At 38.1% G+C, this 72,089-nt stretch overlaps 1 long non-coding RNA gene across 7 annotated transcripts; it reads left to right on the plus strand.

The window, feature by feature from the left end:
* Positions 1–38,560: 38,560 nt before the first annotated feature.
* Positions 38,561–41,925, plus strand: LOC149264625 (uncharacterized). 7 transcript variants are annotated; one of them, XR_016250116.1, is made up of 7 exons: positions 38,561–39,021; positions 39,246–39,277; positions 40,425–40,742; positions 40,832–40,897; positions 40,996–41,021; positions 41,161–41,336; positions 41,465–41,925. It is a non-coding gene; the product is annotated as an uncharacterized LOC149264625 (long non-coding RNA). The 7 variants fall into 7 exon arrangements; XR_016250121.1 differs by having other exon boundaries at positions 38,565–39,021; positions 41,156–41,336; XR_016250122.1 differs by lacking the exon at positions 40,996–41,021 and having other exon boundaries at positions 38,565–39,021; positions 41,156–41,336.
* The last annotated feature ends 30,164 nt before the right edge of the window (positions 41,926–72,089 follow it).

The raw sequence follows: 72,089 nt of genomic DNA on the forward strand, positions 1-72,089 counted from the left end.
TCTCTTTTTTTAAATTGGGAACATTTCTTCTAAAGTTTTCGTTTCCAGTTTGAGGGACATTTTGGTTTTCTCTTGCTTAATTTTGGTCATTGATGCTCACTCTTTGCATCATTTGATTCACTACTCTAACTAAGTTATCAATCTTATGGTCAATAACAGAAGTAGAAGGCTCTTCTTTTATGGTTACTCTGCATTCAAACTTCAATTTGGCTTTTTGGCTAGGATGTTTGCTTCAACTTCAATTTCATTTGCTTGCATTTCTTCCAAGGTTGGCAGGTCTCTTTCCCTAAGTTAATATTCCATATCTACATCAAAACCATCTTGAAAATCTATCAGAGGTCAGCACATCATTCTGTCATTGTTGATCCTAGAGGACCTCTATAGTGAAACCTACATGATTTCCCTTCATGAAGACACCCACATTGTGTCCCTCTTCATGAGCAGATCAATTCTCTTTTGCACCATTTTCCCTGAAACTTTTGTTTTGCCCAGTTTACAAGACCGATGCTAATGGTCGTTGTCTTCCTAACGTTGATGTGAAGAGATTAGCACTATCCCTAGCGCCGATCGGAGCGACTAAGCTCTGTTCCAGTCGTGTTGGTCCTATTATGGAAAGTTTTTTAAATTAAGAGCCGAAGCTTCCAGCTCTAGAAGCTTCGTAACGAAAGTCTGGTAAATGGTTTGGCCGGCTGGGGTCAAGGATGTTAGTTTGGGCTATTTTCCACTATAATTATATAACTACCTCAAGGGATAAGACCTTCTCCTATGAGAAGAGGATCCATCTCCCATCCATTCATCCTATATAAACCTCCTTTTTCCCAAGCACAAGCTAGAATTATTGTTGAAGTGTTATTGTTGGATGTCAGTTTCGGCTCCTTTCCACTATAATGATAGAACTACCTCAAGGGATAAGACCTTCTCCCATGAGAAGAGGATCCATCTCCCTTCCATTCATCCTATATAAACCTCCCTTTTTCCCAAGCACAAGCTAGAATTATTGTTGAAGTGTTATTGTTGGTGTGCTAGTGCTATTTTGGTTTGAAGTAAAACAACAAGCTATTCATAGTTGTAGCTATCTAGTTGTGTGAGGGAGAAGTGTGATTTGGTTTGGAGTGAAGCCTAAAGGGAAAATCCTTAAAACTATTGTTGATTGAGGCCATCACGGAATGCTAGCAGAAGTATGTGGGAACTTGGTCTTGTCAAAAGAGAACGGAAACATCAAGACAATGGTTGTAATCTCTCTTTGATTCAATATATATGCAACTATCGATTGATTTCCTACATGATTTGTCATCTTACATATTCATGGCTTAATGTTTCTTGACTTGTTAAGTAGGTTGAATTACAATTTTTCTATTGTCACGGTTGTTTTTTTCTATTGTTTACTTGTTTTAGGTGCTTGGAGAAGGAAGCGAAAGATAGTTGGAGCAAGAAAGCAAGGACATCATCAAATGGGATAGGCATACTAGGAGGTAAGCCCTCTTAATTAGTTCTAACCTAAGGAAATCTTCCATAGAATGTATCTGTTGTGGCTAGACCCATCATTGGGCTAGAGGAATCTGTTTGTGTCTGCACTTATAATTTTACTTCACCACAAATTGGTTTCCATACTAGGGAGACCAATCCTTTTGTTTGTTTTGGATTTCATGATTTCATGTGAACTTTCCTAGTTCCACTTTTTCCCTTTCGTTCTGTGTCTTTTCTCCTACTTACTGGCTTGAGTCTGCAATTCATAGTAGTAGATCTGGTCCCTAATTCATTTTTTTTCTTGGCTCCCTTGATCAGCGCGCTTAATCTGTTGACAGTCGCGTCGATCAGCACGAGTTGCTGAGAAACAGTCACGCTGACCAGCCTCTAGCGCTTGTTATCAGTTAGGCAGTCGTGTCGATGCCTGTAAGATTAGGGTCTGTCCCCAATCTTGGCCAGTGTGTTTTGCTCTTATGATTTTGATCCTGTAAGCCTTTTAAACCATTTTCTCCCTGACTAGAAAGATGCTTTTCATTTGGTTTTGTTTACTTGTTGGCTTATCATCTTTCTTCTTGATTTCTTGAGTCATTAAGTGGTCAGTGACATTAGGGCATCTAGATTGTCATCCATTCAACTATTTGTGAACTCAGTAAGTCGAGTTGTAGGTGTTTTTACTGCTTGCACTTCGTTTGCGGCCCTTTTATGACTTTGACCTCTATTACACAAGTTTGAAAAGTTTTTTGTTTGCTTGCTAAACGTTGCTTTTCTAGCATGGATTACGTTGCTTGTCATGTTTTTGGTAAAGTCGGTACTCCATTAGTCTAAAGGATCGTCTCTTTTTCATGTTTTCATTTGTTAGGAAATTAGGAATTGGAATGCATTTTTCATTAGTTCATTTTTCGAAAAAGTAAGGTAGTGAAAGATGATTTCACTTTCAGTTGCTTGGTTGTTTGCATTTGATTATGTAGTTTCTACCCTCTCTAGTGTAGCCATTTCATTGAATTGAAAGGGTATTGTCTCTTTTAGTTTCATTTGAGGTTTTCGAGTCGCATTGCTAAGACCTGACAATTGAAACATAACTCAAGATCAACTTTAAAATGAGTTCAATTAGCCTAAGGTGCATTTGACACTTAATGATCATATCTAGAAGGTCTATGCTAGAGACGTGTTTCAGTGTCTTCAAACCTAGTAGCCGTCATTAGCTTTGACATTAGACAACGCCAGTACGAATTTGTGCTCCCCGTACCATTGAGTATATAATGGGAGACCCCTCTAGGTTGCAATCCTTTATCCTTAGGAAGCCGAGTCGGCTGCCTTGCAAATGTGATACACCAAATACAACATTCGAGGAGATTTCCTGCTCGTACTTCTTAGTTTGTCGGGAGGTATTCTAAAGTTCATGGTTGCCTGGTAATCTTGTTTACCTATATCATCCAAAACAAACATTTGATCTTTTTTACTCATTAAACTTAAAATATCATTTGAGCTCTTGTCCTTTCGAGCTCCTTTCCAATCGAAAGTGATAGATTCATCTTTGATTCTTTCTCAACTCTTAAAAAAGGAAAGAGCACTAGTATTTTATGCATCTTAATAATTGATTTCCCATGATCTGATAACACCCTATTAGTATTTTCTAAGACCAAATTGTGAGTTTCTCTTAAAGAACATTTTAAATCCTTGAAGTTAATTTTTTTTTCGACTAAGACAAGGTCACTGTGGTTGAACCATCTAGTTCACCCAATTCCTCCTCCTCTCCTCCATCTTAAAGATTGTCTGAGGAGCCTTTTCCTAAGTTACCAGAGTCACTTGAGGACCAAGGTGTTGAATTCAAATTTGTTCTGAGCATTCAACCTTTGTCATCTTGTCCTTTGCCTACTTTCAATACTGGTTCATCTACTGATCTTCGCTCAGAACCTCCAAACAACCCCGTTCAAACTCTTGAGAACTCGCCGACCACTGACGGTCAGCTTGGACTAGTTATCTAACCTCTAAATCCTCTATTTGAACCTATTGTGATATCACCGCAACCTCCTTATAGTCCGTACGACCAACCGAGTGTTCCTTTGGAACTATCCCCTCATACTTCTTTGGCCATTCATCGTCGTTTGTTTCTAGATATGGAACTCGAAGGAAATGCTCCAGTCACTTCTCCAGATGAGTTCGAAGTTTTCACTCCACACACTGTTAAGGAAGAAGAGAATGCTTCTCCTCCTGAGGGTTTCCCTTATACTAGTGGTATTCCTGTCATTTTGCCACTTAACTATGTGTCTTTGGCATAGTTGGTTTCAGGTGCACCTAGTGCCTCATCACTTTACCATAACCCTGTTTGGGTGTCAGGCGCCATGTCTACTTCATTCCGTTCATTGCGAACACAACTTCCCAACAGGTTGTTACCTCAGTCCTGGTGCAACCCACAATTCTGAATACCCTTGTATCATCAACCTAGTTACACATCAGGCACAATCGACAATTTCAAAGAATGTCTTTGTCAATTCCTCCATCCATCTAGTCAGTGGCTAGGTTGTACCACCACCTGGGGGGGGAACCTGAATGTTTCTATGGTGTAAAGTGCCATCAATGTGAGTATCTCACAAGCTCACATGGTTGTTATGAACCAACCTTCTTCCGATGTCATTCATAACCCCGTTGATCCTACTGGATTGAGCAATGTCCAGTACCAATAGGTTCAGAATCCCGTTGGTCCATCTGGGTCGAGAAATGTTCACTATCAGCAGCCCTATGAGGCTCAAGTTCAATACCAAACTCCTTACATTCCATATGGTTGTCAAGGAATGGTTAATCAACCTTACAACCTTCAGGTTGGGCAGTACATTCAACCTAGCTCATCCACCTTCCAGTGTGGCTATGGCCAGATTCAGCTTGGTAATTTCCCAGGCACTATTCAAGCACCCTTGCAATAGCAAGGGCAACCTCTAAAACAACAAGGGCAACCTTTGGTACCACAAGGGTAACCTTTGTTGCAGCAAGGGCTATCTTCGCAACTGCAAGGGCAACCTTTGTTGCAGCAAGGGCTATCTTCGCAACTGCAAGGGCAAATGATCTTGAAGCAAGGTCAACTGCAACAAACGATCCTGAAGCAAGGTCAACTGCAACAAACGCAAGGCCAAACCTTGCAACGTTTGCAAAAAACCGTCCAGTGGAAAATGTAATATGATCCCCACACCTCCCAACCCATGTCCTCACAGGGCCAACCTCTACAGACTCAGGGACAAATTTTGCAACCACAAGGTCAGCCCTTGCAACAACAAAACTAGCCAGGGCAGAAACAACCCTTGTATACATATCAGTAGGGGAAACCCTTTCAAGGGAAGGGTCAAGGTCAAGTCCTACAGTAGCAGGCCCAAAACCCTAATGTCCAAGGTCAATAGGTCCTGAGTCCTTCCGACCAAGGGCATCAAGTGCAAAACCCTAATGCCCTAGGTCAACAGGTTCAAAATCTTTTTGGTCAAGGGCAACAGGTACAAAATCCCTATGTCCAAGGGAAACAAGTGTATCAACCTTATGCCGAAGGACATCAAGTCCAAAATCCTCTTGTTCAGGGACAATAGGTTCATCACCTGTATGTTCAAGGAACACAGGTCCAATATCCATATGTCTAAGGTCAACAAGCTCAATAACCTTTTAACCCATATGTTGCTTATCAACAACCTATGACTAGACAATTCCAATGTATTCAAGGTCAAAATCCCCCCTATGGTCAAGGTAATCTACAATGGGGGCAACATCAGATGCCATATGGCCAAAATCCTTACCAGCAAGGATGGGCTCCTCCATTCGGACCCACTTACCGACCTCCTATGCCTTTTAACACCTAATTGCTATTCTTGGCCACACTCGAGTTGCCAGATGTATCTCACCTTACAATGATCCAATCCTTCATTCGCCCAACTGGCCTCTAGTGCTATCCAAGATACCAAGTGACTGTCCAAAGTTCGATGGTAAAGCTAAGGAAGATCCTTAGGCCCATGTGATGACATATCACCTCTGGTGCTCGTCGAACTCATATGTTGATGATTCTATTCATCTCCATCTTTTCCAATGAATCCTCATGGGCGCTACAGCCAAGTGGTACATCAAGCTGCCTCGAAGTACTTACCATGACTTTAACTCTTTAGCCATGGCTTTCCTCATGCTTTTTCATTTGTTGGTTCGCTATGAAACTGGCACCTATTTTCTCACATCGCTTAAGCAAGATACTGTGACACAAATCTCCGATCACATCCATGAATGGAGACATAGACGTCGCCTGATCAAATTTGAGATTGCAAATCAGTTGCTCACTAAATGTTTCACCAAATCGTTTGTGGCCCAAGTGCTCGTGATATAGCTATGGGTTGATGTATCATTGAAGAGAAATCCATCGCTTGTGCCCAGTACTTGGATCTAGTTTACTCTCAGTATGGCACTATGTATGAGTTATCACTGATGCACCGCGACCATCATCTGATCCCGCAGCATCGAAGTCACAAATTGTAGCTCCCATTGATGGAGTTATTGGTTCAATATCCCAGACCCCTGCTAAATCTTCTTCCAAAAAGAAGTCGGTCTCAAATGTTGTTCCTAATAGTTCATCCCAGAATCCATCTGGCCTTGGTAAAACCTCAGAAGTCCACGCTGTCCAGTCTACCACAATGGAAAAATCCTCAAAGGATAAGAAGAAAGGAAAAGGCAAGGGTAAAGTCGATGCCCCAAAATAGGGTCCTCCCAAACCATCTGTTGGCGCATCTTCGCAACATAAACCCAAGTATCCTTGCCTCATTTGTGAGGAAGATCACTACACTAAGGATTTTCCTCAATGATTCGAAGTTAGTCACTTGCTCAAAGGGACCCCCAATGTCTTCAAAGAGATTTTCGTCTCAACAGACCCAAATGGTAGACTAACCCTAATCATCTACTTCCTCAGGATCTCAAGTGTTCATGATGAGTACACCTATTAATGTGGCTACTAGATCGAAAGATTATCAAACTCCTGCTTCGGTAGCTGGGAAAGAGAAAGAAGTCGCACCTTCTTCTTCTACCCCAAGTTTTGGCCCTCTTCATATTGAGCGCCCTAACCCTGATTCTGCTCTATGACCACCCTCTCGAGGTGTGCTGTGGAAATCCTCGTACAATCCTAACACCTGATCCACTCAACACTATAATATTGTTGAGGATTTGGCTCAGGCGCCGTTAGCTATGTCAGCTCTTGAGGTGATCCAAAGTTTCCCATCACAATGGAAATTGTTGTTGTCAGCTATCAGGGGTATCGATCCCACCGATTCCAATTTGATATGTTTTCATCTAGAGAACCATGTTCCGCACCTCCCTCATCAAATTGCCTTTCTCATTCAGGTAATCATCAATGAGGAGACCATCCATTGGACTGTCATCGATGAAGGTGCTTCCACCTGCATCATGTCAACCACATGCTGGAAGGCTATTGGTTCTCCTACTTTGAACCAATCTCTGAACACTTTGGAAGCTTTCGATGGGCGCGATTTGTGACCCTTCAGTGTCTTATATAACCTTTCCATCACTCCAGAAGGCAATATAATGAAATTTGAAGTAGAGATTGTTGATGCCAATCTCAATTATAATCTTATACTCGGTTGGAGCTCGACCCATGCTATGCATGCCGTAGCCTCCTCTCTATTTCGCGTGATTCATTTCCCCCATCAAGGGAATATTTTCACTGTCGACCAGCTGTCTTTCTTTGCCTCTTCCTCATCGGATGGCAGTGTTCCATATGTCAAGCACACTGGTGCTCCCTATGAGAGTGTGGGGGCAGGTCTTTTTAAAGATTTTGCCTTAATGGGAATTTTTCTGCTCCCACCTCCTCATGTTTCCTCTATCAACATGGTCTCAGTTAAATTTGATCCTTGGGTCATACCTTCACCAAATCTTGTTGATACCTGGGGCGAGGTTATGCCGCTTAGTCCCTCCAAAGTTAATTAAGTGGGAATTGTTTCAGCTTCAAGTTCCGCATCCTCTGATTCTTTTATGTCGAAGACCTCTCTCGATACGTACTCTCAATCCCTGTGGCTTGGCACTTTGGAATAACCTGATCCCTTAGCCGAGACCTTCCTTGCTGATGAAGGTATCATGGAAGTCATGTCTCTCAAGGAACCACCTTGGATCGATACTCCCCATCGTTCCTCATTCTTGCCTCACCCGGCGGTCACATCTACCAATTTCGAAGATTCCTCTTCTCTGTTGTCTATTGATGTGTCAGTTTATCCTGACATGATCAAGATATTTCAACTGAGGGCACCTTTATCCCTTCATGGATTCATGATTTTTCTCCCTACCTGAGTTTTTATCGATTTCCCATTATTACATTGGGGTTGTTATCGACCTCGTAACCCTCCCTTGCCCAGGGGGCATCGGGGCAAAGCCTTATATGAGTTCTGCTCTATTATTTGGCCAAGTCGATGCTTACTTGTCATGGCAACGGTAAAAATCCGGTGTCCTCCCATGTTGATTGACTACCCGATTCCCAACATGGACTCCCTCAGGAAGTATTATGCTTAGGTCATCTTGCATGGTTACTTGTGTACATTAGTGTGTCATTCATTTTTGTGCAGTGTGGTTTTGTGTGTTAGTTTTCAAACAACTTTCCTCTTTACTATGATTTTCTTTCTTTGTAGATGTCTGTGACTCCCCACATCAGTTTCACTGATGGTGCTTGCCATAGTACCCAGAACATATCATCCGTGGCATGGGCTATTTATGACCCTAACGGTGAGTTGATTGATCTTTAAGGTATCTGTCTAGGTCGCACAACTAACAACATTGGTGAATATAGTGCAGTCATCGAACTGTTGTTAGAAGCCATTGCTCTCGACATTACAGAGTTGGTTGTCAACCTAGATTCGCAGCTTGTTGTCCTTCATCCCAACGGGCAATATTCCATTAGAAACCCTCAAATATTGAGAATTTATCTCTGTATTCGTATACTGGAAAGACATTTTGATTACATTACATATCATCATATTCCTAGACGCATGAATACATTGATAGATGCATTAACTAACTATATGTTGGATAAACATTTATGAAACATGTGGAAAGATAAAACAAACCATTTGTACCATAGTAGACAAGAAAATACAACATATATATATATATATATATATATATATATATATATATATATATATATATATGATATATATGGTGATAATTTTTATACATCAGAACCCCAAAAAATAATATGTGTGTCCAAAATAACATCAGCAGCTCGCAGACCTCATATATTCATGGCACACAGGCCTCAAAAAATGTAAGTGCTAGACCTAGGAGCTAATTATCATGGTGATCATGGTAGCATGATACGACTTGTGCAACACGAGTCAGCAATTGGCAGATCTGATTCGAGACTCCCACCGTGTGTCTCTAGTACTGACGAGGAATGTCTCCTACCTGAGCATACTCCGGGATACCACAAGTCAACCCCTCAAGGTTCCTCTCAATCTCCTCCTCATTGTCACTCCCTTCCTAATAAGGAGCGACAACATCAACTGGGTGGGGAACTCGCCTGGCTATTGGGGACATCCCAATAGGCCACTCTGGTCCAACATCTGCATTAACGAGAGAAATGTTATAAGCACATATATACCAAAAACAATTAAAAAAAATCTCAAAATTAAAAGGTTGATTTTTTACCTTCATCATCGAAGTCTTCTCCATTTTGTAAGGGCATATTTGGATCTCCACAGAAGTCGGTGCCACTGTATGGCCAATCCTCCATGATGATCTTCTGTCGTCTTAGCCATGAATAGAATCTAGGTCGATATGACATGTGCTGACCCCCAGTGATCTTGGGCATCAAACGACTCCAGCAAGCCATTTGTGGATCGCGTGGCATAGGAGGATACACCTTAGTCAGCTGATACTGGAACAGTGGAACCCATTCCAAGAAAAGGGTCACGAGCACAGATCTGAAGAAAAATTGCTTCAAATTCCCCGCCTTAGCTTTGGATAGCTGGCGCTTTATGTCGGTCTTCATGGCCTTGGCTTAGTTGAAGATCGTAGGAGTTGTACAGTCGATAGCATAAAGGAACTTTGACTTGTTGGTCTCATGTTCCGCCTGGGACCCCGCCACTCTGTTGATAGTCAACAGAAGCACTCTAAGTGTCAAATACCACACACTAGAAATATCTATCTTCCCACTTTTAGATTTCAGGGCCTCAGGCAGTGTTCGGTAAGCAATGAAGATATACTTGCCCCAATTGGTCATGAACCATACAAGTTCACTGGTTCCCTCCTTCAGGAGAGTCCAGTAATGAAGTATATATCTGAAGTTTCCAACTCCAGCTCCTGGTCAACAATGACAAATATCTCCCAATTAATGTCCCAAAGACTAATTAGTTACTGAAGAAACTCGAGCTGGGCCCGCATCACTGGCGTGAGAAATAATTTGAGGAGCCTGCAAGCCCTCAAAGCTTCCAGGAAATTTGGATCATTCATTGCTTGGGTGTCAACATCCTCATGTTCCTATTCTTTCTAGTCCACCATTTTCGGCGATTCTTTCCTAAAAAAGCCATTAATTTGAGTCAAAAATCATGCATGGCCCTTAAATTTTGAGTTTAAATGGTGATTTTTTGGAGAAATAGGGGTTTCCCCATTCACGGCATCGATGCGCCTATTTTAAAAACAGTTGCACCAACAACACAACTAGCTTTGTTAATCATCCTCGGCCAGCGCGATTCCATGCCCATAAGTCACGCTGACTGAGGGAGAAAAGGTTCTTTCAAAACCCCCTCAAAAAACCAAAAAAATGGTTAAAAATAGGAAAAAAGGACATGAAAATGGAGCTCAAGGCTTTGGCTCTCACCTATAACTAACGGCTCGATGAGTGACCTCCCAGATCTCCCGCACTCTGCTCCGGAACAATTAGGGAAAAAGTGAGTAAAATTTTTTCACAACAAGGTAAAATGGTAAATGGTAAAAATATATTTACTTTTCTCTTTTTTATTCATTTTTTTCATGAAAATAACAGATTTTTGTAAACATTTTAACCTATTTTGCCTCAAGAACTGGATAATACACTTTACCTTTTTGGAAATGACAGGTGTTGGATGTTCAACGATGATGATGAGTCATGTTTTACCTCTTTTCTCGACTCATTAAGCTCATATGAAAATATTTCCAAGTATTTTCCCTTTCGACTCGCAAAAGAGAATAAAATGTGGGGTCCGCTTTCATGCTCTTCTCTGACCCTTTAAAAGTGAAAAGATGGTCGAGCCCTTGTCATTTCAAACTCGTTAGTGGATGTGAAACATCGTGCGCCCAGTATAAGTTTACCCTTTTTTCGGGCTAGGAGGCACTATTTACGAAAAAGGTACTCCTTGACTAAAATGGTCAAGCGGTTCTCTCAAGTATTGTTTTCTACCTTTCCAGGCTCGAGAGACACAAATGTAGGAAAAGGGACCACATGGAGTTTTATTTTATGTGTCTTTTTCAAACTCTCCAAACATGTAAAAAGATACCGAGTTACACCTTTGTCAGACTCGTTAAACTATTAAACGAAATTGGATTCGTCACCTTGACAAACATGAGCTTCTTATTCCTAGGGCTCATTAAACTTACTAGGTCAGATTCGTCTTAAGGATGAACTTACAGTGTAAGCATATGCTATCCCCTTCAAGCTTGCAATTAAAAAATAATTGGGGTACCTTCCAGAAATGATGGGGGCAAATTTGGAAATCTATCAGTTGTGTCGGAAACCCACTCTTGGACATGACATTTTCTGCTTCATGTCGGGTTGGGATATCCTTCTTTGTATCGTTGACCTTCCTGGGTTGGGTCATTCATTTTTTTCCTTCCATCTATTCTTTGCCACGTCATCATGACCACTGATCCTATGGATCTTGTTGTGGAGGTAAATCCCCTCTACGGACAGAGGCGATCCCTACTAGCCCAAATGGGGTCTAGCAACAATCAAACAACGCTAACACGCAGGTTCCTAATTGCAAATTAAAGACCGATTATGAAGGCCTGCCTGGATTCCAACGCTAGTACTTGTAGAAGAGTCGTTGCTCCCGTTCCTTTGCTCCGGATGGTCACAATCCCCACAATCCTCGTGAACGGACACCTGCACATGCAAAGAACGACACAAACACAAGCATAAAATCCAAGAGATGCAACTATATATCAGTCAGAAAGGATATAACTCAATCATCATTACAAAGACAATAAGAGTGGAACCATAATGATAGTCGTCTATTATTGATAAACAACAAAGAAGAATACAACCATAGTTCTGACGTCAAATCCTCCTTTGGCTGGGTGATTAGCAGCACATGCCTTGCAAAGCTTGTTGGGAATGGGGAACAAGCCTCTCTCTCCTTGGTTACTTGGACAAGAATCTCCTCACTTAAGACTTAGCCTCATGGGAATGAATAAGGCTCCTTGTAGCATGAACTCGGCAATTCTCAGACTTTGAGACTTAGAATTTGGAACTTGGAGACTCTAACTTGTCAAAGGTAAAAGGACAAGCTTTTATAGATAGAGGAGAAGGAGTTAGGGTCATCTACAAGATTCATGGGATTGGCTTTATCACTAAGAAGCTTCCATGAGAGGTGGAGAACTACTTCCCTTCTATGGAGATTCGAAGCCAAACTGACCCAACTCAATATAGATTCAGTTCATGAGTGGGTTAGGAAGAACCTTCGTAAGTTGGTTTGTTAAAAACTTTACCCAATTGGGTTGGTGCGAGTGCGACTTTGAGACAGAGCGCCAGCTGGCGCGCCCTCTTTGGAGGATTTCCCCCATTGGTGCGAGTGATACACAGTGGAACCACGCCAATGGAAAAAGGGCTATTTTTATGGGTATTTTGCAGAAGGTGTCTTCAGGGCATATGAAGTACATACTCAAGGGGATACAATGCAAGTGTTTTCAGGTTATGTCACTTCTCATAGGTCCCGGAATAAGTCCTCCAATGTGCGGGAGAAGGGGTAACAGGGACGGTGACAAATTACTGTGTAACAGATGCCCCCTAAAGCATGAAGCCCGAGAGAGAGAGGGGTGAAATGCTTTACAAGAACATGGCCAACTGAAAACATTGCCGCTGGAGAACCTGCATGAAGAAGTACAACTGATATCTCAAGTACATGATATATGTGGTATGGGCGCAGCCATCCATAGCAGAGTACATAAAAATCCAGATCCAAGGTATGGGCGCAGCCATCCAGTGAGGATCGATAAACAGACTCAGGCATGGTCGTAGCCATCCAGTGAATGAGTCATGTAATGATCATAATAGTCCACAAAATCGCAACCTGGATCTCAACAGACAAAATCCAGGGTCTTGTGCTCCATCTCGACCCGAACAAAGTACAAGTTCAAGCATGTGAATATGGGAGTCAAAGTCGAACATGCAAGAACATCATCTGATTACCAGTCAATGATGAAAACTGTTAACAGACGCGAGAGGTACCACCAATAATGACAATGGTCCTCAAAGAACTATAGGTACAATCTACGGTGTGCGAATCAGTGAGCCGGCGTCGAACACCCGTAGAATCATTTGATCGGAGGCCAATGATGAAAACCTCGCGTCGAACACGAAGAACCTGCCATTGAGGCATGTAGGCTCTAAGGCACCTGAAGGGAGTCTCTAGGTCAACTTCCTGGATAATGAGCTGAAGTCGACAGGAAGTGACCTTGATCGAAGGTGGGCCATAATGTTTCCCACATCATCGACATGAAACAGAGAAGGATAAGATGTTTTTTGTGAGGTATCAGAGGGAGGTTGAGTATTCTGCAGAGGTCAACTTCTCTTGAACATACTGGCAGCACGACAGTGGACTTGGCAGTATTTGACATCAAATGATCAAGGGTCATGGTGACGAGGCAATGAGCAGATGAGAGGTTCAAACAGGATAACCCAAACCCACGGAGGCAAGTGTAAAAAAAAGATGAGATGTCCCCACCCAGACACGAATGCAGACAAGTGCCATGTTGAAGAGCGACATACTGCCGACACGACAACAATTGTGGTTCCATTTTCCCCACCATTTCTGGCGAGTACCCCGGTTATTTTTTGATGACAAGCTTGACGGGGATAGAATATGCTTGAAAGGCGTCATTTCGATGGAATCCGATGTCATTAAGTTTTAACGAGTCTGACAGAGGAAAAACTCGGCGCCTTTTCATGTTTAGAGAGTTTGAAAAGACAGCAGAAAAGGGAACTCTAGGGGGGTCCTTTTTCATAAAGTTGTGTCTCTCGAGCCCGAAAAAGTATAAAACAATGCTCGAAAGAACCGCCTGACCATTATGATCAAAGAGTACTTTTCATAAGTAGTGATTTCGACCTGAAAAAGTAAAAAAGCGATCGAAACCACGTCGCTTCGTAACCGTCAACGAACCTGAAAGGACAAGGGTCCGACAATATTTTCGTCTTTACACGGTCAGAAAAGAGTTTAAAGACGATCACCTCTCATTTATGTTTAACAAGTCGAGATGGATAAATCGGCATTCGTTTCACGTTTAGAGAGTCAGAAACGAGCAGAAAGATGACTCCAGGGTGACTTTTTCGTGTATTTACCGAGTCCAAAAAAGTATAAAATACAACTCGTTTCGTCGCCTAAGCCGCACAAACACCTGTCGCTGCACAAAAGCCTAGTGTAAAATCCATTTTCCACACAAATATATATTAGAATATTCGTAAAATGACTTTTACAACCTATTTGAGGGTCAAAAGGTTATAAAATGGGTGGAAATGGTAAAACAAAAATTACTTTTCACTTTTACCTTTGGAGAGTGACATTAGGGCTTTTAGTGTGCGATCTTCAAGCATTGATTGCGATAGATCCAGTTGACCATTCGAAGCACCACTAGTGACAGGTAAGAGGCCTCTCCTTTTGCTCCATATTTGCCCGTTTCAAATTTGTTTTAAACTGCTTTTTCATCCTTTACGGGAGGACTTTAAGAAATGAGGGTTGCGCCCATTGGCGCAGGTTCCGGGCACGGACCCGTGCCAATGGGGTAACTTTCCCAAAGGGCACACGCCCATTGGCACGACTGTTTTAGAAACAGTCGTGCCAACAGCCGCGAGGGATTTTTGCTCAAATTTTAATGGTTTAAAGCAATTTCCACTGCATTTTTAATTTTTCCAAGGATCTAATTGAATATTTTAACCTTGTGAACACAGAGAAACAATCAAAATGGTAATCCAGTGGAAGGAAAGGGAGCATGACCAGGTAGACGAATTGGCTTTAGCAGATGAGGACTGCATGGAAGCTCTCAGAGCTTGTGGGCTCAAGAAATTTTTCCTGTTGTCCTATTTACGAGTTCAGCCAGAGCTCTTGCAATATTTGATTAACTTATGGGACGAACAGGAACAGGTGTTCCGAATACGGGACCAAACATTGGAATTAGATGTATCTGATGTCTACTTCCTTACTGGATTGTCGCGACAAGGGTCGGTGCCCCGATTGACCGGTAGTAGGCCATCTGGAGAAAATATGGAAGAGGTAAAGGCCCGAGTTTGCCCAACTGCACAATATGGGTCGGGCAGCGCGAAAGTGGATATCCCCACTGTTGAGGACCTGACACTCAGAGCTGTGCTATTCACCATTACACGAGCTGTGGGGGCACAGGTGCCCCACGAAGCTACGAAGAACCACTTGATCTTGGCGACAGAGTGCCTTAGTCCGACGATCTTCAATTGGGCGTCAGCTGTGACGACCAAATATGAAGAGGCAGCTAACGAAAGCCAAGTGCGGCAAGCTGCAGCAGTTCAGATATGGCTCCATCTTGGTGGCATTCTTCTTGGAACATGTGCCACTCTGCTAGGGCCAAGGGGACCTTGTTCCTGACCTGGCACCTCGAGAGTCGAGGCTGGCTCGTTGGGCAGCACTGATGCCAAGAGTGGGGCGGTCATCGGTGACCCTCTTGGTGACCCTGACCTCCCACTGCCAGAGGGGGAGGACTGGGACGAGGAGATAGGTATGACCTCTTTTTGATTTTGTGTTTTATGGTTTTTTTGTTAATACATGTTCATTCTAACAACAGTTATTTGTGTATGCAGATGTTGGCCCAGCACGCCCAGTTGGCATGTCTCCTATTGCATGGAGAAACCAGCCTGCAAACTAGCCTGCAGCTGAGCTTCAGCTAGAGGGTGTCGAGGGAGGGGATTTGATCCAAAACCTTGAGGGGCTAGCCCGGGGGATTCCAGACTACACCTGGCTGGCAGATGTCCCACCGGTGTACCAGAGATATACAGTGGAAGTGCCCACTCGCATCCACTGTCTCTTGAAGTGCCTAGTGCGTGCGGTGACATGTTATCATGAGCACCATAGGGATTAGACATCTAGGATTTATTTTCATGCATATTTTTTGAGAGACATGTCGTCTCCGGATGTATTAAGATGAATATGTATATTTTTTGAGCTATGTGATGCACGCTGTGCAAAACATTTCGACACACACACGCACACACACACACATATATATATATATATGCCTATTTTGGATGGATCTTTTACATGTGATGATGTTTTTATATGATATGCAGATGTCTAACACAAATGTAATCTAATGTATCAGTTGCATAACAAACGACCCAACGCGAAATGTTTTTAATCACATATTTTATTTTTACGCAAGCTTAAAAGCACACATGACAACACATATGCAAACTATGCTTGGAAATGGATTTTATTTTTATGCAAGCTTAAAATCACACACGTGAAAACTATGCTTGGAAATGGATTTTATTTTTATGCAAGCTTAAAATCACATACATGCAAACTATGTTTGGAAACAAGGGAAACGGGCATGCCCCCCAGCATGATGTCTCAATTCAAGGTACATGCCCCCCAAGCTTTAGTCCATTGAAAATGGAGTGAAGGTTGAAAATATTGTGATCGCACTCGAATTGCATGAGCGCATGTTTCATTATTTTAATGAGGTTGACACACTTAAGAGAACTGTCCTTGTGACATCTAGTTTCATTTGTTAAGGAGCTTGACACAGGATAAGAACTATGCTCCTTCAGACCCAGTTTTATTTTTTAAGGAGCTTGACACAGGAAGGTGGACTATGCTCCGAATGAACTTCATCATAATGAATAGGAAGTCGTCACTTCCAAGAATGGCACTCCCGGTGGAAGGAAAACATCTTGGAAGTCAGGACCCAATGCCCCCAGGACATTATGCACGACGGCATCATCATGGGATACAGGCACGGGGTAGGTAGTCATGTAGTTGACTTGCGGTGGGGCAGACACAACCGGTGGATAAAAACCAGGAGGGGGTGGCAGCTGCGCAGGAGGCACCGGGGGACTAAAGAACAATAATTGATCTATAGTCACGATTCTTCTGTTGTGTGGAAAGTAAACCACACGGAAAAGCAAAGAGAAAAGGGCCCCCATGGCATAAACATAGTCACAACCAAGGAGAAGACTGAAATCTAAAGCACCTTGGACAACCAGCACGTCCATATAGACGGTTTTGCCTCCCAAAGTAATAGGAAATTTTGGGAGGACCCCTAGAGGTTGACTGGTTCCCCCGTCAAATGCTAACAGATTCTGTGTGACCGGCCCAAGCTGCAGGGAACCTAAAGCTTGCCAAGTAGTGGACGGCGTGAGACTGACAGACGCACCTTCATCCAAAACAGTGCCAGGTACTGCCTTATCATAAGCAAGTACTGTAATCTGGAAAGGCACATGGGATGGAAGGCGGAAAGCAGTCAGGTGACTCCAGTCGAAGGAGATGGCCAAACTACTTGGTGGGGGAATCGTATGATTGCCCCCATGCTTTATAGGAACTGAAGAAGGACTTTCGGGAGCAGCTGGGATAGGAGAGTCATTTCTGGACTCAGGGGAATCTGAGGAGACGAGAAGAACATGGGCATGATGCTCTTCTGAAACAGGGTGATTGACGGGTGGTGAGCTCGAGTCGACACTCTTTTCGACCAATGGTTGGTCTGGAATAGGATTGGCACAGCCTGGTTTGGGAAGAGGAGCCTGGACAAGAGAAGAATCTATGTCAATCTCTTTGTCAATAGGGAGAGGGTCTGAAGAGAGCCTCTAATAACCAATAGGAAGTTGGGGTGGAGAAGTTGTAAGACTTTCCAAAACAGCGGAAGCTTTATCCATGAGCGGACAAAGGTGAAGGGGATGATTGCCCTCACATAGTCTACAAGGGATTTGAATCATCCCTTTCTTCTGAATGTTGTCAGTTGATAGGGTGGTATCGTCATGAGCTTCAGAGGACGATTAGGGATGAGCCGGATTGCGAGACCATACTTCAAGGATCCTGGGAATGCCAGGACAATCACGAAGAAGGTGGTCATCGTTGCACAATCTACAAGGAAATTTGACCTTCTGCGGAGGAGCAGAAGGTGGCTCGACTTGAGTTGTACTTTTAACCTCTTACTTAGGAGACTTCTTCTTCTTCGTCTTCTTCTTCTTCTTCTTAGCCACCTGGTTACTTGAATCCATACTTTCACCAGGCGAAGTAAAAGATGAGGACGCAGAAACAGGCGAAGAAGGGGAGAGGTCCACCTTAGAATCAACATGATGTTGTTCGGGTGGAGGAACTGATTGACCAACAGTTGAGATGGTAGGGACCAAAGAGGTTGAGAACAACCAAACAGGCAACCCAACAGTTAACCCAGGAAGGGACAACGTTTCCATGTAAGGAGCACCAACATTTCCGAAAGGAGGGAAATGACCAGGATTCCCATCAGAGGGGATGCCTGGGTTGGTAAACTCCGGAAAGGTTGCCATCACAAACGAGAAAGAACCCTACTCAAACTAACGCAAACAAGATCTAACCGGGTAGGTGTGAACGTAGTCGAATAAATTTTAGGACGCAAGGACATAACTTGACCTTTTCATCTTTAAAGAGTCGAGAAAAGGACAAAAAGATGACTCTAGTCGCCTTCGAATGTTTAGTGAGCCTGAAGTGACAAGTGCTCAGATGAGCCTTTTCTTTTAAGGAGTCCGAAAAGGATCAAAAGTGACTACTCTGGAGAACTAGGCAAAGGGTTTACTAGACAATCCGTAAAACTGCATATACACCTTGGCAATCATATGAAAACCAAGGACTTTCCGTACGACAGTCAATCTTCCCGAATGCTGTGTTCGGTGGTTTACGGCTTGTGAGATGGCAGACACGACTTCCTATGGATAAAGGATGATAACCTAGTGGGGTCTCCCCATATACTCGACGGTACGTGGGAGCTCAAATCCATGCTAGACCACTATTGAGTCATAGAAGGAGGAATCACCTAACCTTGAGTGAAACAAAAGTGACTAGGTTTAACGATGTCGCGCACGTCTCTAGCCTAGACCTCTAAACAGTGTGCGTTATGTTCCAATGCGTTTTTAGGTTCATTCAGTTCATTTTAAAGTTGATCTTGCATTAGGTTTCGGTTTTCAGGCCTTACCGTATGTAATCTCTCAAAATTCCCTAAATGCAAACTATATGCCAAAATATGTCATTTCATTCAATGAATGCTAGTTACGAGAGGGTTTGAGGGCTTTCACACAAAAGAAATGATCGCAAAACAACAAATAACTTCCCTAATGCAGCTAATGGAAATTAACAAACTTTTCTTTGAGATCACTAATCACTAATCAAAATGAAAAGCTTCTAATTCTCATTAACTAATACAAAGAAAAGAGACTTTTTATTTTGCTGATGGCAGAGTGCATTAAAGAAACTTTGAGAAACGATGACAAGAAAATTCTATTCAATACAAGCACATTCAGTTCCCTAAATCACAAATCAAAACTGTAAAGAACAAGAAAGATCCCAAAGACACCAATGAGCAGTGTAATCTAGGCTCAAAGTGAGACGAAGCGGAATTCAAGTGAAGAAAAAGAAAGTCACCCAAATAACGCAACAAAATGATTTACAACCACCAAAAAAGTGCAAGGGAGCAATCAAAGAATTGACTGGACCACTAGAAGATTAAAACACCTGAGGAAGGCTCGACACACAAAGCCACTAGATGCCCTAGGGCTAGAAACGTGAAATCGATGGAAAAAAGCAAACACCTAAAGGGTAATGATCAAATCCAGTCAAATCACACTCCAACACACTCAAGTAGTCTAAAAAAGGTACCTAGAACAAAAACCAAGCTCAGAGGGCTCACAGCCAAGCAAACTTCAAAAGTTCCTAGGCCTGGTGCGACTGTCAGGTCGAAAAAGGCGCCTTTCTGGTATTGGCGCGGGTTGTCAATGTGCAACATGTGCCAACTGGCGCGACTGTAACGCTATAAAACAGTGCCAGCCGAGTTTGCTATGGAAAAATAAAAACAAACGAGCCAAAGCTAAGTCAACAGTACCCAGGTACACCAAGGGGCAAGAAACAATACAGGGATTCAACCCAGAAAGCTAATCAAGTAGGAGAACCCAAGAAACAGCCAAGAAACAAGGCAAGTTCCAAGCCGTTCAGCTCGTAAACCAAACCAGAGATGGAATGAAGTGGCGTTGATCTACTTTGCTAATGCGGAGAAATAGCGTTTAGAAGGCTATCTGGCCGTACTTCAGACTCCGTCCAAAGTTTACAAATCAAACAACAAGACAAAACAAACAACAAGGCAAAAAGCCAACTCCCCAGCGGAGTCGCCAAATTGTTGTGGAGGTAAATCCCCTCTGTGGACAGAGGTGATCCCTACTAGCCCAAATGGGGTCTAGAAACAATCAAACAATGCTAACACGCAGGTTCCTAATTGCAAATTAAAGACCGATTATGAAGGCCTACCTGGATTCCAACGCTAGTACTTGTAGAAGAGTCATCGCTCCCGTTCCTTTGCTCCGGCTGGTCATAATCCCCACGATCCTCGTGAACGGACACCTGCACATGCAAAGAACGACACAAACACAAGCATAAAATCCAAGAGATGCAACTATATATCAGTCAGAAAGGATATAACTCAATCATCATTACAAAGACAATAAGAGTGGAACCATAATGATAGTCGTCTATTATTGATAAACAACAAAGAAGAATACAACCATAGTTCTGACGTCAAATCCTCCTTTGGCTGGGTGATCAGCAGCACATGCCTTGCAAAGCTTGTTGGGAATGGGGAACAAGCCTCTCTCTCCTTGGTTACTTGGACAAGAATCTCCTCACTTAAGATTTAGCCTCATGGGAATGAATAAGGCTCCTTGTAGCATGAACTCGGCAATTCTCAGACTTTGAGACTTAGAATTTGGAACTTGGAGACTCTAACTTGTCAAAGGTAAAAGGACAAGCTTTTATAGATAGAGGAGAAGGAGTTAGGGTCATCCACAAGATTCATGGGATTGGCTTTATCACTAAGAAGCTTCCATGAGAGGTGGAGAACTACTTCCCTTCTATGGAGATTTGAAGCCAAACTGACCCAACTCAATATAGATTCAGTTCATGAGTGGGTTAGGAAGAACCTTCGTAAGTTGGTTTGTTAAAAACTTTACCCAACTGGGTTGGCGCGAGTGTGACTCTGAGACAGAGCGCCAGCTGGCGCACCCTCTTTGGAGGATTTCCCCCATTGGCACGAGTGATACACAGTGGAACCGCGCCAATGGAAAAAGGGCTATTTTTATGGGTATTTTGTAGAAGGTGTCTTCAGGGCATATGAAGTACATACTCAAGGGGATACAATGCAAGTGTTTTCAGGTTATTTCACTTCTCACAGGTCCCGGAATAAGTCCTCCAATATGTGAGAGAAGGGGTAACAAGGACAGTGACAAATTACTGTGTAACAGATCCAAAAGCTGCCAAACTTCCAATCATGTCGCCGATATGTTCAAGAGTTGTCCTTCTACAGTTACACTTACCTTTGATTCTTTGTATCATCCAAAATAATTTTACATCCTTTTGTCTCGTGTCGATGGTGTGGGAAACATTATGGCCCTTCTTCGACATGGTCTCTTTCCATCGACTTCAATTCATTATCCGGGAAGTTGACCGAGAGACTCCCTTCTGATACCTTAGAGCTTGCATGCCCTAATGGAAAGTTCTTCACACTCGACGACAATTTCATATCATTGGCTTTCGATCGAGTGATTTCATGGGTGTTCGACTTCATTTCCTCTATTCACATTCCATGGATTGTGCAGATAGTACCTTGAGGACCATTGTCATTATTGGTAGTTTCTCTCGTACTTGTTAACAGTTTACATCATTGACTGGTAATCAAGTGACTTTCCAGCATGTTCGACGTCAACACATCCATTCACATGTTAGAATTTGTACTTTTATCGGGTCGTGTTGGAGCACAAGACCCTAGACTCAAATCACAAAATTTTAGGTTGCAAAGTGATGTGACATTGTTATTATGATATGCATGTCTCTTTCAGATGGATGGTTGCGACCAAACCATGAGTTATCATATGTGATCCTTCTCATTATTGGATGGCTGCGACCATACCTTGGTTTCATTATAATCCTCTTTGACGGATGGTTGTGTCCATGCCATGATTCATGTATCATTTGACAGAATTCTCAGTTATGTATATGTATATGTACTTGCTTACAGGTTTTCCGACAACAGACAATGGTTCCCTGCACTGATTCATAAAGCATTCCATCCCTCACTCTAGCTTGGCCTTCACGCTTTAGGGGGCATCTATTACACAACATTTTTTCATTGTCCCTGTAATCCCTATTCCTTGATCCAGGAGGACCTCTACAATGAACCCTACATGTTTTCCCTTCATGAAGACACCCCCATTGTGTCCCTCTTCATGAGCAAATCAATTCCCTTTTGCACCATTTTCCCTGAAACGTCTGTTTTGCCCAGTTTACAAGACCGGTGCTAATGGCCCTTGTATTCATCACGCCGATGTGTAGAGATTAGCACTATCCCTAGCACCGATCGAAGAGACTGAGATTTGTTCCAGTCGCGTCGGTCCTGTTATGGATGTTTTTTAAATTAAGAGCCGAAGCTTCCAGCTCTAGAAGCTTCGTAATGAAAGTATGGTAAATGGTTTGGCCGGATGGGGTCGAGGATGTCAGTTTGGGCTCCTTTCCCCTATAATGATGGAACTACCTCAAGGGATAAGACCTTCTCCCATGAGAAGAGGATCCATCTCCCATCCATTCATCCTATATAAACCTCCCTTTTTCCCAAGCACAAGCTAGTGTTAGTGTTGAAGTGTTAACATTGGTGTGCTAGTGTTATTTTGGTTTGAAGTAAAACAACAAGTTATTCATAGTTGTAGCTATCTAGTTGTGTGAGGGAGAAGTGTGATTTGGTTTGGAGTGAAGCCTAAAGGGAAGAGCCTTAAAACTATTGTTGATTGAGGCCATCATGGAATGCTAGTAGAAGTGTGTGGGAACCTGGTCTTGTCAAAGGAGAACGGCAACGTCAAGACAATGGTTGTAATCTCTCTTTGATTCAATATATATGAAATTATCTATTGGTTTCCTACATGATTTGTCATCTTACATATTCATGGCTTAATGTTTCTTGACTTGTTAAGAAGGTTGAATTACTATTTGTCTATTATCACGGTTGTTGTTTGTTGTTGTTTACTTGTTTCAGGTGCTTGGAAAAGAAAGTGAGAGATAGCTAGAGCAAGAAAGCAAGGACATCATCAAACGGGATAAGCGTACTAGGAGGTAGGCCCTATTAATTGGTTCTAACCTAAGGAAGTCTTCCATATAATGCATCTACTATGGCTAGACCCATCATCGGGCTAGAGGAATTTGTTTGTGTCCGCACTTATAATTTTACTTCACCACAGAGGGCTTGATGCCTTGTGGGATAGCATTATAAACAATATTGAATCTTTCACAATACTCTTCCATGGTTTCATTGGGTTTCTTTTTAACCTTTTATATTCATTTAGGAGCTAAAGTGGATTCTTCTTGATCTCCCATCTAGCTAAAAAAGCCTGATGAAAAGCATCAAGGTTGGCTATACTTCCTGAAGGTAAGCCCCTAAACCATTTCTTGGCCCATCTTAACATCAACCTCATCCACTTCTTGGAGGTCAAACACATAATTCATCCTATCCACATGTTGTTGGGCGGTATAAGCACCAACATTATTAAAGGTCATAATTTTGGAAGGATAATCTGCATGAATAGCATTTAGCTGGCCTGGTAACACCAAGGGTACATACCTTCCTGCCATGACTGTCCTGGTAGATTGACTAGAGGATGGACCTAATGGAGGTGTAGTTTTGATAACTACAGGGACAGTAGGGATAGTAGTTCAAGAAACCATGGGTAGGGAAGTTGAAACTATGGAATGAGTAGGACTGGGAGGCTATAAATGTACAGACTGAAAAGACAAAGAGGCTATTGCAATAGTTAAAGCAAAGAATTCAACAGACTGCTGAATAAAAGCTTCTTCTATAGCTTGGTCCAAGACTGAAACCAGACCTTGTAATTTGTCAAATTGTTGTAAAGAATCAAGATTAGGATTTGTCTCAAGGAATTGGGTTTGGGAAATATACGGTTGTAGTATGGATTTCTCTATGATAATTTGATCTACAAAATCCTCAGAATTTGATTTAAAAAAACTTTGCTGGAAATGTTAATCAAATTCTATATCCTATATAGTTTCAAATTTCTCTCGGAGAGAATTAGACCTTGACCAAAGAAAATTCTCAGGGAGAGAATTGAATCTAGACAGGGGACTATTACTACCTTCACTCTTGGTAAAGCTTCTTTTTCTCACCAGTTTCTCTGGGTCATCTACAATTTTAGCAAGGTTGGGATCATGGTGAGATCTAGTATAAATCCTTTTGGGAGCCAACATTATGAAAAATTATCACACAAAAATCAAAATCCAAATCAATGATAGAGCAGATATATACAAAATATCAACCTTAGATCAGGTATTTCATAATTATACAACAATTTGTTATTGAAATACTGATTTTGAGCTAGGGAATACTAATGTTTTGGATTAAAATGTGTTCTTCCCCAATATGGTCGCCACTATGTTATCGTTCTATATTTTTGAGGTTGAGGGAGTAAATATATTGGACAACATCAAACCACTTTTGAAGCTAGGATCTAGCCTTGCCAACTTCAGAGAGGGATCTCTCTTTATGATTTAGCTTGGTTTTTAAGTTGATTTTAGGCTAGTTATGATTATGCTTGGTTGTTTGTTTGAATTTGTTTGATTGGTTTGGTTGGTTGATCTGATCAAATTACTTTCTTTATATTGGGCTATGGAGTCAAATGAAGTCGGATGTTGCATCAAAAGTTCAAAAGAGTAATCACAGGGAAAGCTAGTGACACTTACTGGGTCTTTAAATTGAATTATGGAATGGAGAAAAGGTGTGATTCAATAGTGATTGAAAATCATTTAAGAATTTCTCAATCATACTTCAGAAGAAAACATACATATTGTAAACATAGTCCAAATAAGGTGCTCAATAACATATCTTATTTTTCACATCTTTTGTTTTACAATTAGATTTCAGATTATAAACACACAAAGAAAAACAATGGGAACACAATTACACTAAGAAAAACATCACCAGTATATCACAACACAAGTATCCTGTGAAGAGTCTTTTTTATTAATGATGCTCCAACAGTGTGGAAAAAGTACAGTTCTTGATAAAAGGAGTTACAATCATCAGGAACCGACGCTCAATACTTCGAATGAATGAAGTATTTAAACATAATTTACAAAAAATATTACAATTAATGCCTTATCGACATGACATTATATCATTAACTTCAAACTAATAGGATGAAATAATGCGACCAAAAGAGGTGAAATTGATGAAGTGATCTGGACCTCTGGCACTGCTTTGGTGGAGAACAGTTGCTGAGTGGCCACTATTTGGGTGTTGCTCTGGTGAAGCAGACCTGTTCTTTAATCCTAGAATTCACACAACTTATCCCACCGCTCCTCATTTAGAATGGTAATTTTGTTTACCTTGCGGTATATCTCATCTACCTCGGTATACTGAGCGAATGTGGGTTTTACTACAAAACTGTGTTTTATCTCATGTTAGACAAAACTCATGTTGCTGATAGCTTCATAGAAATCTCTCCCTGTCATAGCACCTATAATGTGGGAATACTTGGCACTACCCTTTGTAATGTCTTTCAACTTCTTCATATAGTCTTCCCTGGTCATCAGCTTATCCATGATTACAAATAAAGAAGGCAGACCCTTCTTATTTAATACTTCTATTATGGTGGAAAACCTGCTAACTGCTACCTTCAAAGTGTGACATTTCTCTGTCAGCTGCATAATCAAATTCTTCTTTGTCATAACCTTCTTTACTTATAATATTTTTTATGTTCTGTCATCTACTCCCAAATCATCCGCTTCATATCTATTTTTGTAATTGAGAAACTTTATGATGTTGTTGGTTGTGGCAGTCATTTCTCCCAACTCAACATTGATAGTGGAGATGGTTTTCTTAGCTTTCTCCATCAATTCTTTCTATTCAAATATAATATGGATACATGGCCAGATTTCATCCATTGCCTCAATAATATTGTTCCAGATGATTTCCTTAACTTGGGCCAGTGTGTGGCCAATAGAGGACTCATTTGTTGACTTCATCCATACTTCAATCTAGTTTTGAGCTCTTTGTAGCTCTGCTGCATGGAAAGTTTCAGTATTTGTCTTCTGGTCTTGTAGAAGATTGACTTGAGCTTGCAATCTATTGATTTATTCAGTTTGGAGAGACATGTTCTCCACTAAAGTTGCCAACTGATCTGCAGCAACCCCTATGTTTGTTGTAGAAGATGTAGTTGTAGGAATGGTTGTGATAGGTAGTGCTTCCAAAAGGGACAATATCCATTTTGGGAGCTTGCTCCTTTTCTTTGATTATCTTCTCCATCTATGTCTGCATTTGCTTCAACTATGCACTCTACTCCATGATGAGCCTCATCATGTCTGCCTTTTGTGACTTTGTTTTTTAAATGTACTTGGCTAGAGGATCTTTTGTGGTTCGTAATTTTAACTCCTTCCTTAATGTTTCTATGTCTTTATTCCTTTTCCTTACAAGTTCTTCTGAAACTTTGATATTTGTAGGATCATAACCTACTTTGATCACCAAGACCTCCAAATATTTGATCCTTTTGTCTTTGACAAGTGCAGAGACCTTCTCCATCTTCAATTGTGATTGAAAATTGGCCAATGTAACCTGCAATTTAGATAATCTCATAGCAGTGTTAGTGAGAGTGGATGAAATCATTTTCCCAGTCTGCTTGTGCATCTCCATTTGGTCAATGAGATGTATGTCTTTCACATCAAATTCAAATGATGTCTTCTTATAGTGTGATGTTGCCTTGGGCTGGGGGATCTGTGCTTGGAGGAATGTCATTTGCATTTTACCTTTCTTTGAATCAAATGTTGACAGTAGTCTTCTTTCAGAACTAATTATATGTGTTGATCTTCAAGGCCTCATTTCTCACTTTAATTTCCTTGAAAATGTCAAATATACTCTTTTATGCCTCCCCTATGGTAGATGTGCTGGTCTGCATAACCTATTGCTGATACTATGAAGCTATGGAGGTAGTGGGAGAAAGCGTAGTGTGATCACCAACCAATGAGGAAAGAAGTGTCTCTTTGGTGGTGATAATGTTCTCTTGCTCTGAATCCTTGCTTAGGTTTAGTTTGGAATGTAGCTTGGCCTTCTTCCTGTACATAATTTTGAAGCCTTCACTGGAAATCTCCGTCACTGAAGGTGACTCTTCTTCTCTGCTTCTCTTTGTTGTTTTCTCCTATGCGATAGGAGTCTATACTGTGTATGATGACACCAATTGCTCCTTAGCCTCCTATAGGGTGTTCTTAGTCCATTCTAGCCGGTTTTTATACTTTTCTATCTCGGGTCTAGCTATGTGAAAATAAGAAGTAGATTTGTTTTCTACTCTTAACTTAGAGATGACTCCTAATGGATCATATGACCAGGTAAAACTAATGATGAATTGCATCTCTTTCAGTAGCTTATATGCTTCTTCCCTTGATTCCCTACTGTTGCAAATTAAAGGCCCTATTTGAGTTTTAATTTTGAATTGGGATTTCTTCTTGGCAGCTACAAAGTGAATCTCATCCATAGTGAGCATTTGCCTGATGTATTCTAGAGAAAAAATCCTCATTGGGAGGAATTTGGGTAGCTTGTAAGGTGCAAGCTCACACCCAAATATCCTCATCTTTGTGTAATTCTGATAAAGGTCCTAATCTCCTGTCTGGACTTGGTCTGATAGTTGTAAAACTTTCCTAATTTCTTCACTGATTCTTGGCTCTGTCCTGTTGCTTAGGAGACTAAATACTAGATGTAAAAACGTCTCTATGAATTGTTTGTATGAAAAATCCTTTTGTTCCTTCATCACTAGTGCAGTCCTTATGAACATGATTGACTGTTGATTTCCTTCTTCATCCAACTTTTGGAAGGCAAGCTTGAGGTTGTCTCCCTAAAATTATAAAAACATATAAACTAACACAAAAGCATATTTGAATACTTCCTCAGTCTGGAATTTGATAAACTTCTCATGGATAGAATCTGCAAGAAATTGACTAAAATTGAACAAGATGGAAGGCTTGGAATCTGCAAAGAAATTGGAAAGAAATCCTATGACTGCCTCATCTACCCACTGATCTGAGTAATAGCCAAGGAGGTGGGAGATAACTGTGATGATTTTCTTGGCTCTCTCAAGGAAAATGGAGGATGGATAAGGGAGATTTTTCTTGGGTAATGGGGCATCTTCAGTCAAGAAAAGCTTAAGGGCTTTGGCTCTCTTAGCAAAGTCCAAATTTTGATATAATTCAACAAGTGCTTCATGAGAAAAAGGAGTAGAATTATCTGTTGTAGGAGCTTGCATCATTTGGTCTATAGCTTGGGGAGTGATTGTGAACAAAATTTCTCCAGTAGGGATAATAATATCTCTTTGGCTAGGTAGATAATAGGCATGACACTTCCTGATGAATTCAGGGGTACTGTGGGTACAGGGAAAAATATAGTGGAGCAAATTGGATTCCCACAGTTGAATATCATTAGACTTATCTATAAACTTTTCTTCAAGCCAACAATACATCTCAAAAAGATCAAATTCTCAGAGGGTTTCATGGATCTTATAGTCTCTTTCTGCCAAAGGGATGTGGTGAAAATCAATGGGATGGTGGATCAGAGGACTGATGTGTTCTTGTCCCTTGTCTTTTGGAGGCATGATTGGATAAAGCTAAGTACAATGGTGAAATATGGATTACAGGTTTACAGTACGCGGAGAGGACTTGCACACCTATACAGAAAAATGGAAATGGTGGCAGAATAATGGCAATGGTAGTGTACAGACTCAGTAACCGGCGAATGGGCGAAAGGAGAGATTATATAGTATTATGTCTTTGTCGTTCATGGTGGCATGGGTCCATTGAATTAACGGTTAAGAAAATTAATTTCTTGATGGATTAATTTTGGAGGGAGGAGATGTGATTGGAAGGGGAAATGGGCAGATGACGTGGCAAAGGGTGATTGGCGGGAGCGCAATGGATAGATCAGGGGTATCGGATGGCGGAGAAACCACTTTTTGGAGGGGGGGAAGGTGATCAATAGTTTCAGCCGAGGGGGGTGTGAAATCATGTGGTGGTGACACGTTGCGGTGGGCGCGGGTTTGAATACCACCCATTTTGGACCCGTCCCCCCTACCCCCTTCCATGACAGTAAAGTTCGGATGGTGAGGGGGGGCCAAAACGTAATGTGGGTCATCAAATGCGGAGAGGTGGGTGTAGATGAGGGGTGAAGTGGCGAAATGTTGATGTGATATGACATCGCGTATGGTGGGGTCGGGAAATATATCTAATGCATAGCAGGGGAATGATTGGAGTGTATGGTGGGGTAGGGGAGTGGAAAAAGTAGAGAGCAGAGGAATGAATTTGGGGTAATGAAAATTAGGAAAAGGGGAATAATATATTGAATATCATCTGATACACCAACGTTAGAATAAAAATTCAATTCCTTTTTCCTTTGCTCTATGCATGAAAATACATTTGAAATTCAACTTAGAATAAAATCTTCATGTTTTTCCTCTAATCACCATAGTGCTTCTACCTACCCTTTCTCATTTCAATTATTTTTGTAAGCTAACATTAGCTCTTCTTGTTTTGTAGGGTGCATTTAAACTAGCAGACCCAGATCATTTTTCTTTTGTAAAAATCTACCTTATCCTATCACTTATTTCTCCATTGATTCATATTAAACTGTTGAATCAATTTTATTTCTTCCTAATTATTGATTTACCAAGATTAAACTATTTGGTAAATCTTCATTTACTAATCTATTTAACAAAAAATTGAATTTGTTCATTCATGATTAAACTGTATGACCTGAACACAATTTTATTCATTGTGGCATTCAAAAACAATTTGCACACAACCTTATTTGAAAATGGAATCAAAGATCTAACTTATCAGTAGTGTCACTTAGACTTGCAGCACTTTCAGTATTATTTTCTATTTTTTCTTTTGTGGGGTTCTTATTTCCTTTTTTCTTATTTATTTTTTTATCATACCCTCTTTTCATTTTCTTTTTTCATATTTTTTGGAAATCATTTGAATATTGAAATTTATGTACAGTATGAGATTAAATATAAAATGCTCAATCTCATTGAGATCCTATAATTTATAGGACCCTAACGCAGTCCACAAACCAGGATGCCAACCAACTGCCCACATGTTGTCGATGTAAACAAGGACTGCCAAATTAATATATAAACTCGTCATTTGCCACCAAACTGGGAGGAGAGTAGAGTCGGCCAAACCAAAGGAGTGGGAACCCTGACCAAAGCCGTAACCGTGCACCCTTAGGCACAGATTTATAGATGAAATATTTAAGGAATATTATCTAGGAATATTCCATGCAATATTGTAGGGAATATTTAGATTCCTCAGATCCTCAGAATTCACCAGAGTGGAAATAGGTTGACTTTATACTCATTTGACTCAATTTTCCACTAAGAACATAGTGGTGTAGTCTGTTTCGCCAGTTGAGCAGCCGAAATCCAGTCAACCCTTGGGAGGGAATATTTGAGATTCCTGGGGGCCAGATTTTAACCAAACCAGAATAGGGTCAACTTAATAGTCATTTGACACGATTTCCTGCCGCAAATTCAACGATGTTGTCCATTTTTGTAGCAGAGCTTTTCATTTTCAGACCATTCCTTGAAGTGGAGGTATAAGATGTCATTATGTAATTGATTGTAATTTGGTTTTGCTACCAATTAATGAAATAGGCCTCGCCATATTGAGTAGGGCCCGGAGATGTAGCCCACACTGGGTGAGTTTCATTCACTAGTAGAAAATGAGAAATTAATGACTAGGTGACTAAAAAAGTTAGTCACCACAACTTTTTCAAGTGAAACACTACCAATAATTTGATATAAGCAAAACATTAATAATTTGATATAGACTAGTTGGCTTATTCATATGTGATAATGGACCTAAATAGTAGTTCTTATCTAAATAAATGCTCATTAGACTAGGGCATTCTTAACATCATCGGCCTCCAACCCTGGACTTATTCACTTAGCCTTCTACATTGTCCAATTATATATATGTATACAAGGCTATCCTATTATTATATCCTTTTTACTTCATTTCATTTTATTCTAGACTTAGCTTTGGCATTTTCTAGGAGTTTTGTTTGCACTCCCACATATAAGTAATCTACAGTTAGAGCTTTTTAGCATGTAACTTAGTTGGCATGATTGTTCCTAATCTTTCCTTGAAGGTTGAATACTAAGTTTGCTAACGTGTTATTTTTTATGGTGACCTTTTATCCGCTTTTTTTTATACTAGTCATTTGGCCACATAGTGTCCACTATTGCTCAACCGAATAAAACTTGTTCGAGTTTCTTGCTTTTATGGGGAAAATTGGTATTGACAATATTGCTAATGTTGAGGTATATATCGTATAAATATTTTAGAGTCTACTTTAGTTTGTATTCCAATGTTTATTGTCTTTCATGTCTTATACTCTGCATTGTATATTATTTCCTTTTCAGAAAAAGGAACTCAGTATTGATGGTAAGAAGCAAGAATTGAAGAAAGAGGAGAACAAATATAACATTGGAGCAACAAAATGCAAAGTAAAAAGAGAGAGAGAAGATAACTGGTCTAGTGGTACTTGTAGAGTCAATATCCCACATAAGACACACACATAAAGACTGATGGTTAAGTCTTCAGAGTTGGTGAATTCACTGGCAATGTCTTGGGAACACAATGATAATGTTTTGAAGTGATGAAACAATATTTCATGTGTAAATTGTACTCCAACCAATATTAAGTTGGAGACTCATATTTTAATATTTTACATTTTATATAATATAATTTATGTGGTTGAAATTATTTATAGTTTCATTTGATATTATTTAGTATTGTAATTAACATATGTAACTTTGCGTTTTGAACATGTACATTGTAACATTTTTTTTAATTTAATTGCAAAATCATACTAATTAATTTATGTTGATTAATAATGGACACATAAAATCAATCTAAAACTACCAAATTATTATTTTATGCTGACTAATAATGAAAACAAATAAAATAAATATACGACTAAATTAGTTGCTTATAATGATTGTTAATGAAAGTAATTGAAATGAATATAAACTACTAAAGTAGTCATTTATATAATGAATATGAACATATTGAAAGAAGATAAATGACTAATGCAAATAATAAATTTGTGATTGCAAATGACAATAAATTTTTTCATATATACAATTATTAGTAGCTAATTTATAGTATCTTATAACACGACCAAAATTTAGTCAATGAATAATTTAATGACCAAATTTATGGCTAAATATACTACTAGACAACAAAATTGAGACAATCAATTAATGACTAAGCTAAAAACGACTAAACATTGGTCACGTTATAAGATACTGTAAATTAGCTACTATTGGCCATCGACCGAAAAATAGTCATTTATATGCAAATTTTAGACATTTTTTTAGTAACTAATTAGTCATTTTGTACTAGTGGTTATCAAGTTGTTTTTGTGCCTTTGATCTCATGGTTGCCTTTGAGTTATGTTTCTTTTATGTGACTTGGTTACATGCTCTTTTAAATGCAATTTTGTATGCATCCTTGAAGTAAAATATCTGGATCACTAACTCCATAATCTACCAAGTATCAACTCTTCTCTTACCACATGGAACCATCAAAATCCTCCTCGCATCATGATCAATTATTATCCACCTTCCCTCTCCATTAATAACCATAATGTGTATGCGCTGTGTCTTAATCATGCATTTGCTTTCCCACACTTCAACTATGGGATAACTATGGGAACGAACATGGCTTCCAACATAAAATTTTGGTTTCCTCAGCTCAATGTCTTAATTGATTTTTTGATGTGGATGACTAACTCTGGATACAGTCTTCCACTACTAACCTTTTATGTAGTGGATATGGATTATGGGGAGCTATGAGACACACATAGGTCCCTTTACTAGCACTCCATGGATGTTGAAGAACTATGCTGCAACATGGTTATTCTCTCAAAAATATTGGAGGCTTTTGAAAACACCCCAATGAAAATTTAGGACATGCCATTAAGAAACCTGTCACATCTCAAGCATCAAGTCGACAACCTAAAAAATAGGGTCAACATGTCATAGAAGAAGATGACACTCGTGGCCTTGTAGTAGCAGCTAGATGGGACAATCCTAGAATATCACAAAATCTTCTCCATCCAACTCCTAGCCAACTTCCTGTTAGCCCACTCTAACACTCCAAATGGATTTCCTATTCCTCCATCAACTAAGTTCTCTATCATAGGTCTCTTTGGTTTCACTATAATTCTTAGAAGTTTTTTGGTCCTAAATTGTACTCACATATCTTCGCTCTGGGGACTTTGTTTACCTATCACATATGTTTTATGATAACTATAATAAACGAATGTTATAACATTGGGCTTGTTAGCTATTTAGTTTGGGCTTGTTGCGTCTTGTAGACATGGTTTACTTTTTTCTGTTTATGATCAAAATTTCATACTGAAAGTTTATGTTTGTTGATTATAATATTTACAATATTTGTTGACAATAGATAAAATTTAATTAAGTTCAATATAAATAAAATATTTTTTATTTAAATATTTTACATATATAATTAAAAAAAGGTATAATATCTTTCTTAAGGGAAATTGGAAATTGGAAATTGTTTTATATATATTATTTTATTTTTCTTTTTTAATCTAATTACAATATTATGTATTATTATAATAGTTCATTATAATAAGTAAATTTAATTTTAAGGGGTGGTAGGAGGGGTAGGTTTGCTTTGTGACCCTGAGGAAGTCAACATTATAGAGCATTCATCGGGTTTAGGAAATTTGACGAATAACCAAGCCAAAGCCTATGGTTTTATCAAGGCCTTCTATTGGCTAAATAAAATCATGTTTCTCGAGCATGTATCAAGATTTTTGTTTGAATACTTTTTGTGGTGCATGCTTATTTTTATTTTTAAATTTCTGCAGCACGAAGGCATTAGGTCCAACACCCAAATGCTGACATGGTACCATTGAAGGGATGAACTCACTTAGGTGAATTGATGTCCAGTACATAAGTAGGAGTTGTATATAAATAAGCTTATTAGCTGAGCATTTATTTTTGAGTTGTTAGAATTTACTTTTCTGCATTTTAGTTCGATGAGGAAAAGACTCCTTGCAAATAAACTTTCATGGAGATTTTTTGGTTGTATAAGTGCATTATAAATTTTTCTCCATGCCCAATGGTGAAGGCTACAGATCTATAGGTTCTCAGCACCTTACCAACAAGGCATTGTCCCCAGGTGCAGCCAATGTTGTCACCCTCTGCAAAATGTGTTTTCAGCGGTTAAAAGAGGCCAAAAGAGTAGAGAGGTTTCTAGCCATCTTACAAGCCACAGAAGCACTCAAAGCTAAATCAACCCCCCCCCCCCCAATGGATAGTGCTCGGAATCAGATTTCCAATGGTATATGGATCTCTTCAAATGGACTCTAGACTCAAAACCTAGAGCAGATTCAAGTTACCCTTGAAAAAAAGAAGAGTAAGTTCAGGACCTAGGACTGATGCATTACTTCCTAGGCCTAGAGGTCTTGCAAAAGCCAAGCAAGATTTTCCTTTATCAAGGAAATACATTTTGAAGCTCCTAGAAAAATGTGGGATAATGGAATGGAAGTATGTGTCTACTCCAATGGACATAAACTTCAAGAAGCTATTTGGAAGTGATGTTGGTCCCGAATTGGCAAATCCTTCTGAATATAGACAACTTGTGGGGGCCCTGATTTTCTTAGTGAACTCCCGATCGGACATATGCTTTGTTGTAAATACTTTGAGTTAATTTATGGTTGAGCCTCATCATGTACATTGGGTTGCTGCAGAGAATCCTCTAAGATATCTTCATAGCACTATCAACTATCGACTGAGATATAATGTCGAGAATTTGAAGCTACATAGATATTCTAATGTTGGCTGGGATGGAAGTGTGGTGGATAGAAAAAGCATGTTAGGATGTTGCTTCTCTTTGGGATCTACTTTAATTTCTTGGATGAGTAGGAAGCAAAAATTGGGTGCCCTAAGCACCGCCGAGACTTAATATTTTGCAACTAGTATGGCCTATTGTGAAGTTATTTGGTTGAGGAAGCTCTTTTCTGAGCTATTTGAGCATGTGTTGGATACCACTATCATTTATTGCAATAACCAAAGTGGGATTCACCTTTAATATAATCCCATGTTCCACGACCACTCATAGCATATTAATATCAGGTACCACTTTATCTAGGATATAATACAACGGGGAGCAATAAGGTTCCATCACATCGGGACTAATGAACAAGTTGTTGACATTTTCACGAAGCCCTTGGGAAAGGCCAAGTTCTTAGCCTTCTGAGAGAGATTTGGAGTCATGGAAAGGCCTTCCCATGAGGGTCCCTCTTGAGTTGGACATTGAGCTTTGGGAGCTCCTAGGGCCCCGGGGTACTTCTTTGAGCTATATGAGCATAGGGTGAGTGGTTCACCTTCCCCTATGGAGTATATATACCCAAATATGATTGAGCACAAGGTGAGTGTTCCACCTTCCCCTATGGAGGAAAATATTTGAGAATAGGGTGAGTGGTTCACCTTCCCCTATGGTTGATGTCATATGCATAGGATGAGTGGTTCACCTTCTCCTATGAGTAGGATGAGTGGTTCACCTTCTCTTGTGATTGCCCCAACATACATCATACCCTTACTATCTAGGACTCTTGGGAAGTACCTCTAATTTGTCCAATGAGTTGGGAAAAGTGGTTATGGGCCATATCACTACAGATTGACGCATCGTATGCAATCGTAATCCCTTTGTCTAGGATGCAAGATGGTCAACGACTTGATCACTTAGGATCAAGTCTGATTGGGGTTCTACCCCTAATTACGTGGAATAAATTTTGTCAGTGTGAGGAGATTGGTAATGTATTGTGACTTAATCTCAATCGGTCCTTCTTATTATCTATATCAATATTCAACAGGGATGAGATGATATGTGGAGATAGTACATGATGGCATGATGATGGATGGATATTGGAAGGTGGAATTATCCTTAGTTTAAAGGGAGTGTTAAAATGTGCAACTAAGGACAAACTCCACTTTGGGAAACTCATTGACCTAAGATAATGTTTGGACAAATTTCCTCTTTTCGAGAGGACCAAAATTGACTCTGGAAGCACTAAATTCGGATAAGGAGAGATGCGCTTTTGATGTCAAGCCTACAAGAGCACATTTGGACAAGGTTGGCTTGGGGTCAAATTAGACAAATTGATCCCCCTACAATGCATATAAATAAAGGAGATCTTCAACCTCATTTGGCACATTCATTCACACAAAAATTGTTCTCTCTCCTTCATTGATTGGTTTGTACAGATCTAAGGCAGCCTATTCTTCTTCGCACATGCGAGTGTTTGGAGGCATATTTGGCTTTCTGCGTTGACTCTTTGCATCAGGACAAATTGACTTTGGTTTGACCTATTTTCTCTCCTTGGTTTGACTCACTTTAACCAGCAAAATTTTGATCTTGGAAGTCCAATTTTTTTTGCACATAAATCGAAGAAATATGGGCACTTTGACCAGCATTGACTTCGAGGTTGAATATTGTTTTAACTATAGAAAAATATATCAGACTTCCTTTCTCTTTGGACCAAGTTTGACTGGACTATGGAGGAATGTTTGAGGCTGACTTTAATCTACATTGAAGGCCGAGTTTGATTGACTTTGACCAAGCCAAAAAGGAGGTATCTTGACCATTGACTATTGACTGGTTAGGGCACATTGATTGTTGTTGACTTTACAAAATTGTGGTTCTTCAATTTATTGTTGCCCACAAAAATATCAACATTTTTTCAACACATTCGCACAAATTCATTTGACCTCCATTGATCAGTTTCAAAAGAAAATTTCCATCTTTTATCCTATTGTTCATGAGCAAGTACATTCACATAATTTTTTATTTATTGCAGAATTGATTATATAAATATCTCTTGATTTTTTGGAAATAAATCATGCCTTACCTTGTGCAAAGTTCATTTAATTTATCCTAGCATAATTCTTCAAATAATTTTCTATATTTCTCTCCCACCTATCACTAATCTCCTTCTCGTTCAACATCTATGCATGCATTCAACTAATATGCTATTTTAGAATAGTATTATTGGACAATGTGGTAACCTAAGGGATTACATAGTAAATATGGTTATGAACGATGTAGTTTGCAAACCATATATTACAATGATATACAAGCATCTATAGATAAGAAGAAGTAATTATAGAACCAACAATAAGTAGTTTTTTATATGATCAATCAACCAACTAACAATAGCCTTCATATATTGGATTCATGTCTATTTATATGATTTAAATAGTAGAAGATAAATACAACTTCCCTAACTACATTGGTCAATAGACTGACTCAACTACCTACTCAACTACATCCTTTGTTGGACTTTCTCTAGTACAACACATTGGTCTATTATTTAGCCTAGTCAGCTAGTCGACTAGATTCTTCCAAAAACTCAACAAGTCTCCCCATTTGGGGATAATTAAGATATCAATAAGTAGCTAATGTAGTACATAAACTTTCAAATTTTCTTTTTAAATCTAGGAAAACAATTAGTTAAAAAAGGAAAACTAAATCTATTGGTGCTCCTTCCTTGTTCATGTTTCCTCATGTCGCAAAGTCATAAAACAAGACAAGAAAATATTGTATAACTTGCCAATCTCTCTTAATTTTGATAATTTCTAAGGATTTTGTAAAGTTTTTAGAATTTTGGTGCTTTTTAAGATGCATGTTTTTATTATATAAAATTTGGGTGAAGTATTTTTAATATGGTTTTTTTGAAGAGAGAGAGAGAGAGAGAGAGAGTATATGAATTAAATTTAGTCTCGAATGTTTCCCTTATATTAAAATCTAAATAGTTTTGAACTTCATCCTTCTCAAAATGATTGAATAGACTGAGAATTAAGATGTCAGTTGTAATGGTTTGAATTATTTTATCAAAGAGGATGATCAATTATCATATATTCAATGTTGGATCCCAAACTCATTATGAAAAAGGTCTAGTCAAATTTGTTTTGTTTGAGAATATTACTATTGCTAAAAAAATCTAAATATAAAAAATTAAAAATAATAATAATAAATATATTTTCAATTTTAAAATACCTTATTCATAATTAATTTAATTCCAAATCCAACTCTTCTAGAGTTGATAATTTAATTGGTTGGGAGCACTCTCTCATTCACTCACTGAGGACAATTCAATTCCAAAAGATAAATTAAAAACTTTTATTGTACTTACCGAAAGTATAATTTTTATTAAATTATAAATTTCTATCATTAATATATATAGATATAATATGCTTAAAACATAAAATAAGCGCAAATAAAATAAATAATATTTTATTTTTATTAAAATAAAATATTTTTGGCAGGTCCCGAAATTTAACCATTATTTGATATATATAATCACTTTTCAAATGCGATACTGTGCGTTTAACAAAGTTGAAATTCGGAAATTATTGCAACCAGTGAATGGTTAAAGGCTTGTTGATGTGGCGACTCGCAATCCAAGATGCTTTTTCCACATCTCCCCACAACGTGCCTTTGTAGAGGTGGCAGTGAAGAGAAGTTTTTTTTTGCAGTCAAGAAAAGCACGACCGTTGCAGAGGTGGAGGTGGCAGTGAGAGAAGTGTTTTTTGCAGAGGTGGCAGTCAAGAAAAGCAGGGCCGTTGAATCCAACCAGCAATATTTATTTCCAATCCTTCTCCCAATCTATGCCTTTACCGAATCTCCTCCTCCTCCTCCCATGGCTACCTGCGCTGGGCTGAGTCTAGTCTTGTCTTGGAGCTCCATGTCATGTCTGGTCTGGTCTGGTATGAGTTTTGTGTGGTCTGGTTTTGTCTGGTATGGTATGGTCTGGTCTGGGCTGGGCTGGGCTGGTATGTGTTGTTGTGTTGCGAGGTACCGGGAGGAGGTGAGGGTAAACATGACATCTATTCAATTCAATTTTTAATCAGCAGGAGCAGGAACGAAAGGGTTCAATCGCAGGCAGATATATGAGGAGATATCCACCCACATCCTTCTCGATTCTAGCAGGCAAATTTCTGTACCTGTAAGATCTGTTTTCTTTTCTTTTCATTGGGTTTCCTTTTTTTAATCTTGATACAGATTTTAGATTAGCTTAGTAAGTGACGACATACATCACAGGGTTTAATATGAATTTTGTAATTTGATGCAATTGGCTCGCTCTGTTCAAGAAGTATTATTGAATTGCCTGGCTAAACTAACTTAAATATGAATTGGTATTGGTACCTGCATCGGTTTTCGAATCCACAGGTGTGCGCAAGGATTGAATCCAGGTAGAGTAGGTAAATTTCTTTGCATCTTTCTGGTTATATATATTCAAATATATACATGATTAACAAAATGATGAGTGGGATTAGCAGGAACTAATTTGGTCTGGGATCGGCCCTTTTCAAGCTGTAATTTGATTTGGGATCGGCCCTGCATAATTATGAATCATAACCTTAATTATGACATAAATATTTATACGCCCCATAATTGCTAGTACCCATTTTAAATTCTAAAAAAATAGATTAGGCATCAGATGCAACTAATAATTTCATTTCAATTAATGTAAGAACCGAGATTAGCGGCAGTTCACTGATCTGTGCGTTTATCCATGAAATATTACTTCCAAAATATAATTAGTTACAGTCTTTGAAGGAGGTCTTGAACCTCCGTTCTGATGGGTAACGTTCTGTTGCCGGGATTTGAACCCGAGTCGCCTTGATTACTTATGACATATTGAATCCAAAAATATGATTAGTTACACTCCTGAACGTCCGAGTCGCCTTGAGAGCTTATGAAATATTAAATCCAAAAATATGATTAGTTACACTCTTGAAGGAGGGCTTCAATCTCCGACCTGACTGATGACGTTTCGTTGCCGGGATTTGAACCCGGGTCGCCCTGCGAGTTTATGAAATCTTACATCCAATATATAATTACTTACAGTCTTGGAGGGCTTGGACCTCCGACCTCCTGGGTAACGTTCTGTTGCCGGGATTTGAACTCGGGTCGCCTTGAGAGTTTATGAAATATTGAATCTAAAATATAATTAATTACACTGTTGAAGTAGGGTCTGAACCTCTGACCCGATGGGATTTTGCCCTGTGGCCTTCAGATTTTATGAAATATTAAATCCAAAATATAATTAGTTAGACGGTTGAAGTAGGGCTTGAACCTCTGCCATATTTATTCCAGCGATAGATCACTTATATGTGTATTTATCAGTAAACTTTGAGGGTTTATGAAATATTACATCCAAAATATAATCAGTTGAAACGAGGGCTTGAACTTCCTAGGTAATGTTTCGTTGGCGGGATTTGAACCCAGGACTTGAACCTCTGACCACATGGGTAACGTTCTGTTCCCGGTATGGGCGTATAAATATTTATGTCATATGTCATATTATGGTGCTGCATAATTGTGGTTGTGGTTGCATATATGCAGGTCTCTCTGTGGTGGTTCCCAACGTTCCTTAAATGCATTTCGCAGTTTCAAAAGCATGGGCCGTTCTTAACACAATGCCTGCTCTGCTCAATTCAAACCAATTCCTGCCTCTCGTCACGGACGGAACGCAGCCTCAGCCTGGTACTCAGAGCTAGATCCATCCGTCATAAAACCTGACCTCCGCCCGCTGCTGCGCTTCAATTCAATTCAATTCTCTGATACCCATGGAAATTGGCTTGCACAGCCCAAAAAGGGAGGTCTATACGGTGCTGATAAACAGGGCCATGGAACTTGGCTTGCACTGCCTGAAACAAGCAGGTCTGATAATGTATGTATAAAATATGTAACTTATCTCTAAGAATTTGGGAGGATTAAATAATTGAATCGTATATTATATTGTGGCGCAGGAGTTATGTTGGGAGCTAAGCGGTTATAGCATGTATCAACTATGCAGAGGACGCATAGATTTCAGGGTAATCTCAACTGAATACATTTCCTTTTTTCACATGACGTGACCCAGAGAGTTGCATGACCTGTACTTGTACTGTGCTGATTATTTCTCTCTTTAAAGGTCGACAGGACAGTATAAAAAGAGTGGTAAGATTCGTCCAATCTTTTCATTCTAAAATTTCATTCTGTAGATGTTAGGATTCCAAATTATGCACTGTTCTGTTTTGTTTTTGTAAGTTTTTCTCACAAAGGAATTGGGTTTTGATTTAATGATTTGGCAGAGCAGTTGAACCCCACGATGTGCTGTTTCAATGCTCTGACAAAGGACGCACATTCCAACAGCGCAGTTAATGAGGAGATCCACAGCGGCAATGGAAGGTGGATGACTGATAGTGGCAGCGATCCACTGGGACGGTGACGGTTACGGTCATATGGGAAGATGAACAGTGTGGACTGGAGGAGGTGGAGCCTATACCTGAATTCCCATCCCAACTTTATATATATGTATATATGCCTATTTTTTTTGGTATTTGCTTTGTTTTTCCAGGATTGAGAAGGAGGATTGTTTGGTATTTGCTTGGTTTTTCCAGGATTGAGAAGGAGGGGCTTTTAATTTAATTTTTCCGCTGAGAATGAATGAGAAGCTATGAGGGATGAAGATCCTTCTCCCTTTCCAAGTGATGAGCGGCCCGAGCATTATGAAGCAAAGCAATGGAACTGTTATATTTTCTGAGCTTCATCCGATTTTATGTGAATGCAACTATGGGTAAATTTTCTTAGTTTTCATCGTGATATACATTTAAAATTGGATAACCCGACCCAGTGAATTTTATCAATTTGGTGATTTGATTGTTGTAATTCATTTTCAGCTGTGTGATGGGCTTTCCACACATTCCTGTGTGATGGGCTCTCCACAGGAATGAACGCAGGGAGGAGACCACTCCACTCCACTGAATGATGGGCTTTAAGATGCACAGGGGCTTATTATTTTTATTTATTTTTGGCTTGTTAGATAAAATATAAATATTAAATTTTAACAGTTAGGAGTAAAAAACGCTATAAAAAAAAGGAGTCCGGTTAAAAAAATAATATATATAAAGCATTTATGCATTTTTTGTTATAGGAATTTATGCAAAGTAGTTTTGTATACAAAATATTTATGTATTTTTTTGTTATACTGTATCAGAAAGTAGCATAGATTGTCACTGATTTTTAAAATATATTTTTTTTGCAGATAATGGCTGGAATATTTGTCCATGGCCAAAGCATTTACATCTCCATCATGTTCATGACATAAGACACATTGATCGCCTTCAAAAGAAATTAACATTTATGTATTCATTCTGTAATTACTCTTGAAAATCTTATAATAATAAAAAATATTTTTTTGTTTGAAGGGGTTAAAAGCCCCTTCTCAATGCCCTTGAGAATGAACCATGGTCATTCTTAAGGGCTTGTGCATCCTCTCTCTCTTTCCACTTTCTAGTTTTTACTTTTCCTCCCTTTATTATGTTTAAAAGTAATTAGCATCATAGATTTTAAGTTAATAACTTCTTAATTGTTAGTATGCATGCTTTACACATTTTAAATTTTTAAATGCATTAAAATAGTTCTTGTTTGTGTAGTGATGTGTATTCATATTCTTTTCATGTAATGTTTGATGATTGATGACATTTTTTACTTTGTTCATGATTGTGCATGACAATGTTTGCTCTTTGAGTTATATTTAGTGTTTGTATTTACAATGAATGTGAATTGCATGTTGATATGTGTTCTAAAATGTGTGCATGTGTGTCCCCTTTAGGAATGACTATCTAATACATGTTTTCTGCGATGATTCAAATTTGATGTGCAATATGTGTATATTTGCAAAATTTGATGGGTGACATTTGTATGTTTTTGTATTTACAATATTCTTTGTGTACAGTGATCAAAATTTGTTGTGTATTCATGATTGTAGTGATGTTTGTGGTTTTAGTTCCATTTGTATGCGTGTGTATTTACAATGATTGTGTATGACATTTTGATATGTACTCTGCAATGTGTGTGAATTTCATTTGCCAATGCTTAGTATCTCCATGTGCTTGTATCTTATGCATTTGCAACCTTTTTAGGGTGTAATTGATACGTGATGCTTGTATGTTTGTGTATTTGCAACATTTTTGGGTGACGATAAAAAGAGGAAGTGCAATGTTTGTGAGTTTTCTTTTACAATTCTGCTTGAGTAATAAACAATTCAATGATGCCTAATGTTTGTGTGCTTACAAAATTTGATGTGTATTCATGATTGTAACCATGCTTGTGTTTTGAGTTTGGTTTGCATAGTATTTACAATGATTGTGCATGACATGTTGATATGTACTTTGAAGTGTGTGAATTTCTTTTGCCATTGCTCACTATCCGCACAAGTTTGTATGTTTATGCATTTACAACATTTTTTGTGTTTGACATGTCATGTTCGTATGTTTCACATTTTTCGGGGTTTGTGTATTTATAATATCTTTGCTTGTACTAATTACAAATTTGATGCTTATCTTTTTGCAATAATAAAAAAAATTATGCCTAATGTTTCATGTTTACAAAATTTGATATCTACTCATGTATTAATGGAAATTCTTTATATATATGCATTTAGAATGAATGTGGCTCACATATTGTATGTAATTTAAAATAGAATAAAACATTGCCATTGCTCATTGTCCACATAGGTTTGTATGTTCATGCATTTACAACATATTTTGTGTTTGGCATGTCATGTTTGTATGTTTAACACTTTTTGGCATTTGTGTATTTCTAATATCTTTGCTTGTATTGATTACAACTTTGATGCTTATTTTTCTGCAATAATCAAAAGTTTTATGCCTAATGTTTTCATGTTTACAAAATTTGATATCTACTCATGTATTAATGGAAATTTGATGTGCATTGATGATTATATATAAAATTTATTGTTTGGGTTTCCTTTATATCTATGCATGTAGAATGATTGTGGCTCACATATTGTATGTAATTTAAAATAAAATGAAACATTGGGATTGCTCATTGTCCACATAGATTTGTATATTTATGCAAATTTTACAACATTTTTGTGTTTGGCATGTCATGTTTGTATGTTTCACATTTTTATGGGGTTTGTGTATTTATAATATCTTTGCTTGTACTGATTACAAATTTGATGCTTATTTTTCTGCAATAATAAAAAAATGAGCCTAATGTTTTCACGTTTACAAAATTTGATGTGCATTGATGATAATGTATTAAATTTATTGTTTGGGTTTCCTTTATATCTAGCATTTAGAATGAATGTGACTCAGATATTATATGTAATTTAAAATAAAATAAAACATGGGGATTGGGGAGTGATGAGTGTAGCGTAATAATAGGTTAGAAGTGAGGGGGGAGGCCAGATGAGCTTCCACCTTCACGTGGTTGGCCTCGTTAGTAGAGAATTTATAATTCTTGAAGCTAACAGAAGCTCTTTCTATAAATATGCACATACAAATATTATCTCTCAAATTCTTAACATCCAACCCGCTCTCGCCCCCTCCACACACACTCTCTCTCTACACCCACTCACCCCCTTCCATGCCCCCCTCCCTCTCTTTCACTCTCCACAACCCACACCGTCCCACCCACTTTCTCTCTCTCTACACCCCCTTTCCCCCTCCCCTTACTCTCTTTCTATACACAAACACTTTGGGGCAATGATTATATTTGATTTCTATAATCGTATGATTGCCTTTGAATAATTGTATTTAAATGATTATTTTTTATTTATATAATATGAATTTATAGCATTATATCTCAAATTCATAACATCAAACTCCACCCCCACTCTCTCTCTCACTCACTCACTTACCCCCTTCCACACCCTCCCCCACTCTCTCTCCACAACCCGTGCCTTCCCATCCATTCTCTCTCTAGAACCCCTTTCCCCTCCCATGCTCTCTCTAGACTCCTCACTCTCTCTATCTCTACACACACTTTAGGACAATGATTATATTTTATTTAAATAATTATATTTGATTTTATATAAATTTATAATTTGGATTTAATTTTATATAATTTAAATTTGTAATTTTATAATTATTTAATTGTATTTTTATTAATATTGTTATTTATATAATCATCCTATTTTATTTGTAAATTCAATATTTAATAATTTAAATTAGGTTATATATATATATATATATATATATATATATATATATATATATATATGTTGGTTAAAAAGGTATTTACAATTGTATAATGCGTAAAATTTTAATATTATTGTTAAATAGAGTTATTTTGGGTGGTTGGAAGGAAGAAATTGAATCTACCTCACTTAATTTCAATTCTTGTAAATACACGATTGATGGCGACAATGTTGACAATGTATTCTTTATATGAAATATACAAAATTGTATATATAAAAAAATGTATTTACATATTATTGAAATTTTATATTTATTTATTTTAATGTTTTTTATGTAATAATTAAAATTTAATTTAAATACAATATTAATAAAATATTATATTATATGATTTTTAAAAAATGCCAATTAATCAAATATGATTTAATCAATATTACTTATATTATAATAAATGTGGTCTTTTTTTAATACACTTCAAGGCTTTATGAATGAATACCAACTAGATTGAACTAACCTATATCAACTAAAGATAACTAAGGTAAAAATAAAATATTTATTATTTATTTAAATATAAATAAAACTATCCATATTTATTATAATTATAATTTAAATTTGAATTTAGTTTGAAAATTATTTTATGTGCATTAAGAAATATTTTTTTATTAAAATATTATAATGTATATTTATATGTTTTTAATATAGTTATAAACGATACATGTTTATTATAATAAAAATTTGAATTTAATTATAAAATTATTTTATATATGTTAAAAAATGTTTTTTATTAAAATATTATATTGTATATTTATATATTTTTAATATTTAAATTTAAATTTAAATTTAATATAATTTAATCTTTATATAAAATATTTACTTTATAAAAAATCTTCAATTTTTAATGATCTAAATAACTTTTTAAATAATATAACAATATTCATTATTTAATATTTAATGCTTACATATGAACATTTTTAAAATAATATAACAATATTCATTATTTAATATTTAATGTTTACATGTGTTTATATGTATATATAAATGATTAAAATAAAATATTTTGTAATTATATTTGTGTATTTTTTTTTTTAATGTTTATAAAGATTTAATTAAATCTAATGTTTATTTTTTTCCCCGGGGAAAAATCGTAACTTTTATTATGGTGGAAAATTACATGTTGTAAATGCCAATGGCATATGTTGTATGAGTGACCATAGTCATCAAAAGTAGTAAGTCTGTACATAAACCTAAGAAGGGTGTACCATCATGTATCAGTATGCATATACAAATATGTTTACAAAATTTCAAAAAATATCAGTTTTGCGAGTCACTGTTCTGATGTCTCAAAAAAAGGTATGATAAATTAGGGCCTATCAGCCCTTTGTTGATCCTGTTCTATATATGGCCTATGGTAGTATTGATAAGCCTGTCCCTGTCTTTCCTCTTGTATTAGCCATTCTCCTTTGGGATGGTGTGCTGCCTCTTAAGAAAACTAATCCACAGATTTGTTGCGCTCCCCGTAGATGGAGCAGCCACCACAGTAGTACGAGATCTAGTCATGGGCGGGGATATAAGTGGAACCTGGGAAGAGCACGATGGTCAAACAATGCCCCTAGCTGCATCCAAAGGACTATCCAGACGTGAGGGCCGCTCATCCACCAGTGGGTCTTCAGTCTGCATGTGCTTCTTACCCTTTGAAGTATGAGGAGATGAAGGCGAGACGAGCGAACATTCTTTGAACAGGTGCCCAACTTTGTGACATCTCCTGCACCAAAAGGGAACTCCTTCATAGTCAAGGATTTGCCTGCGCGAATAATGATTCGAGTGGAGGGTTATCTTCTCCTCCAATCCTTCCCTTGTATCTAGATGAACCAGTATACGAGCCATGGTCATGTTGCCAGAGGATTCAAGTCTTTTTATGTTCCAGAGTCACAACCGCTCCGTAGAGTAGTTCTGCCCTCTAACACATCCCACCAAGACCCTGTTGGTCATGTCCACCACTTCACCCATTGTAAGGTCTTCCCCCAAAGAGAGATTAATGTCCTTGTCTGACACCTTTAAGCACCTCCCTTTCTTGACCTTGTTGGATCTAGGTGCCGCCAGGTAGTCCTGGAAGGGTCCCCTGATGCCCTGGTAAACCGCCTGCAGGGATGGTGGAGTGCTTTTAGGGTTTGGGACAGGCGAGCTGAAGCAACCCGAGGGAATGGGAAACCGTGCAAAGGGCAACTAGGGTTAGGGATAGTGCAGACAACTGGAGAGGAAAAGTGAGGGGTTGATATCCCAGGTTGTGAGATGCTTGAGGAGAAGGGGATGCCAAAAGGAGCAGAAGTATGAGTAAGGTCAAGAAGCGAGGAGTCGAAAAAGGGTGATGGTGGAAGGCATGCCCTAATGAGGTTGAGGGTTGTTCGGGAGAGCGGAGGGTAGTCCAAATTGAAAGAGGTGTCTGGAACGGTCCAAAGCAGGAATCTGAGAATACAGCGGGCGAAACAGCGAGCCAAAGGAGCCAGAACTTAACACGGTGCGAGGGCGTGACAAAATCTCCTTGTAGGGATTTGGATCTGTTGAATAGTCAACGATGTCTTGTTCCATATCGGTAGTCGAGTAGGACGCCAAGGGACAGTAACGGCTGCGCGAAATTGTCGGGGTTAGACAACACACTTTAACACAGGGTAGTCCGCAGGTAGAAGACGAGTAGTTGCAGTGACAGTGGGCACCCGTGAACTTACCCTAGACCCCAAGGTGCAGCATCTTGGAGTTGCAGAGTCCCCCCTGCAGGCATCGCAGTACGAACTCCCATAGATTTTTTTTTTTCACTCCTTAAATTTAATGTTTATATATAAAAGGTGAATTGCATTACTTACAAATTTAGAAATTATATATAAAAGTGTTGGATATCTTAGGTCAATTTCTCGCAAGAGAGGCTTGACCATCGTAAAAAATAAACTCTCGTAAGATAGATATAGGATAACTGAGTAGAATAGTGTTCTAAAATCTTACAACTGAGAGTGTTAGGCCTCATTAGCCAAAAGAAAACATAAAAAGCAAAATACCAATATGACAAAATCATGATATACTAACAGTAAGATGGTTTTGGGTCGTAGCAACAACTTATATGGGATCTTTGTCATCCTCAGCTATTCCCCCAAATGGGGTCAGGATTTAGAGATACTACTCTATACACTCCATTCTACAATTTGTGTCCTTCATATGCCAATGCAATTGTTCGAGAGAGTGAAGAGTGTCTTCTCGATGCTCATGCTAATCCAAAAGAACTCTACCTAGTAAGAATTTCATGTCTTACTCAAGTTTGACTATTTGCATGTATTTGTTGTACCTACCCTGAGTGTGGTGAGTATCAGGAAGCCAATTTGAAAACTTTGCAAGAACTTACGAGTATGAGAGATGAGGCCTTTTAGTAGAGCTTTCTCCCTCAACATGGGTGATTTCTTCCTATATAAGACCTAGGGTGAGGTGTCAATATTTGGTGTTTTCTTCCTCCACGCGATTATGCATCCTTGTACTACCCTTATGGGCCCTCTCTTGGTAGTAAGCAGCCCCTTTGTACACCCAAGCTCACTAGCACGACATGGGAACAAGATCTGGGAGGATAGAAAAATCAGAATCCAATGAGAGGAGTGGAGGATGCTAAAGAAGTGCCAAAAAAGCTCCACATTGTAGGGATATAGTGGGGCACATAACTAGAGGAATAATGAAACTGCCATCCTGGCCCAACAAAGGCGACATGTCTAAAAGTTGGGAGATGCAAATTGCCAGCCATAAAGGGTCAAGAAAATAATAACCTTTGGAGCCCAGAGGGTTTGAGAGAGCATAGGAAAAAAGAAGAGGGGAACAGAGATAATTTTGAGAGAGGGAGATGGGGGGTCGAGTCAGATGGATTCAGGATACAAATAGGGGCGTGTGCAAAAACTTCTTGACACTTAAGCATGGAAGGGACTAGAGAGTGGTAGACGTGATGAATCCTAAGGAAGCTAGAAGTATGATATCCCTATAAGAGAAAAAATACCAAGAAAATCAAAATAAATGGAAAAGGGGGGAGATGATATTGTTCTCCTCACATTGCATACGGAGAAAAACCCAAAGACCTATCAGGAAAAGAAGTATTCAAGTTGGAGGGGATGTTGTTTCACTATCTTGAGTGCTGAAGATTTAAGCATGGCCAGGCTACTCGAAGAGTTGAAACTAGCTTCGACAATTTCCAAAAACCAATTGTAAACCTTGCCAAACACAAAGGAACTAAAAGTGAATCAAACGACGTACCTCAATTCCATATATAAATACATCTTATTTTGGAAAACATGAGTGAATTGGTGATATATATAATAACAAAGTAAAATAATATTATAATATTTAAATGATGATTATATATATATATATATATATATATATATATATATATATATATCATTTTTATTTTTTTTCTCTCCACAAACTCTAAAGTAATGATTATATTTGATTTCTAAGATATGAATTCATATTTTTGTATTTTATTTATATAATTTGAATTTATATTTTTATAATTATTTAATTGTAATTTTATTAATATTGATATTTATGTAATTATATATATTTATTTTATTTCATTTTATATGTAAATTCAATATTTAATAAAATTATTTAAATTTAATTTAATATTAATAAAAAATATTATTATTATTATTATTATTATAACAAATATTTATTTATTTTTTAAGTAAATGTAGAATTTTATATTAGCAAAATTGCTTTACATAGAGTATATGTTGTAGTAAACTATATAGACGCATGCTTATATGAAGTGATGTCTATAAAGTGTTAAATCTAGTCTGAGATGAGTTGGAGAGGGGTTATCTGCAACTAGAAGGGAAACCAGATGGTCCCTTAGAAAAAGCAAAAATTAGTTTAAAATAAAAATGTGCATAGGTTGTATTACAATGATCCCTTCTTTTGAAATAGGAAAAATTAAGTAAACTAAAGGAAAACAAAAGCATAAGCTGCTTAGTGGGGGATTTGATCATAATGTTTTTTGTGTCTAGTTCTTCTCGCAACTCACATTGTTGAGCTTTCACTTTCTTCTCATGTGTTGTCATGTCTAAATATGAAAATGGATCATCGTATCCTTCTGGAAGCCAATCTAGATGCTCCCATTCAATCATGTAGCCACAAGAAATAACACCTTGTTGAGAGGACTTTCCCTTGGAGACCTAGGTTGAACTGGTTGGAGGCTTTGGCAGGCTATCGACTTTAGTTGCCCGCCTTTTACTAGAAGCAGATCCACAAATTACATGGTCTTTGTATTTTGTTTGTGCTACTAGAGGGCTCAAGGGAGGATGAATGCCCAGTTGGTGAGAAGAGTCCATGTCTGCAAAGCTTTCTCTTGAACATGTGGAGAGTAGAGTTATGGGGACAAGAGGGAACTCAATTCTAATTGACCTGGAGAGGTTACGCAACGCGAGGTGAGTATTGTTGAAATAAACGAAAATTTCATCCTATTGATGTTTCGCTCCTCCTTTAGCTTCTTCCAAGGTCCAAATGTGTTGTGCTAACAAATTCCTTATAACCTATAGACCATAAACTAAGAAGTGTTGCTCCTTAGCCTCCATTGCTACAACTAGGCAATGAATATGAACATGAATATCTGGATCAGATAACTCCACATCTTGATCATGCCATGGAAGGAGGGGCAAATACCCATGCCCTATGCCTCCTTGTCTAGCTCTTTTGTGTTCTCTGACCATTGCTACTTTTTAGGGAAGCTAATGCATATAGCAATGAAGTTTTCAAATACTCATAATATAAATTGTGTCACTCTTTTTGGAGCTTGATGCTTCCTAGCAAGAATGGGGGAGAGACAAAACTTATTGAAGAAAAAGTATGAGCATAACCATGAACACAACTATCTTGTTTGCATGAATATCGTGGCTTACACAACTTCTTTTGTTATCATTATTTACATTTCTCTGTACATATATTTTCATAATATAAGATGTGAATTTATGAAAAAAGAAAAAGAAAAAGTGTTATATATATTTATATATAAAATGTATATATATATATATATATATATATATATATATATATGATATATAAAATATAATATATCATATTTATAATGGTATGTTTTTTAGGTTTATATATATATATATATCTTAAATGGTTGTATTTAAATTTCTATTATTTAGATTCGCAGGTAAACTTAGATTATTCATAATGCCTTTTGAATAATCTCAATGTTATGAATATAGAGCAAGATCTAGTTTCTTTTTTGTCCCAAATATGGATCCTTTATTGGATTTAAAACGCCGAGAACATTGGAAAAATAAAATAATCTTTTGCTTGGAAACCTGGATTGCAAATCAAAATATGACGAAAAATTTTGCATTTTTGAAAGACATTTCTCTAGTTCAAGCTCTTCACCTAGAGCAACTTCTAGTGTTTGGAGATTCTATATTCCCAATCAGTTATATGGTCAAAAGCACATGCATAAGAAATCAAACTCACTTCTATCATCATTCAAGTACAATATCGAGCTTTTCATTTAGCATGCCTAATTGAATGGTATCACATTGAGAGGGATCTCAATCAATTGATGGATCACTAAGCTAATTGCACCATCAATCTAGATAGAAAGGGGGGGAATATTTTTCAGAGGTATACATGACAATCATCATATTCTCTAACTGATCCAAGAGGATTCTAAAAGGGAAAATTTTCAAACTCCTCATAATTCAGTGAAACCAATCTCAAATCGTAGAGATCGTCATTCTGAATCAAACAACGTGAGCGACACCTCAAACGAACACCGTATGTGAAAGTTATGGCTCACTGAAGTTTTTACAAAAGCGGTGTCACATGATTATGTTGATATACATGTCTCTTTCAGATGGATGGATGAAACCATACCATGAGTTATCATATGTGATCCTTCTCATTATTGGATGGTTGCGACCATACCTTGGTTTCATTATGATCCTCTTTAACGGATGGTTGCGCCCATGCCTGGATCCATTCACATGATCATTCTCTGGGTGGCCGCGTCCATACCACGATTCATGTATCATTTGACAAATTTTTCAGTCATGTATATGTATCTATATTTTCTTGCAGGTTTTCTTATGACAGACTACAGTTCCGTGCACTAATTCATAAAGCATTTCATCCCTCACTCTAGTTCGGCCTTCATGCTTTAGAGGGTGTCTATTACACAACATTTTGTCATTTTCCCTGTACTCCCCATTTCTTGATCCTGGAGGACCTATACATTAAGCCCTACATGCTTTCTCTTCATGAAGAAACTCCCATTGTGTCCCTCTTCATGAGTAGAACAATTCCCTTTTGCACCATTTCCCCAAAATCTTCTTTTTTTCCCAGTTTACAAGACCAGCGCTAATGGCCTTTGTCCTCCTTATGTCGATATGCAAGGATTAACACTATCCCTAGCGCTGACTGGAATGACTAAGCTTTGTTCCAATCACATCGATCCTCTTATGGAAAGTTTTTTAAATAAAGAGCCGAAGCTTCCAGCTCTAGAAGCTTCGTAACGGAAGTCTCGTAAATGGTTTGGCCTGATGGGGTCGAGGATGTTAGTTTGGGCTCCTTTCCCCTATAATGATGGAACTACCTCAAGAGATAAGACCTTCTCCCATGAGAAGAGGATCCATCTTCCATCCATTCATGCTATATAAACCTCCCTTTTTCCCAAGCACAGGATAGTGTTAATGTTGGTGTGCTAGTACTAATTAAGTTTGGAGTAAACAACAAACTATTCATAGTTGTAGCTCTCTAGTTGTGTGAGGGAGAAGTGTGAAGCCTAAATGAAAGAGCCTTAAAACTATTATTGTTGAGGCCATCATGGAATTCTAGCAGAAGTGTGTGGGAATCTAGTTTTGTTGGAGGAGAACGACAACGTCAAGACAATGGTTGTAATCTCTTCTTGATTCAATATATATGCAACTATCGATTGATTTCCTACATGATGTGTCATATTACATGTTCATGGCTTAATGTTTCTTGACTTGTTAAGTAGGTTGAATTACAATTTGTCTATTATCACGGTTGTTGTTTGATGTTGTTTACTTGTTTCAAGTGTTTGAAGAAGGAAACGAGAGATAGATGGAGCGAGCAAGCAAGGACATCACCAAGCGGGATAAGCGTACTAAGAGGTAAGCCCTCTTAATTGGTTCTAACCTAAGGAAATCTTCCATAGAATGTATCAGTTGTGGCTAGACCCATTATTGGGCTAGAGGAATTGTTTGCATCCGCACTCATAATTTTACTTCACCACAAGAGGTTCCTCTTGTTGTATATGTATGTTTAGGTTATACTCATAGTTAGTTGTTAAACTGATTTTGGTGTTGTTAAATTGCAAGTATTGGTAGATTTAATTAGTTTGATTCCATTTGTGGATAGTTCTAACAATAACATTGTAGTGATAAGAATATATTCCAAAAAGGCTGACAACGAGTGGTTTTCACCTCATTTCTCCCTTTCATGGATCATGGTTTGAGGAACACTTCTCATACAGCCCAAAAAGATAGAATTCTTGCTTTTTGTGTAATTTAAGGTTTCCTTGCTAATTAGGTCATTATCTTGCAGTCTCATAGATAAGTTGCAGTTGGTATTTTGTGATCTCTAAAGTTTTGCATTGATTTCATCTCGCTTTCATATTGGTTCCAAGCATTTCCATGCATGAGCTTAGCAAGTAAATGGTGATAACTTTGTTTTCTTTTACTTGAATACACCTTTCTTGTTTTTTATGAGTTTATATATGAGTGCCAAGAATGATGTTTGTTGTTGCAGGGGTTTCTAAATTGCAAGGAGACCTCATATCATCAGCCTCAGCAAGCCATATCCAACCATGATTGCCAAAAGTCACTAAGGTCTCAATTCTAATTCTTGTCTTATGAAGAAAGCTTGCCATCTTCGTTGAGAAAATCCAACCATCTTAAAGCTTTGGCTTGAGTTCTAAGTAATTGTCTACCACTCCCATGCCTTATTCCCTCATTCACCTTTCCAAGCTCTATCACACCTTCTATACCACTCCCTAAGCTCTTGGCTTGTTCCTGTAATAGGGGATCCTGTAGGTGAACTAGTACTTCCTGTACACATCTTGTAGGAAAATATGTATTAGCATGTTTTGAGCCCGAATTGAAAAAAATCATCACCAAAAGCCTGGATTAGGTCCCTACTTTCCCTCCAAGTCATCTGAACCATTGCCCTCCTTTTTCTTCATACCTGTCTCCCCTGCCAAAGAACCAAGCAAGATTAGCATTTACATCTTTTCAAGAAAAAAGATAAGAAGAAAAAGCTCTTTTACATTTGTTCTTGCACACAACAATTAGCACTCTTTAGATCAGATTTCATGCTTAGACTAGTTAAAGCCTCACATGTGTTAAAATAGGGTTCTTTTTCAAGAAAAGTATGTTAGAAACTAGATAGAGGATCTCATTTTGTTTTGCAAGCATTTCTTTCAGTCTTTCCTTCATGCAATAGACAACATTTCTTTTCTTCCAATTAGGGTAAATTTCCCTTCTCTAAATTGGTAATCAGACTTCTTCTAATCAATAGAAGGTTGGTTTAAGAAACCCTAGCAGTCTATCGCCCCAACTCAGCAGTGACAAAGAGTATGAAAATTGCATCTATTTTTGTATACATCACTATCACCTCCAAGTTTGTACGAACCCTAGGTTGATGAAGTAAAGTCGGCAGCCCCAAGAGTTGCAGCATCCTTGCTGCAATATAGGTGCTCATCAAATTTCATTTTTTTTTTAATTATAAATCATTTGTATATATATATATATATATATATATATATATATATATATATATATATATATATATATATATATATATATATATATATATATATATATATATATATATATATATATATATATCTATATCTATATAGATATGATGTGCAATGGGTAGATTGCAAATCCCATCAAACCCAAACCTTACATATGATATGTTAGAAAATTATATATTACGGAGCAATGGAACACACAAAATATTGCAGAAATATAAACACAGAAAACACACAAAACAAGAGAGACACAGATATACGTGGTTCACCCAGTTTGGGCTACGTCCACCCCGAATAGCCAGTCCTTCCTTTCTATTATCCAGCAAAATGAAGAGACACAACCTACAACAAATCCGCTGTAATATCCTCTGTTTTCTCTCACAGTCTCACCTCTCTGTTTCTTGCTCACAGAATACACATCTATTTCTCAGCCTCCAATACAATACCCTCATACAAAGAGAGGGGTTGCCTTCTAGGGAAAAAAACCCTAAACTAAACATAAGTTCTACCGTCAGATAATCTGCCTAATGAATGGCCCAGATTGACTAGAAATTACTATACTTTTACAAGTCAATTTTACATTTGTTTTTAGCTTCGGGGTGCTGCCCCCGAGCCCCCGCTGGGGGACCGCTAGCCCCCGGACCCCCCAGCCGGGGGGGATCGGCCCTCCCGAACCCCCGCGGGGGGGACAAGCCCCCCTCGCACCCCCCCGCGTGGAGGGGTGTACAAACTTCCTGGGGTATACATCCGGCTGAAACAAAGACCTATGAAAAATCATGCTCCACACACAACAATCTCCCACTTGGAGAATGATTGTAGAAACTCCACCGCTGCTTCATTTGCCGGACAATGACTCCTCTTTGGACCTGGTTGTTTCTCATCTTCATCGTCATCCTTGAAGACCAATTGAAACTGAGCATATTCTCAGTTTCTCCCTGGTTACAACTTTTGTTAGCATATCTGCAGGATTCTAGCTAGTGTGTATCTTTTCCAGCTTCAACTCTCCATCTTCCAACACTGATCGTATGAAATGGTACTTGAGCTGTATGTGTTTAGTCCTAGAATGAAATGCTGAGTTCTTTGCAAGATGAATGGCACTTTGGCTATCACTGTATAACGTGCCCATATCATGCTCCTTACCCAATTCACCCATAAACCTTTGTAACCAAATCATTTCTTTACTAGCCTCTGTAGCAGCAACATACTCTGCTTCTGTTGTTGAAAGTGCAACAACACTTTGGATTTTTGAAATCCAACTGACAGCTGTTCCACCAACAGTAAATACATATCCTGTAGTGCTCCTCTTGTTATCCCTGTCACCTGCCATATCTGCATCAACATATCCCTGTAGAGAAATGTTTGCACCACCAAAGCATAATGCTTGATTTGTGGTACCTTTCAAATATCTAAGAATCCATTTCACTGCCATCCAATGTTCCTTTCCTGGATTGTTCATGTACCTGCTTACAACTCCCACTGCATGTGCAATATCAGGCCTTGTGCAGACCATTGCATACATTAAGCTTCCAACTGCTGATGCATATGGAACTTTAGACATATAATCCATGTCTTCTTGGGTCTTTGGGCACATTTCCTTGCTAAGTTTGAAATGGCTAGCAAAAGGTGTACTAACTGGTTTTGCATTTTGCATATTAAATCTTTTCAACACCTTTTGTATGTACTCATTCTGAGACAATGTTAATTTGTGATTTTTCCTATCTCTAGTTATTCTCATACCAAGGATTTTTTTTCAGCTCCCAAATCCTTCATTGCAAATGAATTTGCCAATTTTCTTTTGAGTACATTTATTTCTTGCATGTTAGATCCTGCAACAAGCATGTCATCCACATACAATAACAATATAATATAGCTGCCATCATTTTGCTTTTTCAGATAAACACAATGATCAGAGTGACATCTAGTATAACCTTGTTCAGACATAAACTTGTCAAATTTTAGATACCACTGCCTTGGAGCCTGTTTTAAGCCATACAAGCTCTTCTTCAACCTGCACACTAGTTTCTCCTTTCCTTTCACCTCATATCCTTGTGGCTGCTGCATATATATCTCTTCCTCCAAATCCCCATGGAGAAAGGTTGTCTTTACATCTAACTGCTCAAGATGCAAATCTTCAGCTGCTACAAGACTTAAAATGGTTCTGATTGAAGTCATTTTAACAACAGGAGAAAATATTTCATAAAAATCAATACCTTTCTTTTGTGCAAACCCCTTCACCACAAGTCTAGCTTTATACCTCTGTTTTCCTCCATCCTCTTCCTTCAGCCTGTAAACCCATTTATTCTTCAATGTAGTTTTTCCTACAGGCAACCTGACTAAATCCCAAGTCTGGTTATGCATTAAGGAGTCCATTTCTTCTTCCATGGCTACCTCCCACTTCTTCCTGCTTTCAACCTGCATTGCTTCTTCATAACATTCGGGTTCACCGGAATCAGTCAACAATAAATAATATAATGAAGGAGAGTATCGTTCAGGGGGTCTACTTATCCTGGTAGATCTTCTAACACCACTTTCAAGTGTTTGGGGTGCCTGTTGTTGTTGTGGTGGTTGCTGTTGTTGTGGTTGTTGATTATTATTATTTTCAGGCACCTTTCCTTTTTCAGTGATTTCATCAAGAACTGCGTATTCCTTGTTTTCCTTTTCCTGTTTCTTTTCTTGCAACTAATTCTTATACAAGACCTTTTCATTGAATATTACATCTCTGCTCCTAATGATTTTGTGATTTTCGTAATCATATAAGCGATAACCAAAATCATTAACACCATATCCAATAAAGGTACATTTCTTTGACTTTGCCTCAAGCTTTGTTCTATTTTCTTTATCAATATGGACAAAGGCCTCACAACCAAAAGGCTTTAAAAAGGAGTAGTTTACCTTTTTACCTATCCATGCTTCCTCTGGAACACCACCATCCAAGGAACTTGAAGGCCCTCTGTTTATTAGATAAACAGCAGTATCTACAGCATCTGCCCAAAACTGTAAAGGCAATCCTGCATGCAATCTCATGCACCTTGCACGCTCCATGATTGTTCTATTCATCCTTTCTGACACACCATTTTCTTGTGGTGTTCTTGGAACTGTCTTCTCTCTGCGAATTCCATGTTCTGAACAGTACCTATCAAACTCTTTGCTGCAATATTCACCTCCATTGTCTTATCTAAGACACTTCAATTTCTTTCCTGTCTCAATCTCAACCAAAGATTTCCATTTCTTGAAAGTATCAATTACATCAGATTTATTCTTAATACAATAAATCCAAGTTTTTCTAGTTGCATCATCAATAAAAGTAACATAACAACGAGAGCCACCGAGAGATGATACCTGAGCAGGTCCCCATACATCTGTATGCACAAGCTCTAATTTTTCATTCTTCTTTTCTTTCCCAACTCTGAGAAATCTGACTCTCTTCTGTTTTCCATAAATGCAATTCTCACAGAAGTCCAAATCAACATTCTTCAAACCCGGCAACAAATTCCTTGAGTGAAGAATCTTCATCCCCTTTTCACTCATGTGTCCAAACCTATGATGCCATAATGCTGCATCTGCTCCTTTGGAAGTTAAAGCATTAACAGAGTTAGAAATACCATTGCATAAATACAATGTACCAACCTTTTCACCTTTTGCTATTACCAGGGCTCCTTTGGTGACCTTCCAAGCTTTATCTGTGAAAGTTGTCACACAACCTTCACCGCCTAACTGCCCTGTTGAAATCAGGTTTTTCTTTAGATCTGGAACATTCCTTACCTCCTTTAATAGCCATTGGTTTCCATTCTACTGTTTTACAAGAACCTTACCCATTCCAACGATTTTATAGGGTTTATCATCACCCAGACGAACTTGTCCAAAATCTCCTTGAACATAGTCATGAAAGTATTTCTTATCAGGTGTGGCATGGAATGAAGCCCCTGAATCTACCACCCAGGAATCAGTAATATTTTCGAAAGAAAGAATCAAAGCATCTTGTAACACCTCACCTGTCACATTTGCTTCATGATTGTTTTCTTGCTGTGCATCTCCTTCTTTTCCCTTCCGAGATCTACAGTCTTTCTTTAGGTGTCATTTCTTTCCACATTTCCAGCACACTATCCCCGATCTGGACTTGGATCTGCCTTTCCTTGATTTACTGCGATATCCTGAGCTCTTTCCTCTTTCCATTTTTCTTCCTCTAGACTGTGCACTCAAAGCATTTCCCGATGTCTCACCGGAGCTTTTCCGTCGCATTTCCTCGCTAAGGATAGCACCGACAACATCATCAAACTTTAAAGTACTAGATCCAGAAACGGAGTTACTAATGGCCATTACCAAACCATTCCAACTTTCTGGTAATGAGCACAAGAATAACAGAGCTCTAACTTCATCATCAAAGTTTACCCCTACAGAACTTAACTGACTTGTAACTGTATTAAGATCATTTAAATGGTTTGCAACAGATCCACCTTCCGACATATTCATATTAAATAACCGTTTCATAAGAAATACCTTGTTTGAGGCCGAGGGTTTTTCATATAGTTTCGACAACGTCTGCATCAAACCCTCTGTCGTGGTTTCCTTCGAAATGTTGAAGGCGACTGACGCAGAAAGGCACAACCGTATTGTTCCAAGTGCCTTTCTATCGAGAAGGTTCCATTCTTCATCTTTCATACCCGTCGGCATCTTTGTTTTTCCGCCCAATGGTAGGTATAGATCTTTCTGATACAGATAATCTTCCATCAGCATCTTCCACAGCGAGAAGTTTTGGCCGTTAAATTTCTCGACCCTAAACTTACCATCTTCCGCCATTGCTCCCACTCGAACCAGGAACCCTTCTTTCCTGCGAGTTTATCAGCCAAATAGACCTTCGGCTCTGATACCAGTTGTTAGAAAATTATATATTACGGAGCAATGGAACACATAAAATATTGCAGAAATATAAACACAAAAAACGCACAAAACAAGAGAGACACAGATATACGTGGTTCACCCAGTTTGGGCTACGTCCACCCCGAACAGCCAGTCCTTCCTTTCTATTATCCAGCAAAATGAAGAGACACAACCTACAACAAATCCGCTGTAATATCCTCTGTTTTCTCTCACAGTCTCACCTCTCTGTTTCTCGCTCACAGAATACACATCTATTTCTCAGCCTCCAATACAATACCCTCATACAAAGAGAGGGGTTGCCTTCTAGGGAAAAAAAACCCTAAACTAAACATAAGTTCTACCGTCAGATCATCTGCCTAATGAACGGCCCAGATTGACTAGAAATTACTATACTTTTACAAGGCAATTTTACAGTTATTTTTAGCTTCGGGGGCGCTGCCCTTGAGCCCCCGCCGGGGGACCACTGGCCCCCGGACCCTCGCGTGGAGTGGTGTACAAACTTCCTGGGGTATACATCCGGCTGAAACAAAGACCTCTGAACAATCATGCTCCACACACAACATGATCCACTACAGTCAAGCACTATTTAAATGGAAAAAGTATAGTGCTTTTATGAAATTAACAAAAACATTTATTATTTTGTCGCATGTCTCGTTCTTATCACTTGACATGTTTCCTGACAAGCATTCCTCAGAGCTTTCACACACTCTACATGCTCATCTTTCCGAGGATCACTTTGTAGGGTAACAAGGTCATAAAATGTGGTGTAGTGGGCCCCTCTTTTACACTTTTCTTTTGCCCAAGCTTCAAAATCCACACTCTTTGATACATCACCATTCCATATCATCATGTCTCTCTTTTCGTGGAGGTTACATATGTTTTTCCATTAAAAGGAGTTAGGACAACTCATACTAGGATAACTCATCATTTCACATTAGACTGTAGGCCCCATGCATGCTAACACTCCTACTAACTTATTGGACCTTGAGTCCTCTGCCTACCACAGACTCCCATTCCATGTCATCCCAACCCTTTGTAATGCACCTACCCTTCACTCCTTTTGCGATGTCTCAACTCATCCATGCGGCATCAATATAATTTCCCATTGAAACATGCATACTCACTCTCCACTTCACCCCATTGTCCTGTCATCCTTGTGATCCCTTAAGCGTGCACCCATCATTTCTTCCAGGATTGAATCTTTATGACAACTCAACATCCACCTCAGCCTTCCAAGTCATCACCCCCTCCATGCGTCATCCTCTCCATTGGTTCATGTCACGCTTACCTGTCTCTCCTTTTCCACACAATCTTGGGGTTGTTTCCTCGATGATTTTCACAAGGTTTTCCATTCATTTCTTCTGGGACAACTCTACTTTCACATTAGCCCCCTCCTCCGCTCCATAGCACTCTCGTTCACCAATCATTGTGTGCCATGCCATCACAAGGTGTAGGGCCATTTTTTCATGTTTTTAATGATTAATGGATTAGGCATTCAATTCGTGGCATATGGCTTTTGGGCATTAAAATGATATCTATGGGCTACTCTACTACAAGATCATCTCATTTTCTCATGCTATATTGTAATAGCAGAAAACTATATAAACATTGCAATGTCATTTTACCATATCAATGTGGTATAGTAACATTATAACTATTTTTTAGATTATATTATCACTTTTCTTTTGTTTGTTAACATCAATATATTTCATTGCACAGGTGTCTATGTTCATGTTAGCTTGGCATTTAACATATTAGATGGTAATCCCAAGGATTCAGGAAATTGGATCAAAGTCGCTATAAATCAAGCCAAACTCCATGCATTTTGATACTCATATCTTAACAAAAAGGTTTGTTTGAAAAAAGATGTTTCAATAATGATTTTCAACTACTCTAGAGGATTAAAATTCATTATAATCTAGGAATGGTGCAAGTGATTGAGATTCTTTGATTGGATCCTAGGCATCCATGCTTGGCATTTTCTAATATGATTGTGATCTTGAGAATTCAAGTAAGGGAGATCACACTAAGACAAATCAAACCTCTAACATTTCGACATAATATTAAAATAGAAATCATACATGGAGAAGCATAATTGAATAGCTATTCTCGAGTACTCCTAAGGATAAGATTCATCACAACTTGGAAATCATTGATTTAATCACATTTCTTTTCAAACACTTAATCAACTAATGAAATAATTTTATATGAAAAAAGATGTATAAATTATTAGATGACTTAGTTAAACAACCTAGAGCAAGGGGATCAACCAATTTCATATCAACCAAGACATAAATGTATAAGGGAAGTTATATTCATTGTTGTGATGGAGGATAATGGGGAGAAAATTATGATCCTCTTTAGCTCTACAAAACTATAAAACACATTGCATACCAGGGAAAAATGGTTCCAAATATCTTGTAGGATGTAGGAAAAGGGGTGTTTGCACTATTATTAGACTTTGGTTCTACAACCTACAAAGAGGAAAGTTCTACAGGGAAAGAGAATGTCATTTGCACTATTGTAGGAGAAATATTTTCTTTTTGTAGGATTAAGAGTGTTATGAGTTTTTAAAAGAAGAATCCATGCACAAATGTAAAACTAATTTTGAAGAAATTCATGATTTCAAACGACTGTATATAGACATTTGGAGCTATTGATAATAAGTTCTCATTTCTTTCCACTATTGTATTAAATTTGCAGACCTATTATTTCTTTACTATTGTTGTTAATTTTGTCTTGAATTATGTTTCAATTAGTATAAGAGTAATTGGTATTAGCACTATTGTTAATCTTACTTATTTTATGCTAATCGATGCTCTGTGTTAAGTTATATTTGTAGGGTTGAATAGGATTGAATTCGAATTAGATAGTGGATTCGATGCGACTTGCTTGTGTTGGATGCTAACTATTTATTGGTCAATTACTATTTTGTCTTGAATAATTTTTTATTATATTAATGAAGCTTTTCTTTAATATATTAGTAAATCTAATATCAAGTTCATTTATTAATAATTGGATTTAATTATATGCATGGGATGATTTTGATAACTATTTAAGTAATCTTATTGCATATTTGTCTAAATATTTTGCAAATCATAGGAACTATTTCTATGATTTGCAGAATATATTAATATTAGATCCTATATTAGTCATTTTCGTATTTATTTCCCTTGTTCTTGATTGAGAAGGGGATTAAACCTTCTTTTAATTGAGATATATTAGGATTTCCTTTTGTGTCTTGCATACAGATTATCTTTCATTTTGCATGTTATTTTAATTAGTTACAGTTTCAGAAGTCTCCTTTCACCTTGTTTTAGCTAACTAAAAGGATTGTCTTATTCAAGTAGCCACAAGAAGATAAATCCTTCTCTTTTGTCTGTTGATAACAACAAATAACAAGATACATTAGCATATAAAAGGTTGTGTATATATTTTTCTACATATAGATTAGTTTAGGTTAGGTTAGCATTTAGTTTAGGCTAGTTTTAGGATATGGGTAACTAGACCCATTTAACCAGTCAGAACCACCATCCCAAATAGATAAGAGTCTAACTTGGGGCTCTGACTGAGTGGTCTCCTGACTAAATGTTGATGAGGTCAATTTTGACCATCAACACCTTCACTGTCGAGGCTGATAATAGTAGTGAATGTGCATCCCAAGGTTTTTTATTATTGTGCACCCTATTTTAAACCAATGACTCTGTGTGCACCTATACATGCAGAGGTAAGTTCTCCAAGTAGTGTTCTGTAACACCCCCTCCTCCCAGGTCCACCCAAGCAACTTGCCAGCAGGGGTAAACATGTGATGAGAGAGGCTACTATAAGGGATTCAATTTCCTTGGTGACCTTAAGGAAATGGAACCGATAAAACATATCAAACAAACCCATCCACATCAGCAACAACACCCTCAGGAGACATGTCAGCCACTCATACATCTTGTCCCTTATTCCCGCTGATGATTTAATCCTTTTAACCCCTGGTTGGTATCATGTTATATGCATTATAACATCCAACAACCCAAAGTCTCTCTCATAGGCCTATGTGCCAATGACTTTGGACTTTTCTCAACAAACTTATGCCAATGACCTCGAGATTTGACCACTTTTCTAGCCTAGAATCCCGGTCTCTGCCCAGAACTTGCTACAACCTTCAAAATCCATCAAAGACATGATAAAAATGCTGATAAATAAAAAATCAACCTCAGGACTAGGCCTGAGCATCCCCAACCGGGACTAACATTTTGTCAAACACTTGCCATCAATGCAACCTACAGGTCTAGGGTACAAGAAAAAGCATAAATTACTGAAAGAACTTATGAAACATAACCAGAAGGATCACCTCCTTCTCCATTGAACTATTATACAATCAATTAGGTATTGCATCCATCCATTTAACAATTACAATAAATACATGAAATAACCATGTTACACAACATTTTTTCACACCTCTTGTTCACTTCCTGTTACATATCATGAAGTGCCAAAATGTTGACAATTATGGAGTATATCCATCATGATACACAGACAAAAACATCCCTGAAAAGCCAAAGGAAAACTGCCCTGAGTCAATTTTAAAGAAGGTTAGCTAAAACCCTAATTTTTAGGACCATCACTCTTTTCTATGCTACTTGCCCGTGCTAATGATAGGTTGCACTATTTTACCCTAGTGCTGCTAATGCGGGTTTTGATACGAAAACCTACGTTGAACCTCTTCTGGCAGGTTTTCCCAAAATGGGGGAGAAGCTTCGTATGCTAGAAACTTCTGGAGAACAATGAGTTGGATATTGGTTGTTGTAGATATGGTCGAGCTCTCCCATTTGAAGCTCTTGATATTATCATTATGGGATTTCCCCATGATATGTGGACCTTCCTCCCTCTTTTATGGATCTCTAACTCTCTCTCCATTCCTATAAATCAACTCCCTTCCATCCCAAAATGGTTGGTCATTGATTGCCTGCATTCCTATATTGATATTATGCCCAAATGCTACCCATTCTAACTTGGAGAAGAAGTTCTTGAAGAGTCTTTGCTTGGACTTGGACTTCCACCAAAATGAGGTCTCCAACATCAAGGCATAAGTTGTATGCCTCCCTTTTTAGATTATTAATATATACATATGATGTTCACTTTCCATAATTGTGTAAATGGTTATGCTTTTAGCTTAATACTCTTTGATCTATTAAATAGTTTATGTTTGATGTAAGCCATATATGCTCTTGTACCTTGTATTTCACTTTGATCTTTATTGTAGGTACTCGGAGGTGAAGAACAAGTAAGGATCAAGCCTAGAAGTGAAGGAATCAAAGTCATCTCTAAAGGATTAGCGATTAGCATCAGAGCGGGGTAGGTCACTTTCTCTCTACATTTGTTAAAAATAAGCTAGGAAAGTGTATGTTAGTTTGTTTAGTTTGTTGCTAGATGCACTCATTGGGCTAGAGAGATCGCCTCTGTCCGCAGAGGGATTTTCCTTCACAACAACCATGACATGAACAAATCATTTAACCATGCTTATAACCAACATAAAACCATATAAATATTAGAGATATGGCATCCATTAAATCCACATATAAATCAGTGCAAAAGTAAGAGAACTTAGCTTTTATTAATCATAGGAAAATCTGACCAGGTGGAAAGTGTATGTTAGTTTGTTTAGTTTTTTGCTAGATGCACTCATTGGGCTAGAGAGATCGCCTCTGTCCGCAGAGGGATTTTCCTTCACAACAACCATGACATGAACAAATCATTTAACCATGCTTATAACCAACATAAAACCATATAAATATTAGAGATATGGCATCCATTAAATCCACATATAAATCAGTGCAAAAGTAAGAGAACTTAGCTTTTATTAATCATAGGAAAATCTGACCAGGTTCGGGACTTCCACGTACCACCCGACCATAGACATGGTTGAACCAAATCTCTCTTTCAACCAGTCACCCCTGTGCCATATTCCAAGCATGAATGTGGGATATCATAGAACAACAAATCCAATAACAACCAAGGGAATCTAGAGGTTAAACCACCTCCACCCTCACCAAACCATGATCACACCAAAGCCAGTGCTCTGATCACAACCGAACCAAATTTGGAATGGAATCTAGAATCCATCATTATCCTTAAGGAATTTTCCATCTCCTTATCTCTCAGGCTTTACCGCAATCCAAACTTGGATCACTAGGCCTTAAATGAGACCAGTCTCTCAGGCTTTATCGCAATCCAAACCCAAATCACTAGGCCCCAAACCGAGTCTTCTCCCACGGGCTTTATCGTGTATCCCACCAAAACCGGTCAATGGATTCCTAGGCCTTTGGGAATGAACCTTGAGACCACCTCCGCTGCGGATTCGGAAATCCATCTGGAAAACCAAAGCTCAAAACTGAGATAAACATCCCAACATACCATGCCACCCACAAAAAGGCAAGGCTAGGCTGAAAACCATTGTCATAATTGTTGTCGTTATGATGCATGTGTTGTACTTGATGGCAACCCACTTGTAGCCAAACAAGTATATGGAAACTAGATGAATCTACACGACAGATCATAGGTGACAGAATGATGGAACAAAGATGAATCTATAGGCCAGAGGTGACAGAATGATGGAAGAGAATAATGGTCAAAGGTTTGATACAAGGAGATTGCTAGTGTGTGTTGTCCTTGATATTTGATGAATGAACTAATTCTGACAAAATGCAGGGAAGTTCAAAGAAATCAGTTCAAAAGTGATGTATGATGGAAAATCACGTTATAACAAATCAATTCAGAGGTAACAATGAAATGTTATAGAAGAATAGGATGTTGGAACAAGGACTACAGATCAAAATCAAGAAGTTGAATAAAAAGGATTTTTTCAGGCATGTTAAGTTGTATACGTGGGTTCACTATACAAAAAGAGCATATACACGCAGGTTCACTGTACAAAAAGAGCATATATGTATGTACGCACTTTCACAAGAGGAAAAGCGCACATGGGTTGGAAAATCAAGGAAATACAAGATTAAATAATACCAAGGGTCAATACCATGGTATTAGCCCACAATATTGAGTGGAGTAACAATTATTTGATCCCGTCTAAGAATACCACAGGTTCTAAGTGTTGTTTTGGTACAAGGTATTGAGAAAGGCTAAAACTATATAAGGAGGAGAATATCAAAGGGGCTAAGCGTACAAGCAATGAATATCTTATGAAGTGCTATATCAAAAGGCAATTATGCATGTTGTGGGTTTCTAATGCTTTGCTTGATCTGAAATAAGTATGCACCTGAGTGTTTGATGATGGATGAGATCTCATAATGGATCACGATCATAATGACTTATCTTATGTGATATGATAATGGATAGGCTATATCTGAATGCTAATAAATGTTTTATCCTTTACGTCATGATATGGGTATATCTGAAGACTGGAATAGATGCGACGTTATAAGTTTTTATTTGCAGATTTGTACGCTGGTTCGCCTTGGTGAAGGAATGTATACACGCTAGTTCAGTACTTCCAAGTAGCGTATGCAAAAGAAAAGCTTGTTGTTCAGAGATGACTGACATATCTGATTATTGTTGTTGTTTTACTGTTGTCTGTCAATGATGTCTTCTTATATCTTAAAGTAGAACTGAATGCATAAGGAAACTAATTCTAATTGATTGATTGATTAAGTGAGAAGGGTGATCTTTGATGTTGTTTGTTTAGATATCTGTAATTTGACAGTAGATCTTCAGATTGTTACTGGTTGGTACAGTTTTGATTCAAAGGTTTTTATGATTCAGTAATTTTGGAGGTATACGCGGGTTTTGTTAAAGGAAGTAGTGTATACATTCTGGCACATGATTTTTGAGGTTATAGTTGTTTCTAGTTGTTGATGCAATGTTTTGGGTTCACATCTGTGTACTGGTTACAGTATTCTGTTTGTTCTAGATGATTGGTTGAATTTTGATTAAGGTTTGAATGAATGGTTGATTCAGTTGTGTCAGAGGTTCAGTGATTGTTTGATTCAATATGTTATAGGTTTCATTGATTGATTGATTTAGTTATGGTTGATTCGGAGATTGATGATTGGGTTTCAGTTATATCAGAGATTGATGATTAGGGTTCAGTGATTGCTGGATGCGGATGTATTTGTTGGATGTATTGCAGTGGTGATTGATTTTGAGCTTCAATGTTACTGATGGGTTCAGTGTGAAAATTTGATGAAACGTGACCTACATATTGTGTTGTTATGCACCAAGAGTATCCAGTATGAAAATTTATGAAACATGGTCCCTGGAGGATACTGAGGGTTGGAGCCTTTAGTGAGGAAGTTGAAGCTTCCTACCAGTAGTGGTTGGTGATTTGATCAGGGGGTTGGAGCTCCCTTCCAGTAGCATCTAGAGAACGAGTGAAGGTTGTAGCCTTCTGTAGGCCGACACGTACGTACTGGTAAACATATCAACCATTATAAGAGCTAGGGGGTTGTATCTCCCTTCCAGTAGAAGCTGGAGAACGAGAGAAGGTTGTAGCCATCTACAGATGGGTGCCTGCGTACTGGTATGAGTTTGCACCAGTAAAAGATTGTAAATAGATCATTCTGTATATTAAAAAGAAGACAGAGACAACAACAACAGGTGGTTTTTCTCCCGCATTGGGTTTCCACCTTAAATCTTGGTGTTCATGTGTGTTGCTTATGTGTCATGGTTTATTCTATTATTACTACACATGGTTACTGTTTAATGTTTAATAAAGTACTGATGCACTGATTAAAGGTCAAGATATGATGAATTAACTGAATCATAAGTTCACTGGATATACGTTGGTTGCATTAAGAACATTTGCGTGTACACACGAGTTCCCTTCACTGAAGTAGCGCATATAAATCTGATTATGAAATGGAAAAAGTTATTGATTTGTAAACACTGATTCCGCCCCCCCCCCCCCCTCTTCTTAGTATTATTCCCAACAATTGGTATCGGAGTGGGTCCTTTGGGAGAAGCTTGATTGCTTGAAGGAGATCCATAGTAACAATGGGAAAGAAGCAAAAGAAGAAAGCGCCTCAAAAGAAGAAGACATCTTAAAGGAACTGTGACAGTGGGAGAGACGATTGGCCACTATGTGGAAGAAACTCTTCAGATTCAAAATCACCTTAGAATGAAGATGAACAAGCAAAAGGATTATCAGGTACGAATTTATTGTCCTCTGGTGATACATTTCTTTGTTCATTTGAAGATAATGAATGAGACAATGAAACAACTGAATTTGCTCTTATGGGTGAAAGAAAAAGAAATAAAATAGAGGCAGAATTTAAAAATCTCACAAACACAATTAGAAATAAAAAAGATCTAATTGATAAAAGGGAATGTGCCTACAAAGAGGAAGTTACCAGATTAAAAGCTCAGTTGGAGGAAGGAAACAAAGTAAGGAAGCAATACAAGGAAAAGGAAGATCAATGTCAAAGGCTACAGGATTAAGTGACATCACTGAGAAATGAAGTAAATGAAAAGGATACAACAATCAAGAAACTTATAGAAATATCCAGTTACTATAGAAGTCTTGAAGCTGAGATAGTCTCTCTAAAAGAAGATCTTGAAAATTCAAATAAGTAGAACGAAGAACTACCTCAAGAAGATGAAGAACAAGAAAATGATATTCTCAAATTAAAGAAACCAGTGGAAGAAGGAAGAAAATGTAAATAAATCATGAAGAAGTAGCATCTTGAAACAAAAGAGCAATATCAGGTAGAGGTAAATATCCTAAAAGGTAAACTAGAAGAAAATGATAAACTGTTATGATTTCAAGATAGTACTAAGATTTTGGATAATATTCTTTGTAGTAAAAGGTCTCTTATCATCAAATCTGGTCGTGGTTTTCATGAAACTGTTGAAGATGAATCTAGCTCACAAGATGAGGCAAGGAACTCTAAATCTGAAATGCTCAACAAGGAGATAAAAGGTCAATCCCATCAACAGCCAAGGAAAGAAATACCTCAAAGAAAATTATTTACTCCTAACTATGGAAGTGATAATCAGTTATGTCCTATGATGAACAATGTTGAATGTTTTATATGTCATAATTTTGGACATGTTGCAGCTAGGTGAAGAAGTAGAATGGTTCAAACTAATAATAGCCACACAGAAAGATCATCAACTTCCAGGTATTTTAAGGGATATTGTTTTTCTTGCAATGTGTTTGGTCACAAAACCATTGATTTCTTTAGAAGGAATATGAAACATATGAGATGTTATGCTTGTAACAAGTTTGGGCATATAGAAAAAGAATGCACGAGTAAATTTCAACCAACATACCAAAAGGAGAAAACATCATCACACTCCAACGTTTGGAAGAAGAAGGAATTACAGTCAGAAAAATCTGACATAACTCAGTATACAGACAGAACAGAATCAGGGGGAACTGAAAATATGAAATTTCAGTGTTCTAATTCTCATACGCAATTATCATGAATACAAGTCGCGTATATATGCAAGTTAGAAGTTGCACAGTCGCATATATGTTGGTTTGATGAAGATGCAGTGGGACAAACTCATAAAAGGGGTCTGATATGGTTCATACAACTATCAATTATCTTTTCTGTCTATCTGATTGATGACTACAGACTGTGGATGTTACTTAGAAATAATTTTTTACCTCATAAGTTGTTGATGACTTGATGTATAACTAGTTGATGATGATGCCTTGATGGATCTTACTAATATATGCAATGATCAGATCTGACAGTGAACAGTTGGCACAGGTTCAGGGGGAGAATATGCTATGCTTCTAATAATGCATTGTTGGCATTATGTTTAGAATTCTTTGATACATAACGATTCTTATCATGGTAAAGATGTTTATGTTGATACATCATACTATGCTGTAGTCATTAGTTTCCTATGATGAAAACTCGGATGATACTTATATTTCTTGAGCCACATAGTTGTTATTCAGATCATATTTATGGATGATTGTGGACAACTCTTTTGATGATGCATACAGTACATATGGTATGTTGCTTACATGGTGATCTTCATAAGGACAAGGAGAAGAACAAAACTTGAGTACACAACTTCATTATTTGATAAGTGTCATTTATTTTATGTTGTTGTTATCATGACTTCAAAGATGCATAAACTTCATATGGTGCAGTTATGGATGAGGATTCATATAGTTCTTGGCTCTCACATGGTTGAGGATTGTTTTTGTTGTTGATGGTATCAAGAAAGCTTGTCAAATGACTATGAGCTCATGGTTTGCTAGATACATATTTCTATATCTTTGATGGATACACATTACACTCGATACATAGTTAAGTTGCATATTGATAAATATTGTTGGTTGGCCAAGAGAATGGTGTTATTGTAGGTCTCATGAAGACATAGCTATTTGAAGACATGGATATTCGGAGACATGGCTTACTTAGTCACATAATGATGATGAATTCTTACTTTATGATGATAGGTTTGATACTCACATATGTTGATTATCATGGTTGATGCTTATCAGATGTGGGATGTTCCCTAGTGATGATACATGGTTGATATATTGAGGGTTCTTGTGGAAAGATCATGCAGTTCTTGATGATGATGTTATGATCATAGATGATGACTATGGTGTTTTCACATACATATGATATGATGTGAATGATTTTGTGTTACTTCTTGGAGATATGACATATGCTTAGTTGATTCATGGAAGGTTATGATAAGGCTCTTTCTACTAAGGAAATGGAGCAAGTTTATCTTGATAAGATCAAGAGGATGAGTTGATATCTATATGCGAAATACTTTGTCACAAGTTGATTATATTTACATTGTCATATCTTGGGAACTAATGACGGACATATACAGGTTGTTGGCCTGGATGTTTTTGACAAGTTCTTATGGTGCAGATCATATATGGTGGATGATAGTTGATAATGAATATCATGGTCTTGTTTACATCTTTGGTCTATGTTATAAATGTCAAAGATATCATTTGGTGTAAAGATCATGTAAAGTATGATGTAATAATTGTCATATTTCAGTATTGTATAAACAATTGGTATACCCCCACTTGGTTGGGTGGATGAGTCAAATTTGGTATATCCCCACTTGGTTGGGAGATTGATGTATGTATGAGTAATTGGTGATAGGAAGGTCATACTCACATAGTTGAGTTATAGATTTATGTTATTCTTTTGGAAAATATTTTCTGCAGACTCTACATGTGCTCATGGGGAGCATGGACGGTATAGTGCATCTCAACATGTACAAAGGGGGAGTTTAATCAGAGAATTCAGTGTGTGCCTAGGGGGAGCATGATCAATGTTCATATTCAGCTATTTAGATATGGAAGTTTTCATTTAACATTGTTCAGTCAGCCCTTTCCCCTTGATGTCAAAGGGGGATAGTAGCTTGGTGTTTGGAGAGTAGCTTGATGTTTAGAACAACTTGGTG

This window comes from Pinus tabuliformis, chromosome 6 (assembly GCF_031772625.1).
Source record: "Pinus tabuliformis cultivar Carrire ecotype Pingquan chromosome 6, CPIR1, whole genome shotgun sequence".
In the NCBI taxonomy this organism is placed as follows: domain Eukaryota; kingdom Viridiplantae; phylum Streptophyta; class Pinopsida; order Pinales; family Pinaceae; genus Pinus; species Pinus tabuliformis.